The 71,829-nt window shown below is 44.7% G+C and overlaps 1 protein-coding gene and 1 long non-coding RNA gene across 4 annotated transcripts; one reads left to right on the top strand and one right to left on the bottom strand.

The window, feature by feature from the left end:
• Positions 1–21,871: 21,871 nt before the first annotated feature.
• Positions 21,872–32,750, bottom strand: LOC129533792 (TBC1 domain family member 3G-like). Of its 3 annotated transcripts, XM_063706486.1 has the most exons (15): positions 31,509–31,646; positions 31,159–31,231; positions 30,914–30,996; positions 29,594–29,633; positions 29,031–29,111; positions 28,480–28,587; positions 28,040–28,149; positions 26,753–26,801; positions 26,107–26,227; positions 25,297–25,391; positions 24,847–24,912; positions 24,284–24,383; positions 23,761–23,913; positions 22,360–22,798; positions 21,872–22,316 (listed from the first exon to the last, which is right to left on the bottom strand). In XM_063706486.1, the coding sequence occupies exons 1-15, from the start codon at positions 31,556–31,558 to the stop codon at positions 22,187–22,189; spliced, it is 1,698 nt and encodes a 565-aa protein (XP_063562556.1). In that variant the 5' UTR covers positions 31,559–31,646; the 3' UTR covers positions 21,872–22,186. The 3 variants fall into 3 exon arrangements, with proteins under 3 accessions (XP_063562556.1, XP_055244301.2, XP_063562555.1); XM_055388326.2 differs by lacking the exon at positions 31,509–31,646 and adding an exon at positions 32,674–32,750 and having other exon boundaries at positions 21,872–22,798; XM_063706485.1 differs by having other exon boundaries at positions 21,872–22,798.
• A 145-nt stretch (positions 32,751–32,895) lies between these two features.
• On the top strand, positions 32,896–33,704 carry LOC129533793 (uncharacterized). Its single transcript, XR_008680159.2, has 2 exons — positions 32,896–32,963; positions 33,389–33,704. It is a non-coding gene; the product is annotated as an uncharacterized lncRNA (long non-coding RNA).
• Positions 33,705–71,829: the final 38,125 nt, after the last annotated feature.

Here is a 71,829-nt window from a genome sequence, read left to right on the forward strand (position 1 = left end):
TGGCATGTACTTGTGGTACCAACTACTTGGGAGGCCGAGGCAGGAGAATGACTTGAACCGGAGAGGCAGAGGTTGCAGGAGCCAAGATCGTGCCACTGCACTCCAGCCTGGGCAATAGAGTGAGTGAGACTCTGTATAAAAAAAAATTAATTAAAAAAATAAAGTTAGCATGGAATGCAAAAGTTGTGTATAGTACAGTACGGTTTCAAGTAAACAACACTGAATAGTAATAATCCTCTAAATTAGTAATATAGAGCACATAGGCAAAATCTAATCTTACAGTATTAATTACATAAGAGATAAAAGATGAGTGAGTGCATGCATGTTTTTAAGTTCAAGTTTGATGTGTGCATGATCAAAGTTACGGCATCTCTGTTAGTAAAATCTTAGGTTCACTCAGGGAAGTGGGCATGAGTCACTTTAATTTTGGCTTTTTTTTTCTCTTTCATGTGCTACTGTTGTGGAATTTATACGTTTGATTTAACATAGACACCTTTTCATCAATTGAACATTGCAGAATTTCAACTTATGTGACAGTTTCCCCCCACAAAATAGAAGCATTTTATTTAGCTACCAAGAAATCCTAAGTTGTGGTGGTAAATGTGAGATATTGATGCTTTCATTGCCAGTTAAAGTATTATTGAGCTTTTCATAATTACTTAATTGGCTATAACTGATGAACAGAGCAACTCATTTGTTAGGTTGTAGCCAGAATTCTGTACATAAAGTGGGTCTCTTGAAACATTAGTAAAAACAAAAATAGGCCAGGTACAGTGGCTCATGCCTGTAATCCCAGCACTTTGGGAGGCTGAAGTGGGTGGATCACAAGGTCAGGAGTTCTAGAACAGCCTGGCCAATATGGTGAAACCCCATCTGTACTAAAAATACAAATATTAGCCAAGTGCGGTGGCACACGCCTGTAATTCCATCTACTCGGGAGGCTGAGGCAGGAGAATCAAAACCAGGAGGTGGCAGTTGCAGTGAGCCAAGATCGTGCCAGTGCATTCCAGCCTGGGCAACAGAGTGAGGCTCTATCTCAAAAAAAAAAAAAAAAAAATCCGCATACAAAAGAAGAGAATATGCATTAAAAAAATCAGCAGAGCCTCACATTCCAGGATTTTCTACACAAGAAACCATTCCTAAAATATGTGCTTGGAATTACTAGGGTTTCTCTTGCAAACATTTTAATAACACCTCATTTGTTTTTTTATTATAATATTTATTTAAGCAAAATTTCTTTTTTTATTTTATTATTTTATTATTATTACACTTTAAGTTGTAGGGTACATGTGCACAATGTGCAGGTTAGTTACATATGTAAACATGTGCCATGCTGGTGTGCTGCACCCATTAACTCGTCATTTAGCATTAGGTATATCTCCTAATGCTATCCCTCCCCCCTCCCCCCACCCCACAACAGTCCCCAGAGTGTGATGTTCCCCTTCCTGTGTCCATGTGTTCTCATTGTTCAATTCCCACCTATGAGTGAGAACATGCGGTAACACCTCATTCTTTAGGGGTGTGGTTATATGTGTCATGTTATTAGATCTTTACAGCAACTCTCCTGGGTAAAGCGGTTATTACTAGGTCATTTTATAGAAGGAAAAATAACCAGTACTTTTTTTTGCTTTACTTCAGTAGCTATTGCCTCCTTCAATTTGACATTTCAATCCTGGCACATAGTGGGGGCTCAACAAATATTTGTTGGAGGAATGCCATTTAAAATACAGTGATTGGATAGGAGAATATTTGAGGGCATTAACATTACTTAAAAGCCAAAAAAAAACTACAATTGGACTTATGAGATTTTGATTTTTTTGTGTATTTTCTTTTAAAAAATAAGCTTCTCTAGGCTGGGCTTGGTGGCTCTTGCCTGTAATCCCAGCACTTTGGGAGGCTGAGGCAGGTGGATTACCTGAGGTCAGGAATTTGAGACCAGCCTGGACAACATGGTGAAAGCCCGTCTCTACTAAAAATACAAAAATTAGCTGGCCGTGGTGGCACACACCTGTAATCCCAGCTACTAGGGAGGCTGAGGCAAGAGAATCGCTTGAACCCGGGAGGCAGATGTTGCAGTGAGCCGAGATCACACCACTGTACTCCAGCCTGGGTGACAGAGCAAGACTCTGTCTCAAAAATAAATAAATAAAGTATATAAATAAATAAATAAGCTTCTGTTTTGGCTTCCTCCAATGTAGTCTCTTTGAGTAGGAAGAAATTGTTATGATTTAAACTAGTAAATTCTTTTTTTTTTTTTTTTTTTGAGATGGAGTCTTGCTCTTATTGCCCACGCTGGAGTGCAGTGGCGTGATCTTGGCTCACTGCAGCCGGCTCACTTGAACCGGGTTCAAGTGATTCTCCTGCCTCAGCCTCCCAAGTAGGTGGGATTACGGGTGCCTGCCATCACGCCTGGCTAATTTTGGTAGTTTTAGTACAGATGGGGTTTCACCATCTTGGCCAGACTGGTCTTGAACTCCTGGTCTTGATCTGCTGACCTATATCCGCCCGCCTCAGCCTCCCAAAGTGCGGGGATTACAGGTGTGAGCCATTGCGCCCGGCCGACAGGTAAATTCTTATATCAAAAAACTGAGTTAGACTTGGTCCCTGGAGCTGTTTTCCATCCCTAAAAACATGATGTCAAGCTACCATGTATAATAAATAACTCAATTGACCACATATTTTCCTTTAAGCCTAATGATGAAATAATATTATAATGAAATACTTAGAAGTTTTAAGGGAAAAAATCCTTTAAGTCATTAAATTAAAATTGAAACCAAAACAATAACTTCACTGTTTTAGGATAAAATTGGCATATGAAAGGTTTGATAGTGAACGACAGTAAGATTAACCTACTACAGCATTTGCCTTTAGCTTTTACTGAGTAATACTTGGAGCTATATATTTATAGCATTTGCTATAAATGTGCAAATGAAGACATTATTTATTGTATTACTGCTGAGATTAATATTGTCTTTTTCAGATTTCTAAAACATTACAGCAAATGCGCACATGAGGGCGCTCTAATCAGCTAGCTATGGAGAGGGTAGGCATTTGTTGACTGTTGAGTCAAAACTAGTTCTATACTTTTACAGATGGAAAAATCAAGGTCCACCAGAGAGGTTATGATTCTACATGAGTTATTCTCTAGAGGAAACAAATTGGGTATTAGAATTTTGAAAAGGTTAAACAGAAATCCCTGTCTGTAAATTTATGCTGGAGAATTTTGACTTTTATCCTAGCAACTCCTTACTGAAAATCTTTACCCATGCCATGATATAATTTATCTTCAATCTTAAATGGGTTTGGTAATAGTGTTTATAAGATGTAGGAGAGTTAATTAGAATATTTATTTTTATGAACTTTTGCTCTATAAAATTAAAAAATGTTAATTGTGCTTCATTTATACTTTTTTTTTTTTTTTTTTTGAGACGGAGTCTTACTCTGTCACCCAGGCTGGAGTGCAGTGGCGTGATCTCAGCTCACTGCAACCTCTGCCTCCCAGGTTCAAGCGATTCTCCTGCCTCAGCCTCCCAAGTAGCTGGGACCACAGGCATGTGCCACCACGCCTGGCTAATTTTGGTATTTTTAGTAGAGACGGGGTTTCACCATGTTGGCCAGGGCGGTCTCGAACTCCTGACCTCAAGTGATCTGCCCGCCTTGGCCTCCCAAAGTGCTAGGATTACAGGTGTGAGCCACCAACACCTGGCCCATTTATACTTAAGGCTGATTCTCAACTGATTTGGGTAAGATCCTTAGTCTTTCCCCATCTCTGACGTAATTCCTAGTTTGTCCTTTGGCTTTCCTGTATATATAAAGCTATCAGGCTGCTTGCAGATTTTCCAGGGAATAAGTCCCATAAACACTCACAAAGATTTTATTAGGGAGAAGTTATGATGCGAATATAGAATGTAGATTTTTTTAATTTAAAAATCAGTATGGGCCGGGCGCGGTGGCTCACGCCTGTAATCCCAGCACTTTGGGAGGCCGAGGCAGGCAGATCACGAGGTCAGGAGATCGAGACCATCCTGGTTAACACGGTGAAACCCCGTCTCTACTAAAAATACAAAAAATTAGTGGGCGCAGTGGCAGGCGCCTGTAATCCCAGCTACTCGGGAGGCTGAGGCAGGAGAATGGCGTGAACCCGGGAGGCGGAGCTTGCAGTGAGCGGAGATCGCGCCACTGCACTCCAGCCTGGGCGACAGAGCGAAGACTCCATCTCAAAAAAAAAAAAAAAAAAAAAAAAAAATTCAGTATGTAGAGCTGGACATGGTGGTGTGTGCCTATTAGCCCAGCCACTGGGGAGGCTGAGGCAGGAGAAGCCCTTGAGCCCAAGAGTTCAAGACTAGCCTGGGCAACACAGCGAGACCCTCATCTCAAAAAATAAATAAATAAATAAATAAAGTATTGCAATATTAATTATATAGGCAAAGTTTTTTCGACTTAAGTGCTACCCTCATCAGGGGAAGATTTGTTTGATTAGATCCCCACACAGGCTGGCCGCTTCCTCATTTCTACTTTTTCTTTTCTTTTTGAGATGGAATTTTGCTCTTGTTGCCCAGGCTGGAGTGCAATGGCGCAATCTTGGCTCACTGCAACCTCCGCCTCCCGGGTTCAAGCGATTCTCCTGCCTCAGCCTCCCGAGAAGCTGGGATTACAGGCACCTGCCACCACACCCGGCTAATGTTTGTATTTTTAGTAGAGACGGGGTTTCACCATGTTGGCCAGATTGGTCTCAAACTCTTCAGTTCAAGCGATCTACCTGCCTCGGCCTCACAAAGTGCTGGAATTACAGGTGTGAGCCACTGCGCCCGGCCTCATTTCTACGTTTTCAAAGAAGTCCATTTTCTTTAAAAAATAAACTCTTTTGGCCACGCGGCGGCTCATTCCTGTAACCTTAGCACTTTGAGACTCAGAGGCAGATGGATCGCTTGAACTCAGGAGTTCAAGACCAGCCTGGCCAACATGGTGAAACCCTGTCTCTACAAAAAATTAGCTGGATGCAGCGGCACGTGCCTGTAGTCCCAGCTACTCAGGAGTCTGAGGCAAGAGAGTCACTTGAGTCCAGGAGGCAGAAGTTGCAGTGAACTGAGATCACGCCATTGCACTCCAGCCTGGCTGATGGGAGTGAAACCTTGTCTCAAATAAATAAATAAATAAACTCTTATTTAAAAAGAAAGAAAGCAAATCATGAAACAAAACAAAACAAAACCCAGGGCTCTGAATGAAAAAGATCTCTCCTTTAGGGGGCTAGGTGATGGAAAAGAAAATAGGTCATGAATTTCATGTTCTCATTTGTCTTCGTTAATGACTTATATGTATATATATTTCCATTGAAGACAAAGATATGCATTTGATCCCCTACATTTGTTTGTATTTTGAGTCATAAATTAAGGCATTTCCTGTCCAGAAAGCACCTGACAATCTTATGATAAAAAACATGGAATTTTAAAATCACAAATGCAAATAACAAGCCAGGCACAGTGGCTCACGCCTGTAATGTTAGCTCTTTGGGAGACCAAGGTGGGTAGATTGTTTGAGCTCAAGAGTTTGAGACCAGCCTGGGTAACATGGAGAAACCCTGTCTTTACAAAAAATAAAAAATTAGTGGGGCACGGTGGCATGTGCCTGTAGTCCCAGATACTCAGGAGGCTAAGGTGGGAGGAGTGCTTGAGCCCAGGAGGTCGAGGCTGCTGTGAGCTGTGGTGGCAACACTGCACTCCAGCCTGGGTGACAGAGTGAGACCCTATCTCAAAAAAAAAAAAAAAAAAAGGAGTGCAAATAACAGATGACCTTACAAACATCAAAAGTTATGTCTTTATAATAAGTTTTGTCTACATTTAATGAAATATATTGGACAAGGAAAAAATGTAACAGTATGCATATGGCTTTCTTTTATCTTGGCCCTGCCCACTACTGTGCCCTCATCTCTTTTCCTTCCCACTGAGTCCTTCCACACTAGCCACACCACAGCAAACCTGACAAGCTTCTGCCTGAAATAGCACCATTGCACTTCTCTTCCCTTTGCCTGAAACACTTTTTTTTTTTCCTTTTTTTTTTTTTTTATCAGATGGAGTCTCACTCTCTCGCCAGACTGGAGTGCAGTGGCACGATCTCAGCTCACTGCAACCTCCACCTCCCTGGTTCAAGCGATTCTCCTGCCTCAGCCTCCCGAGTAGCTGGGATTACAGGTATGCACCACCATGCCCGGCTAATTTTGTATTTTTAGTAGAGACGGGGTTTCTCCATGTTGGTCAGGCTAGTCTCGAACTCCCGACCTCAGGTGATCCGCCCGCCTCGGCCTCTCAAAGTGCTGGGATTACAGGTGTGAGTCCCTGTGCCTGGCCACCACAATCAATTTTAGAATATTTTCATTTCTCTCAAAAAAAAAATACCATACCTATGAGCAGTCACTCCCCATTTCCTCCATCCCTCAGTCCTAGGCAACCACTAATTTACTTTCTTTTAGGATAGCATTTGCCTATTTGGACATTTCATATAAATGGAACCATACAATTTGTGATCTTTTGTGACTGGCTTTTTTCAAGTAACCTAATGTTTTCAAGGTTCATTCATGTTATAGCATGTGTCAGTACTTATTTCCTTTTATTTTTATGGCTCAATAATATTCTGTTGTAGAAATATAACACATTTCATTTATCTGCTTATCACTTTTTTTTTTTTTGAGATGGAGTCTCAGTCTGTCACTCAGGCTGGAGTACGGTGGTGTGATCTTGGCTCTCTGCGGCCTCTGCCTCCTGGATTCAAGCCATTCACCTGCCTCAGCCTCCCAAGTAGCTGGGATTACAGGCACGTATACCATGTCCCGCTGATTTTTGTATTTTCAGTAGAGATCGGATTTCACTGTGTTGGCCAGGCTGGTCTCGAACTCCTGACCTCAAGCAATCCTCCCGCCTTGGCCTCCCAAAGTGTTGGGCGCCACCACACCCAGCTGTCTCCACTTTTTGACTATTATGAATAATGCTGCTATGAACATTCATGTATAAGTTTTTGTGTGGACATATGTTTTCCTTTCCCTTGGGAATATGATGAAGCCTGGCATTGCCAGGCCATATGATAACTCTATGTTTAAGCTTTGGAGGAACTGCCAGACTATTTCCAAAGCAGTTCCAACTTCATTGCAAAGCGTTTTACATTCCCTCCAGCAACATATGAGTGTTTCAATTTTTCCACATTTTCTCCAACACTTGTTATTATCTGTCTGTTTATTATAGCCATTCTTGTGAGTGTGAAGTGGTATCTTAACATGGTTTGGATTTGCACTTCCCTGATGGCTAATGATGTTTCTATGGTTTGAATGTTGGAGTCCTCCAAAATTCATGTTATAACCTAAGACCTAATGTGACGATGTTAAGAAGTGAGGCCTTCAAGGTGGTGATTAGGTCATGAGTGCTCTGCCCTCGTGAATGAAATTAATGCCCTTATAAAAAGGCTTCACATAACATTTCTTCTTCTTTTTTCCTTTCTTCTCCTGCCATGTGAAGATGCCACTGCGAGAACGGGAACAATGGAACAGGCCCTCACCAAATGCCAAATGTGCTATCACCTTGATTTTGGATTTCCCAGCCTCCGGAACTGTGAGGAATAAATTTTTTTACTTATAAATTACTCAGTCTCAGGTATTTTGTTATAGCAGCACAAACAGACTAAGACAGAAATTGAGTGTATTTTCTTGTGCTTATTGGCCATTTATTTTCTTTCTTTTATTTTTATTTATTTATTTATTTTTAGGTGGGGTTTTGCTCTGTTGCCCAGGCTGGAGTGCAGTGGTGCAGTCTTAGCTCATTGCAACCTCTGCCTCCCGGGTTTGAGTGATTCTTGTGCCTCATCTGCCTGAGTACCTGGGACTACAGGCATGCGCCACAACGCCTGGCTGATTTTTATATTTTTAGTAGAGATGGGTTTTCGCCATGTTGGCCAGACTGGTCTTGAACTCCTGGCCTCAAGTGATCCACCTGCCTTGGCCTCCCAAAGTGTTGGGATTATAGGCATAAGCCACAGCACCTGGCCCTTATTGGCCATTTGTATGTCTTCTTTGGAGAAATATCTGTTCAGATCTTTTGTCCATTTTAAAATTGGGTTATATCCTTCTTATTATCAAGTTGTAAGAGTTCTTTATGTATTCTAGATCCAAGTCCATTGTCAGATACTGTAGTCCCCCGTATGCTCTCTGCAGTTTCAGTTACCTGCGGGCAGCTGCAATCCCAAATATTACAGTATTTTGAGAGAGAGAAAACTATTCATGTAACTTTGTTAAAGTATATTCTAGCCGGGCACAGTGGCTCACACCTGTAATCCCAGCACTTTGGGAGGCCGAGGTGGGGGGATCACAAGGTCAGGAATTGGAGACCAGCCTGGCCAATATGGTGAAACTCTGCCTCTACTAAAGATACAAAAATTAGCCGGGCGTGGTGGCAGGTGCCTGTAGGCTCAGCTACTCGGGAGGCTGAGGCAGGAGAATCGCTTGAACCTGGGAGGCGGAAGTTGCAGTGAGCCGAGATGGTGCCATGGCACTCCAGCCTGGGTGACAGAGCAAGACTCCATCTCAAAAACAAAAAGTATATTCTGATTGTTCTCTTTTATTATTAGTTATTGTTGTTATTCTATTACAGTGCCTAATTTATAAATTAAACTTCATCATAGGTATGTATGTATGTATAGAAAAAAACATAGTACATATAGAGTTTGGTACTATCTGCAGTTTCAGGTATACACTGGAGGTCTTGGAACATATTTTGTTACATATATATCTATATATTTATAAATATATATTTATATATAGCTATATATTTATGTATCTATATATCTATAAATATGTTTACATATCTATATTAATCTATATCTATATGTGAATATATAGGTAGATAGATAAATATATATATATATATATTTTTTTTTTTTTTGAGATAAGGTCTCGGTCTATCGCCCAGGCTGGGGTACATTAATGTTATCTTGGCTCACTGCAGCCTCAGCCTCCTGGGCTCACGTGATTCTCCCACCTCAACCTCCCAAGTAGCTGGGATCACAGGCACATGTCACCACATCTGGGTAATTTTATTTATTTATTGTAGAGATAGGGTATCCCTATGTTGCCCAGGTTAGTCTTGAGCTCCTGGGCTCAAGTGATCCTCCCACCTCAGCTTTCCAAATTTCTGGGATTACAGGCATGAGCCACTGTGTCTGGCTACATATTTTCCACAAATAAAGTGAGCCTACTTTGTATATAATTTGCAAGTATTTTCTCCCATTCTGTGGGTTGTCTTTCACTTTTTTTTTCTTGAGTCCTCCAAAATTCATGTTATAACCTAAGACCTAATGTGATGATGTTAAGAAGTGAGGCTTTCAAGGTGGTGATTAGGTCATGAGTGCTCTGCCCTCGTGAATCAAATTAATGCGCTTATAAAAAGGCTTCACATAGCATTTCTTCTTCTTTTTTTGCCTCAGCCTCCTGAGTAGCTGGGATTACAGACGTGTACTACCATGCATGGCTAACTTTTGTATTTTTAGTAGAGACAGGGTTTCACCATGTTGGCCAGGCTGGTCTCGAACTCCTAACCTCAGGTGATCGGCCCGCCTCGGTCTCACAAAGTGCGGGGATTGCAGGCGTGAGCCACCATGCCCGGCACATGCATCAGTTTTTATGCTTCCTTGCTTGGACTGATTAACCAGTCAACTACTGGTTCCAATAAGGTTGGATGAGGTGGCATATAGTCTACTTATTTGCCGCCCCCGCTTCTTCCTTTTTTTTGAGACAGGGCCTTTGACGCGCTGGCTGGAGTGCCGTGGTGTGATCTTGGCTCACTGCAGCCTCAACTTCCTGGGCTCAAGCAGTCTTCCCACCTCAGCCTCTAAGTAGCTGGAACTACAGATGTGTGACCCTATGCCTGGCTAATTTTTGTATTTTTGTCGAGACGGGGTCTCCCCATGTTGCCCAGGCTGGTCTCCAACTCCTGGGCTCAAGAGATCCGCCCACCTTGGCCTCCCAAAGCCCTGGGATTGCAGACATGAGCCACTCTGCCTGGCAACTTGTAACAATTCTTTGTATGTTCTTGATACAAGTCAGTTGTCAGATACAGTAGTAGTACATAATTAAACATAATTATATAAAACTATATTTTATGTAAGTGCAGCATTATATAAAATAGCAAAAATTTGGAAATAACCAAATGTCCAACAACAGGTAGTTAGCTAAGTAAATTGTGAAACATCCATGTAATGAAAGGTATACAACTATAAAAAATGATCTAGATCTATTCATACTGACATCGACAGATGTCTAACATAAGTTACATGAAAATAGGAAGTGACAGAGAAGAGAGTATGGTATAATCTCATTTGCATTAAAGTAATCAAAAAAACCAGCTTATATAATAGATACAGGCTGGGCAGGATGGCTCACGCCTGTAATCCCAGCACTTTGGGAGGTCAGGGCAGGAGGATCACTTAAGCCTAGGAGTTCAAGATCAGGCTGGGCAACATACCCAGACCCCATATCTACAAAAAGTTTAAAAATTAGCCAAGTGAGCTACGATCACGCCACTGCACTCCAGCCTTGGGGACAGAGCAAGACTGTCTCTAATAAAATAAAACAAAATAAAATAAAATAGGCTGGGCATGGCAGCTCATGCTGTAAAAGTGCTGTAATCCCGGCACTTTGGGAGGCTGGGGCAGGTGGATCACCTGGGGTCAGGAGTTCAAGACCAGCCTGGCCAACATGGTGAAACCTCGTCTGTACTAAAAATACAAAAATTAGCTAGGCATGGTGGTGCACATCTGTAATCCCAGCTACTCGGGAGGCTGAGGCAGAAGAATTGCTTGAACCTGGGAGGCGGAGGTCACAGTGAGCTGAGACTGCACCATTGCACTCCAGCCTGGGTGACAGAGTGAAACTCTTTCCCAAAAATTAAAATAAAATAAAGTAAAATAAAATATAATAGATATAGCTACCTATGTGTGAAAAGGACGATAACAGTAAATCATGAGTGTTTTCTGTTGCTGTTTCTGTCCTCCCTTGGGGGACCTTTCTAAATAAATAGGAGTATACTCTAAAATAATGATTAAAGGTGTAGTATAGTAAATGACTACATCAAAAGAGCAGAAAGCAAAAACAAGTAAATGGCTACAATGTCACTAGGCAATAGGAATTTTTCAGCTCTACTCTTATCTTATGGGATCACAGTTGTGTATGCAGTCCATCGTTAACCAAAACATCATCATGCAGCACAGCACTGTATAGGTATGTATAACATGGACGGAAACAGACACCTCAGAAAAAGCAAGATACAAAATTTTATGTACATTATGATTAAAACAATACTAAACACTAATTTGATAAAAGAGTAACAGCAAATAATTAGCTGTGTTTGGTGATGAGATCATTAGTGAAATTTTCTCCCTTTATCTTCCAATCTCTTAGTAATCTTGTATATTGTTTTTTGTAATATTTAAATAAGTTTTACAAGAGTGCTGTTGGTGGCTGGTAGTTGATATTCCTGTTTGTCTTTGTTTATGAAGCTCCCTCCTTCTCTGTGGATACCACGCTTCTTCTTACCCTATATATCTATAACAAACTGTGAGAGAGTTTTTAATGTTTTGACAAAAATTTTTAAAGGTCACATAGAACAATCATAATTTTTTCCACTGATTACTATGATCCGTTTGAATAGTCTTAGCTTGCATGGTCATTTTTACAGTCCCATACTACTATGCAAACTGAGAAATGACTACATATAATATAGATTTACTCTCTATCTTAGTAATTTTAATCTTTATCATTGAGTGCTTAAAGGAACGTCTACAATGCACCATAAACCATACAGCAGAATGTTAGAATTTTCACTATAAAACCAAACACATCATATATGCACACCCATGAAGTGTACAAACAATACATACTAAGTTATCTCTTAACACTATTTTTCCTTTTCCTGGTGTTTTGTTGTTGTTTGTTTGTTTTTGAGACGGAGTCTCGCTCTGTCGCCCAGGCTGGAGTGCAGTGGCATGATCTTGGCTCACTGCAACCTCTGCCTCCTGGGTTCAAGTGATTCTCCTGCCTCAGTCTCCCCAAGTAGCTGGGACTACAGGTGCATGCCACCATGCCCAGCTAATTTTTATTGTATTTTTAGTAGAGACGAGGTTTCACCATGTTGGCGAGGGTGGTCTCAAACTCTTGACCTCAGGTGATCTGCCTGTCTCAGCCTCCCAAAGTGCTCAGATTACAGGGGTGAGCCACTATGCCCAGCCAAATCTTTAATTTCTAAACTAATTTGGAAAGACAGAAAAATTCGTATCTTCCTATGTATGTAATCAAAAAATAGTAGTCAAAATATTCATTGCATTTTCACTGTCACTCAATCTTTTGCCAATTATAATCTATATTTTTTTAGTTTTTATTTTTAGAGATGGGGTCTCATTCCTGTCGCCCAGGCTGGAATGCAGTGGCACAATCATGGCTCACTGCAGCCTCAAATTTCTGGACTCAAGAAATCCTCCAGTCTAAGCTTCCCAAGGAGCTGAGATTACAAATGCGAGCCACTGAGCCCAACTATAATCAGATTTTTTATTTGTATATCTAATTATTATATAATTTTATATATAATTGCACAATATATATTTTATGAAAAGTAACGGTTTCTAAGATGAAGAAAATCTAACCCCTTCCATGAGTTCCAGTATCTTATTATAACTACACTAAGCTACAATAATAGCTTAATATTAAACATTAATGTTTCTTCGACCTAAGGAAGCTGATTTTTAAAAATAATAAATATTAATTTTAAACACAGTATTAAAGTATTAATAATCAAAGCCACGCAGTGAAACGACATTTGAATTTTGGGAAATTTTCTTTATTTTTCCTTTTCTTTTTTTTTTGAGACAGAGTCTCACTCTGTCGCTCAGGCTAGAGTGCAGTGAGGCAATCTTGGCTCATTGCAACCTCCACCTCCCGGATTCAAGCAATTCTCCTGCCTTAGCCTCCCAAGTAGCTGGGATTACAGGTGCCTGCCATCACGCCCAGCTAATTTTTGTATTTTTAGTAGACAGGGTTTCACCATGTTGGCCAGGCTGGTCTCAAACTCCTGACTTCAAGTGATCCGCCCGACTCCACCTCCCAAAGTGCTGGGATTACAGGTTGAGCCACCACACCTGGTAAGAATGTTGGGAAAATTTTTTCATACTAACACATTGGCATATCAGTTATCAGTTGGATAAAAGTTTTCTTCCATATATGAAGTTATAAAATGCCACTGCCCAGAGACAAAATCTTCTGAAGAGTTATTAGATGAATGGCTGACAACAACTCACCTACTACTCTCTCTCTCTATATGCCCATTGAGATAGGATATCTTTTGAGAACCTGCCTCCAGAAATAAAGTCTTTAAAAAGTTTGGGCCAGGCACGTGGTTCACACCTGTAATCCCAGCACTTTGGGAGGCCAAGGCAGGAGGATCTCTTGAGGCCAAGAGTTTGAGACCAGCCTGGGCAACACAGCAAGACCTCATCTCTGCAAAAAATAATAAAAATAATTTTTAAAAGTTTAAAAATATAGCATTTCATTTTAAAAAGTGCCTAGAAAAGCAGAAGATTTTAAAATATATAAATGTCACTTGCATCACTAAATACCCCCTTAACCTTCAAACAGTCTCTACTCCAATAACACACATAACAAATAAACCCTAGGCCCTTACAGCAATTGGGTTAAGAAAGGTTAAATTTCAGAATTCATAAAGATAGGAGGCATTTCTCATTCTTATGGTAGAGACTACGTGCTGTCGTCTGTGTACATGCTTACAATAATAAAGGCCAACCCTTTATTAATGTTTGCTAATAAATATCCTCCTGATTTTCCATTCCAGCTAAGATTTGATAACATAATTGACTCTTCTGTGTTTTCATCACAAGCAGCACTGTTACAGATATCATTTCCTCTTAATTTATTCACAGGCTGTGTGAATAATTTAGAAAATTATTTTCGAAGGACTCTATCTAGGGAAGTCTTTTGGGTTTTAGAGTAGGGTTCTTTCTATTCTGGTTTTCTGCAGCTGTGGGGTCACTCCATCAGAATTTCATGGTTATATCCTTTGCGCAATCTGTAACATTGTTTAAGTTCAAAACTACATACATTATTTCATCAAAATTAAAAACTTTTGGGCATTAAAAGATCCTATCAAGATCATGAAAGACAATCCACAGATATTAATATATCTGTAACCCACAGAAATATTTGGGAGAAAATATTTGTAAATCATATATCTGATGTGAGAATAATATCCAGAATGTATAAAGAACTACAGAACTACAACTCAACAACAAAAAAGCTCACATCTCCATTCAAAAATGGGCAAAGGATTGAATAGACATTTCTCCAAAAAAGACATACAAATGACCAATAGCACATAAAAAAATGCTCATTAGCACTAGCCATTAGGAAGCTAAAAATCAAAATGACAATACTATGTCACACCCATTAGGATGGTTATTAATTAAAAGAAAACAGAAAATAACAAGTATTGGGTAGATATGGAGAAAATGGAAGGAGCACTTGTGCATTGCTGGTGGAAATATAAAGTGGTACAGAAGCCATGGAAACCAGGTTAGCTGTTCCTTAAAAGGTTAAATATAGAATTACCATATGACCCAGCAATTCCATTCCTAGGTTTATATCCAAAAGAAGTGAAAGCAGGACTCAGATAGATATTTGCACACCAATGTTCACAGCAACATTATTCACAATAGCCAAAAGGTGGAAACAACCCAAATATGTCCCATCAACAGATGGATGTACAAACAAGATGTAGTATATACAAATTATTCAGTCAAAAAAAGAAATTAAATTCTGCTATGTACTACAACATGGATAAACCTTGAAAACATTATCCTAAGTGAAATAAGAAAGGTCAAATATTGTTTGATTCTGTTTACATGAAGTGTCTAGAATAGGCAAATTCATAAAAACAGAAAGTAGAATAGAGGTTACCAGGGGCTGGGGAAAAAAAGGGATACAGAATTTCTGTTTGGGATGATGAACAAGTTCTGGAAATGGGTAGTGGTGATGGTTGTACAATATTGTGAATGTACTTCATGCCACTAATTGTACACTTTTTAAAATAGTTCAAATGGTAAATGGTATGTTTTATATATATATAATATATAACCACAATAAAAATAAAATAAATTGCCAAAGCCAGGAGAAGGTGGGGGAGAGCTATGTACATACCTGAGTTTGTGAAGATGAGACAAAAATTCACATGAACTATTTTGAAAGTCTTTTACAATAATCCTAGTAAGACATAGTTGAAAATATAATACTGATCATGACTAAGCCATAATCCTATTACAGTCAAAATCATAATTTAGTACAATTTTTTGCTTTCTCAAAGATATGAGAAAAGCTGCATACATGTATTTATATACCAGAAAAATATACCTTTTAGTAAGGGTTTTACAGCAATGCAAATGTCAAAGTAGCACTGGCATAAATTGAGGCAAATAGTTTTTTAACTAGTAGGAGATAACTGTGAAGGACTTAGTAAATGTGAAAACTTTGAAAAGCTGAAAAATCCACCTGTAGTATTTTGACTTCACTGACATAGGGAAATGCACAAACATCTACTACATTCCAGATTTAGGGACTCAGGATACTAAGATAAACAGAAAAAGTCTACCCTTTCAAAAGTTTAGCTTATCTCTGCCAGGATCACAAGAGGCACTAGTGAAGAACAGACATTTTGGGGGCATTTTCAAATTCTCAAACTGACACAAATACATGAGATGCGCAAAAGTCTTCTAAATTACAGTGTAACCTACAATTGTCTATCTTCTAATAAATTCTTCTAACACATAGAGAACTTCTGTGTAGTGCAGTTCTCTGAGACCTGTAATTATAAACTTCAGTTACATTGCTATAAACTTCCAAATTGGGAGTTTGAAATATGAGCCACATGTTACTAAACATTCAGAAGACATATAAATGAGAGCAAAAGGTTATGGCTTAACAGAAAACTAAATAAGAAATAGCTATTGATTTTTAAATAGCAACATATCACAATCATACAGACACACCAATGACTGGAACCATATGGTTCTCTCAATCATCAAGCATATGCTAAATTTGTGCTTAAAACAGTCCATTTTGACTTTAAAAAAAGGTTACTCTTCAAGCAGCTTGCAATCTAGTTGGGAGAGTAAATTAATACACATAAAACATGTGTTATTTATGTACATATATATGTAAAAATACTCAAATACAAAGGATCCAAATGTAAGAATTCAAAGGAGATAAGTTAGTTCAGGAAAGCTCCAAAGAAGGTAAGATTTAGGCAAAGTCCAGAAGGATAGACAGAATTGAATGGAAATGAACCTTCATAATCTAACTTCATCTTGCCTTTCCAACACATTGTACAATACAAAATTATTAGAATAGACAAAAGCAGTCTATGGCCATACCAACCTGAACATGCCGATCTCATCTGATCTCAGAATAAAAACAAATTAGAAAAGAAGCTGAGTGCAGTGGCTCACACCTGTAATCCCAACACTTTGGGAGGTTGCCGTGGGTGGCTCTCTTGAGCTCAGGAGTTCAAGACTAGCCAGGGCAACATAGCAAAACCCCATCTCTACAAAAAAAAACACAAAAATTAGCAGGGTATAGTGGTGCACACCTGTAGTCCTAGCTGCTAGGGAAGCTGAAATAGGAGGATGGCTTGACCCTGGGGAGTGGAGGCTGCAGTGAGCAGTAAATGTGCCACTGCACTCCAGCATGGGTAGCATAAAAAAGTCATTCCAGATAAGAGAAATCACAGAAATATGGAATAAGAAGAGCATACTAATTAGCCCACTTAATGCTTATTGTAGAGAAGTGGTTAAATATTTTACATAGGAATACACATGTCAAATTATATAAATCACATGGGAGAAAAAACGCTCCAAAAATTACATGGAATTTTGACATGACTTTCCAATGTACCCTATTCATACCCACTACTCATTTGCTATTTGAGAGAAATGTCTCAGAACCAGTCAAACCAAGGCTCACCTTCAAAACCAGGTGGGTACCCAAATTGTAACAAGAATTAGAAATTTGTGCTTGTCCTTGCATATAAGGCTGTGTTTCATTTTTCCTTAATATTTACTACTGATTGCTTCATGAATTCAGATAATTTCAGAGCCAGGAGGCATTATTTATAACCCAAATTTTAAATGTTTATATTCCTGAAACATTTGAATATTTGCATAAATGTCATGAGACAAACAAAATTTACTCTGTAGAAAGCACAGTTTAGCAGATTATTACTGCTAGTTTTATTCAGTCAGCTTTCTCCTTTAAGGAGAAAGCACAGCACTAGGTAGTCCCACTTATTACATCAACATTTTAATAAGGCCAGGCACTGTAGCCCACACCTGTAATGCCAGCACTTTGAGAGGTCAAGGCCAGAAGATTGCCTGAGTTCAGGAGTTCAAGACCAGCCTGGGAAACAACAGTGAGATTCCTGTCACTACAACAAAATAAAAAAATTAGCCAGGTGTGGTCCGCACATCTGGAGTCCCAGATACTTGGGAGGCTGAGACGGAAGGATTGCATGAGCGCAGGAAGTAGAGGCTGCAGTGAGCCATGATCGCACAACTGCACTCCAGCTAGGGTGACAGAGGGAGACCCTGTCTCAAAAAAAAAAAAAAGAAAAAGAAAGGTCTGTACCTGTCCCTTGGACTATTTGCCTCCTACTCCTCCAATTCGTTCTTTATATTTCCAATAGAATAATCTTTGAAATGCACCTCTAGTCATTTTACTCAGGTGCTCTTCTTCAGTGGAAGGTACGTATGCCCTATGGTTTGAAGTCAGTCGTTTCAGCATGGCAAGCCCTAGTAGTTTCTATGATTTGGTCCCTGTCTGAACACTGTGTACCCTTGCAAATGTTGCTTTCTAGATCTTGAAATGTTCTGCTTCTCCACAGGTTCCCCCTCTTATCTCTCCTATTACTTACACAAACTGCACAAATCTTACTACATAGCTTGACTGAATTTTTAGGGATGCATCCAAGGAATTATCCTGCAAAATTAAGATACAGAACATTTCCAGCACCCCAGTAGGCTCTCTTCTGTTCTCTCCCAGTCGATACTGACCCTCAGAGGTCACCACTATTCTGTCACCATAAATTAGTTTTGCCTATTTTGGAACCTCATATATACAGTAATGCAGTATTTACTTTTTTCGTGTGTATGTGTGCATGGCGAACTCATTTTTAAGACCAAATTTTATGCATCTTCTCTGTGAAGCAAAACCCTGTCTGTTCCACACAGACTTAGAGTGGCAGACGAGTACCTTAACCTATCAAAGGCTATTTTGAGCAAAAGCCACTTTGTGTCATTGAAGCTGTAGAACTGAGCCACAAGAGGGAACTGTTAAAGTCCCAGGGCCAAGGACCAGGTACCTACGTTATCCCCACAGCACAGAAGCACAGCCTGAGTCTCTTCTTTGGCTGAGCCAAGGGCGTGCTGGAGAGGCCTGAGAGAAGGAGCGGCCCTTGTGACCAGTGCCCTTTTGGTTCACAAGGAACGTCTCCTCTTGTTGAAGTGACTTGGCTGAGCTTGCTACTTCTGCTTTGAGAGCCCAATATCAGGATCAAGACTTTAATTATCCCCAATTTACAGATGATGGAACCATATTGGGCAGGAAAGAAAGTCACCCCAGGAGAGCAAGTTGGACCTGGGCACTGGCTGAGGACAAAGGGGAATGATAATTTGGGATGTAGCTTGTTAAGGGGCCTCCCAACTGTTCTTGTGATCCAGGTGTCGAGAGGATAGAGCAGAAAGGTTGCCAGGGAGACGAGGGTAGGGTGCACTGTGAGAGTGGGAGAAATTAAAGAGAACATGCAACAAAGCCTTGGGACACCAGGAGGGGGATGGACCACCCAGTTTTGTGCTATGGGAGAAGACAGCAAGAAAAGGAATCTGTGTTAAATCCCGACAGCCTGCAGGAGAAGCAAATGCCCTTCATTTTCTTCATCAGCGGTGAGACTGGCATCCCTGTAGCTTTGAGAAACCATGCTAGTGTGGATGCCAGCTCCCTCCAGCGGGCCTGACTGGGAGACCTTGGGCTGGGGTTCTGGTCTGGGGCTCCGAGGCCTGATGGGAGGATAGTTCAGCCCAGCTTTCCTGTACTTCAGCTCATATGCAGACGGTGGCCATTGTTGAAATGAGAGACTCAAAGGAAGCTGGAACCTGAAATTTTTTGTTGTCTCATGTGAACACCTGTGTTCAGTTTCGGGTTCTACCTCTTGCTGTCTGTGTGTTCTTAGGTGACTCACTTAAACCTTTCTGAGTCTCATTTTCTTCATTTATAAAATAAAAGACATAACATTTATGTCAGATATTGTCCTGAGCATTAAATGGGAGAATAAGCAAGCCTTTTCTGCGTTCCCCTGGCATCCAGTGGGTGGAGGCCAGAGAAGCTGCTAAACATCCTGCCAGGTGCAGGACAGCCCCCATCGCAAAGAATTGTCTGGCCCCTGATGTCAGTAATGCAGTATTGAGGATCTTTGGTGTGGGGGAAACAGAATAAACTCAGAAGCTTGGCAGGTCTCAATTCAAAACCCGGTTGTACCGCCTCCAGCAGGCCTTGGTCAGGGAATAGTATCTAGCTAAAGTTCATTGACTTAATTTTGTTTTCATTGAATTTACGTTTTGCTGGCTTTCCATTTATGAGAGTGATACAAATTTCCTTTAAACATGAAGTTGTAAATATAAACAGGTAGGCCATTCACAGGAATATCTAAATTATGTCACAGGAAATGTGGCTCTCTCATATGGCAAAAATTATGACAGAGGCTGGCAAATGACCTGAGTGACCTGGAGTGACCTGAGCACTGACTCCCAAATGCCCTATGTAGAACGTCCTGCATCCCCCAGACCCTTTCCTGGGTCCTTCTGTGCCCTATCACCCCCTAGACCATCCAGACCTCAGGCCACCCATCTCTCTGTTACCAGAGCAGTCTCCGTTCCCGAACGTGCTGGTCACCAGCAACAGCAGCTGCTCCTCCTCCAGGAAGCTCAGCCTGTACTTGTTCATACAGAGAACGCAGACGGCACTGAGGTAGACATAAGCCTTCAGCTCCCAGTAGACACTCTGGGCTTCCTACCCTGCCCAGACACTCTGGGCTTCCCCCCACACCTCCCCCAGCCTGGTGCTCCTGTGCGCATCTGTCTCTCCCAGTGCCCAGCACAGGCGTGGAATGGAAGAGGTGAATGGACCGATTTGAACACATCATCCTGGATTCTCCGTTCCCTCTCAAGCCCTGCAGCTAACCCATCGGCAAGCCCTGGAGGCTCTGCCTCCAAAATCCTGCCTATCCCATGTGCAAACGCCTCTCACCATGTCCCCTGTTCTTTGCAATTCTGTGTGTGTGGAAATATTTCCCCAAAATTGGAATGAACATGTCACAGCTGTGCCTGGAGGGAATGGCCAGGGAAATGTGCCCTCGCCTTGCTGTTCTATCCAGGCCCACCCAGCTGAGGATGGGGGACCTGCCACCACTCTCCTGGCAGTTCCGGACTCCTGGGAACCAGCAGGTGAGGACCCAAGAGTGTTTTCAGTGACCCGGTGGACCTGGTCATGCATCAGTCCCACCTTGGCCTAGGCCTCTATGCAGCACAGATCACAGCTCATTCCATCCTGGCATTACACTGGCCTGTGCCCCGTACTCAGGGTCACATCCGTCTCCCAGAAGCCGTGCAACCCTGGAAAACCCAGGTCTAACAGTCAGGTTCCTCCTCTGTGCATTCACAATGGCGTTGATGCCTGCTTTGCGGGATGCTGGGAGGGGAGAGGGAGGTGTATGCTGGAGAGCTCCCCAAGGGCAAGGCCTGGCTCTGTGTCACTCACTGTCAGATCCTGAGAGCCTGGGGCTGGCCCAGCACGTGGCCACCGTTCCCTAAGAGTTGGATTTCATCCCTCAGTGCTGAAGGCAGGGGATACAGCTTAGACAGACCCCCTGCGTCCTGTCTTCTTTATCTACAGCTTACTCATCCTTGCCCCTTTCACGTGCACCTGGCAGAGCAGGTGTTCACTGAGCTTGAGCAAAATTCAAGCTAGAGCAGCTGATGGATCTTGAGGCCTAGATTCACTGTCAAAGTGTTTCTCAAACGGTGCTCTCCAGAACACCAAGGAAAACTCATTTACTCTATAAGTCTGAAAATCCCTGCCCACCGGTCTACCTTTGTGTATGAGCAATCAGCTCTACCATTCGGCCCAGGTGTGTGTTTGCTGGACCATGTGGAGGAAGCTGAAGAGACATGAGCTGAAGGCAGAGGGTGAGTCCAAGGTGGGATCTTGGGACAGGTACGAGAAGTTAGGCAAAAATGGGATAATTCTAGCCTTCATAACCTTAGATAATAGTTCACATTATTATTTAGTTAATAGAATTGTACCCACATTAAATTTCTTAAATTTTTTTAAGAGATAAAGTCTCACTCTGTCACCCAGGCTGGAGTGCAGTGGTGCAATCATGGCTCACTGCTTCCTGGAACTCGTGGGCTCCAGCAATCCTCCTGCCTCAGCCTCCTGACTAGGTGGGATTATAGGCACATGCCACCATGCCTGGCTAATTTCTTTGACTTTTCTCTAGAGACCGGGTCCACCTAGGTTTCCCCGGCTGGTCTCAGACTTCTAGACTCAAGTGAACCTGAACCTCCCGCCTCGACCTCTCAAATTGCTGGGATTACAGGTGTGAGCCACCACACCCGGCCTAAATTTCTTATGTGCCATGGGACTGCAAAACATCATTACTAGGGGCAGCTGGATGGAAGGTAAAGGAGGACACAATAGTGCCTTTTCAATATTTCTGTCTAAAATCTAAAATAATTTCAACAGGAAACATTTATTTCAAAACGTGAAGGTGGTTATCCTTCCATGAGTTTAAAGTACAAAGGCAGGCTCACGGTGTCGTCAGAATTCAGAACGATGGTCCTGGGGCTGGGGGTGTTGGGAGGGGCTGGGCATGGTTGGCTTTGTGATCTGGGGTCTGGTGTGTTCCATCTCTGAATGTCTCTCGAGCTGCACTCCTTCTTAATACATTCTCATAAGTTTAACCAAAAATAAAACGAGGATGCGAAGCTTGCTTGGGTTGTTAAGCCTAGGGAAATTATCCAGCCATGAGCCCTGGCCCAGATGCTTCTAGAAGCCTGGAGGGAACTGAGAACTTTCCAAGTGGAGGCCGCAGGGGCAAGGCCCCGAGGTGGGAGCACACTGCTGTTCGTCCCTAGCTCTGAAGGGGGTGCCCTGGTCGGAATCAGTGCTGGGTGCACTGCAGGGCCGGGAAGCCCATGCCCACGTTGTGGCTCAGTGCAGCGAAAGCCAATCTCACCCGCTCTGCAGGGTGTTCAGCCTGCCAGCAGGGGGCCAGCTGGTCCTCCTGGGATATGGCACGGACCCAGCAGCTCTGTCTGAAATCATAATGGCGGAACCAAGGGCCCTCTACGTCCAGGTCTGTTGGGAGGCGGGGCATGGAGTTCCACTGCAGGAATCTCCAGGAAACCTGAGGTCTTCCCTGAGCCAGGGCCGGGCTGGGCACACCCTGAGTGCCCACAGGGTAGGTGTCTTCCCGGACAGCCCCACCAGGACAGGGTGTGGAAGAACGAGGTGCCCGTGGCGGGGAAGCTGACCAAATGGGCCGCGGGAACCGGGCTGGTGGGCCTGGAGGGGCCTGCCTGTCCCCCTTGCAGAGGGTCTTCCCGCCACGTGAAGCCGGCACAGGCCTGGATGCCGACGACCCTTGCTCGGCTTTGGCTGAAAGGAAAACAGACGCGGTCAGCATCTCCAGTGAGCCCACGCAGGCCTTTCCGGGCTGGGCCCCACCTGCCTGCGTCTCTGGAGTCCTCGGGGTCTCTGTGTGGCCCCCGTGGACTGACACTGAGGACACGCCTGTAGTCTGCTGATCCCAGAGGGTGGGATGCGTGCTGCCTGGCGTGGGGAAGCTGTCGTGGCATGGCGGGTGGCTCCTGGGACTGCCCCCAGGGTTCAGACTGGCTGGGGGCTTCCTGCCACACACCTTCGTCCCAGGGCTGTTGGGCCTGGGATACGGCCCCCAGTCAGAACTCAGGTGGGAGGGGCCTTGGATGTCACCCAGCCCCTTGTCACCTCACGTGGGTGATTGGGCCCAGATGTGGGTCACCCTCTGCCCTCCTGGGCTGCCCAGTCCATGCCAGGACTGACCGTTCCCACTTCTGGCTGACCTCTTGGCTCTGGCTCTGGGCCCGGGGTCCCGCCTGTGCCCTCTCCCTGAATGCTCTGTGGGTCAGGGACACCGATTCCCTTGTCTCCCTGGCTCCAGGCTTGTTGTCCTGGCAACCTTGGAGGAGCGTGCAGGAGTGAGGGGCCTCTGCTGCTCTCTGAGGCTGTGGGTGCTTGCAGGGAGGGGCGGGGTCTCCCATAAATGGGTCTGGGCTCCTGTAGTAACTTGGAGGGCCCTGCGAGGGGGAGAGGGAGACACCGTGGAAAGTGGGAGGGGGCTTGTTGGAGGGTCTTGCCCACATCCCCCTCCTGCGTGCACAGCATGTCCAGTATACACGCACTGAGCGCCTGGCCTGAGGACCGGTGGGCCTCCTGTACTTTCTTAGAGTCCAGGAGGAAGAGGAGGAAGAAAAGGTGAAGAGGAAGGCCCAGGTAGTAGGGTTGCGGGTCCCGGGCACTCCCCTACTATTGACTACCCCAGAGGGTGACATGGGAGGGGACATGGCACTGGAGCCCACCTGGGGGTGGCAGGTCCCCCTGCTTTCTTGTTAGTTTCTTCATAGAGGCCCTAAGATGCTTGAGCACGGTGTCATCATCCCTGGCCCAGGTATCAACGAACCGGTGGCGAAAACGTGCCCACAGGCCACAGCTGGACGTCTTCGTGAGGCGCTCTAGGGACAGGGTGGATATCAGGCCAGGGGCGTTACCTGGGAATGGTCACAGCTCATACCCCGTGGCCACTTCAGTCTCCTACTGGGCGGTGCCGGATCCTTTTGTGGCCACCCCAGGCGTCCAGATATACACAGGAGACTGTGGCTGGGGGGCGATCCGGACAGGGAAGTGCTCACCACACTCTCGACTTTCATCTGGGTCATGTGGGGGATGGGCTCGGTGTCACAGTGTCCTGCCCAGCCCACCTGGCCAGACCTCCCTCTGGGCCAGAACAGAGGATCATGAGGACAGTGTGAGGAAGCTGCCCTCGGGCCAGTCGGGGTCTGACCCCAGGGCTCCCCAGGCCCCGCTGGGCACACGTAGACTTACTCTGCTGAACCTTAAAGGCGATTCTTGTTATCGGCATCAACGCCTGTTCGCCTTCTACCAGATACACGTCCCACAGGCGCAGGGTGAGCCCGAGAGAGATCTGTGGGGACAGCAGGTGTGAAAGAACCTGGTCCTTCCAGGCTGGAGCTGGTGGCTCGAGCTGCACACAGTGGGGCTTCAGTCTCCAGAGTCAGTGACCTTCCCCATGAGGGTCGCCTGAGCCCTCCAGGACGCTGGGTCAGACAAGGTCTTGAAGCTCCTCATGGGGGGCACTCATTTGAGTGGGGATGTGGCTCCTGGAGAGAGGGGCTTGCCCAGGGCTAGGGGCTTCCCTGAGCCCTCTCAAGTGGGGTCCTGGCCCAGTCTGCCCATGAGGCTGGGCCTGAGCCCCAGCCATTGCCCTGGGATGACCCCTCTTGGGCAGAGGGTTTTGCTTGTGTGTCCTTTGGGGACCCGCCTGAGCCTCCTGTGGGCTGGGAGTGAGCCAGACCCCCGGGCTGGGGAAGCAGGGCACTGCAGGGCAAGGAAGGTCCCTGAGCCAGGGTCTCCCTATGCCTCCTTACCCCGTCAATCAATAGCCGGATGAGGCAGCCTAACGGGGAACAGTGCCCACGTAGATCTTTCTTGTCCTGATGGAAGCAACAGAGGTGCTCAGGCCACTGGGCTGCCCTAAAAACCTCCCTCTTCCAGGGCCTCTGAAGACCCTTCCCCTAGTGCAGAACACTGGGTGGTGTCCAGAGCTCCCCACAACACTGTCACCTTCCCACACTCCCGGTGGACACACTGCCCTTTGCCCTGCTCTGCGGGAGCTGGGCCCCCATCCCTGTGCCTCTGTCTCCTCCAGGGCAGGAAAGGAAACCAACTCCCAGCCCATGGAGAGCCCGACGTCCCAGGTCAGGCCCTGGCTGGGACTCAGCCAGTCACCAGCCCCACGAGGGGCTCCAGCCCCCCTGCTCCTAAAGCCCCATGGGAGGCAGGGCCTCTGGGAAGAGCTGAGGGGACCATAAACTCACCTGATTCCCCATGGTCTTCGGTTGTGATGTGGCTACCTCATGCTCCTGTTGGTCTTGGAGCCCCTGGACGGTCCCGCCATTTGGGCTATGAAATCCTGAGAAACCCCCAGCCCATCATGAAATCAGAGCCTTCCCGCAAGATGTGGAGCCATCAGCTGCAAGAGCTGGGCAGCTGGAGAGGCCCCCAAACCCCAAGGCCTCCCACCCTCCCATCTGGTGACCCCAACATGCGGCCTCTACCCTGGGGAGGTGGGGCGGGAACATTCCCTGGAGTCTGGCTGGAGGTTCCCCTGGAGGCCTCCTGGGCCAGGGTGCAAAAAGGGCAAGCCTGACTTTCAGGCCACGACAGGGCGGCCGGAACTGGGTGGGCGCTGGGCTTCCCGGTCACCTCCTGGTAGTTGGGTCGGGCCAGGGAACAGGGGATGGGGAGATGCTGCCACCTGGGCTTGGTCGGCCCATTCGTGGGCACCGATGGCAGCAGAAGCCCAGGCAGCTGGAGGGCAGGAGGACTCTCAGGGAGGGGAGAGTCAGCTGCAGAGAATCAGAGCCGGGGGCGTGGTGGCTCCAGGACACAGAGGGTGGCCACGGGGAAGATGAGATGCCCTCTGCTGATGGGGATGAGAGGCGTCTGATTTGGGCTTTGGGGGTTAGCCGTGGGCTCCTGTGGGACCCTCAGCAGAGACATCCTAAAGTCTCCCAACAAGCTGGCGACACAAGGAGGGTGCCTTGGCTGAAAGCTGTGATCACCTGGCCAGGGTGGCCATCCCCAGGTCTGGCTGCAGGAGGTCCCCGGGGCAGCTGTTCACTTACCCTGCAGGGAGTGCCTCTCACTGGCCAGCAGCTGCACCAGCGCCCAGAATGCATCCTCCTCAGGAAGATAGAGGAGGAACAAGGCGGCGATGTGGCTCAGGTCCCTGCAGTAGCCCACCTCCTGCAAGAGCCAGAGTCACCATGGAAGGACATCACCTCAGAGAGCTGAGGTCACCTGGGAGGACTCATGTCATTGGAGAGGGCAGAGGTGACTGGAGAGGCTTCCTCTGAAAAAGAGGCTTCCTCAGGATGCACATTCATTTCATGACAAGAGCCAAGTCCATCAGGCACTTCAGCACCTTGTCCAAAATGTCTGCTGATAGCACCATCCTGTGTGCGATGCTGCCAAGCTCCTGGGCTTTGGGGCAGCCCCAGGAGGAGGGCGTCATTTCTTGTTCTGAGAAGTGGTGGTCAGGCCCAGGTGACACCAGGAGTCCAGACCCTGACTCCTTTGTGTCTCAGCTTGACCCCTTGAGACCACCCCCTTCCTTGGAGGTTTATGCCAGCGGTGAGCTGACATCCTACCTCCTATATCCTGGTGGGTCAAAAATACTAACTTAAAAAGAAGCAACGACACCCCCACCAGACACCCACTCCTGTCGATATGGAAATATGGCCCGGGAACCTCACTGCCGGGAATACTCACCTGGTTATACTCCTCATACGCCAGCAGGATGTGGAGCAGTTCCCGCTGCCTAGGAAACAGAGAAAGGGGGCTTTGGTTTGTTTTGTGCAGATGTTGTTAATTTCACTTTGTCTATAAAGCCTAACAGCAAATCCCATTTCAGGTTCAGATGATTCACCAGATAAGCAGTGAGCTCTTCAGGGCCTGAGACTCTTGAAGAAATGTTTCAGTAAAATCCACATCTGTGACATGCAAATAGCCCAGTTGTACAGTGACTTGCCTGATCCTTTTCACTCTGAATTTTTTTTTTTTTTTTTTTTTCAGTTTGCACACACGCCAGTTCAGTCTGTGGGTGTACAGTTCCTCCACGGTTCCAAACCAATGTGCAGAGTCTCCCGGCCACCGCGCCAGCCCCTCCTGGGGCGACTCCATCCTCCAAGTCTCCAGGGTGGCCCCTATGCACCCAGCCTCTCCCCGATCTGTCAGCCCCTGGCCACCCAGACTGCTTCTATGTCCCTGTGGTTTGGCCTTTTCCAGAATGGCCTAGGAATGGGAATCCTACTGTGGTAGCTTATTGGGTCTGGCTTCTGTCCCTCAGCAAAATGCATCTAGGATCCACCCACGTTCGTGCGGGCATCACCGGCTCGTTCCCTTTTCTCACTGGGTCTTCCATTTGAAGGGAGGACCAGCCTTGCTCTCCCCATTCCCGTGTTGAAGGCCATCCCCAAAGGCTCCGTGTGTGAGTGACGAGGAGTCAAGCAGTGAACCTGGCATGCAGGTTTCATGTGGATGTCAGTTTCCAAATCAGTGGGTTCAATATCTGTGACACTTTGGGGATGTGTGGTTCAAGTCCATCGAGCTTTGTGAGCCACTGCCCAACTGGCTGCCAACGTGGCTGTGCCATGTCATGTTCCCAGCGGACCTGGATGAGAGTTTCCAGGACCCCTAATTCTCCCAGCATTTGGTGCTGTCACTGTTGCCTGGGGGCGCTCATGGGCCCCTCCCGTGGGTCCTACCATGGGTCCCCATGGGTCAGGGAGAGCACCTTTCACCATTGTGCATGATTTTGTTTGCTGCCTTCCATCTCCTCAGGATCCTCCTGGGTTCTGGCCCCACATGTTCCAGTCTGGCCCAGGGCTTGGAACCAGGGAGGTGCTTGGTTCATGGTGCCGGCTGCTCCCTGGGCCGGGAGAGCTCTTGGCAGCTGTGTCATCCCTCCTGGGTGACCCTGGCTTCTGCTCCGGGGAAGACCCCATCCCTCTCATTCACCCCATCTCTGCTGGGACCCTGTGGCTCCCATAGGCTTACTTGGTTCCGTATCGATCCCTGAAGAATATATGCTTCCTTAATGTCCCGCTGATGTCCCGGTCGATGCGCTGGATGTGCTCAGATGACCTCTTGCCCTTCTCCTTCATGATCTGTAGGGCAGGGCCAAGAGGAGGAAGCAGTCTCAGGACAGATGGAAGACTCCCTGCCCCCAGTGGCAGTCAGCCCACAGTCAGCACTTCGGGAAGGAAGGACAGAAGGAAGGTTTCCTTCTGCAGAAAGCTGCATTTTGGCTTGTTACTGAAGCCAGGGAGGGTCACCAGAGCTGAGTTTGTCTGTGGTGACTGTGTCACCGTCTGTGCCCAGGGTGTTCATCTGACCTTCACCCCCAGCTCCCCAGGGTGGTCTTGACGTTCCCTCCAGCTGGAGACCTGGGCCCCTGACACGGCCTGTCCTGTTTGTTGTGCTCTGGCTGAGCATACCTGGTATCTTCCGGGGTTTTTCAACTTCATTTCCTCAATGTTCAGGAGGACTGACCACATCGAGCCCCGGATGTTCATGGGCATTCCCTTGTACGCTCGATCTATGAGCTGTCGGCAGAAAACAATCTGGTGTCACAGGCCACGGGGTGACCCCAGTGAGGACCAGAGCCTGGGGATTCTGGAAATTGTCGGTTTTGGCCCCATGATTCCTCAGTAGAGGTGAGATCAAGCTGGGACAGGGTCTCCCTTCCCAGGACTGAAAGAGTGGATGGGCACTCAGAGTCGAAACTCTGATCTGAACCTTTTCCTTCCTTCAGGTCACCAGGGCATCCCTAGCCTTGAGCTCCGGGTAGTCCCAGCCCTAGATTCAGATTCCCTCCCAGCAAGGTGATGCTTGCACGAATAGGCAGGAAATCTGGCGACCAGGCCTGCAGTCCTCTGGGCGAGGACAGTGTGCCACCCACCCTCTGAGAGGCTGACGGTGCCAGGCCACAGCCATGGGTGCCTGTCCCCTGTCTCTGCAGAGAGTGCTTCCTCCCTCCACACATTACCTTCCTGCTGCTTTTGTATTTCTCCCAGGCTCCCAGCATATCCACCCAGTTGCTCTTTCGGCCGATCTCCCGCCGAATTTGCTGTCAAATGAGGCATGTTGGAGTTAGCAGAGCTGCCAGGCTTCCCAGAGCCGCCCGCGGATGCTGGGTCTTGGGCGCTGGAGCCCTGGTGGGAGCCAGCTGGAAGGAGCCAGGGAAGGGCAGACCTCAAGGGCTGAGAGCCTTTGAGCAAATGAGCACCAGTGGGCTGGCTTTGGGACCCCGGGATGTACCATCCTCAGGCCACAGACACACCAGTCTTAGGTCCCAGCCTCTAGGTGGGGTCCTGACACAAGCGCGCAGCCACCCCCAAGCCAGGACTGTGGTTCTCCTTTTGGAATTTTATCAAACTGCCAAAGTGAACAGCAACCTGGGGTCAGGTCCAGCAGGGACTGCTGCCCCTCCCAGTGACAGCGTGTTGCCCTCACCCGCCACCGCTCAGGCCAGCTGCTTCCTCTGCCTCACTGACCACCCGCCCAGTCCCTACGTCCCTGGACCAGCCCCTCCATGCATCAGGCTTTTACCTTCGCCTCCCGCGCAGTCAGAGGAGGCAGCTCCGTCTCACTGTAAGGCAACCCAGGCAGAGCTGAGGAACTGCACGGGGCCTGGAGCGGCCCCAGCCTGGGTGCCGACCCCCAGAAAGGACTGGCTCTGTCCCTTTCCAGCTCAGGGCTCAGCCCAGGAGAAGGCACAGGGAAGGGAGGACAAGGGCCCTCCTGTGGGGCTGACTCCCAGGAAGGGCAGGACCTGGGAGAAGAAGGAGTGTAGGGACAGCCTGGCCGGGGTTACTGGGGCCCCTGGCATGGGGGGCGGTCAGGCTGCCCAATGGGGCTGCCCGTCCTGGACTCGAGGTGTTGCTTTCTGCTGGAGCTGAGAAAGGTTAGCCCTGAGATGGGATGGGGGCCGCCCAGGGTGGGCGACCGGGCCCTGACAGGACTCCCTCAGGGAGTGCCCACATCACCCCGCCAGGGTCAAGGGAGCCTGCCCTGAGACCTGCCCGGTGTACTCTGGGTGCACCAGAGGCCCACCCCACTTGACAGCCCCAAGGCCCTTGCAGGTTCTGACCTCCCAGCATCCACCTGCCTCTCCCTGCACCCGAGCCACACACCCTGCGTTTCAGAAGTGGCACGGCTCATCAGCTCCCTCCCACCCTACCTCCCCAGGGATCCTCTGTCTCTGCATCCTGTGATCCCTGAGGGATGGGCTCCTGGCTGGGCTCCTCTTACCCGGCCCCAGATCCCTTCCCAGCACCAGACCCAGGTCTTTAGCCGCAAGCCCTGCTGCCTCCCTGGCCTCACCGTGAGATGCCCAGAACGGGGCCCTGCCCATCTTCTCCCCCATTCTCCTAGGGCTACAGCCCCCATTGTCACCATGCCTTTTCCCCTCACGGGACAGTGAGGGCTGTAGCTCTAGGGGAATGGGGGAGAACAGGGGCAGGTGGGCCCTCAGAGACCTGCTGGACAACAGCCCTGAAGCTGGGCCAGGCGTCCCCTCACCCTGTGGCCATAACCCTTGCATCTCACCGGGGTTGTCTCCAAGTAGACAGGGCCAGACCCTCAGGCTGCCCCTCTTGTGCTCCTTGCCGACAGAACTGCTGAGCGGCCAGGGGCCTGACCTAGCCCAGTCTCCATTCCCACCGGCTCCCTAGATGGGCCCCACACCTCTGGCCTAACAACAACCTCGGGCTGGACCTGCAGGGGAGTCAGGGAGGAGTTCTGTCCCTGGAAAGGAGGTTGACCCGACCTGGTGAGACATGTCCTGCATCAGAAAGGCCTTTCTAAAAGCAAACCCATCCCTGAGCTGAGACAGGTGCTTTAGGGGTGAGGGGAGTGCAGAGGACTCACTGTACAATCCCCAAATGATCGACGTTGTTGTAGCCTCCAAAAGCCTTAGGCCCGTTGTCCTCTGACAGCCCAGCTCGGTGTCCCTGTAGCCCAGAGGGAGCCTTGGTGAGGGGTCCAAGGTAAAGGGTGCAAGGGCCTGGGGACATTGGCCACCCGTCCCTGCCCTGTGCTCCTAGGGAGCCCAGGACCCTTTGACCAGGGCACACTGGAAGAGGCCTCCCTCCAAGAAGCAGACCGACTTGTACCTTTTCGTATTCCATAATGATGTCCTCTCGCTCTTGTGCCCAGCAACTACCCGCGACCTCTACCACGTCCATCCTGTGAGACAAAATTGTCTAAAGGTTACACTGTACGCGGCGGCTTCGGAGAACACCTGAACCGCTCTCGCCGGGCTCCCAGATGCTGGCTGGCTGCGTAACCCCCATTCCACCGCCGCCCCCAGGTAAAAAGGGGCCAGACCCAGTGGCCCACAGCTGCTCGAGTCTCTGGAGTCTCAAGTCCCAAGCAGGGATGGGCATCTTCCCAAGGACTTGAGTACAGTGGGACCTAGACAGAGAATCCTGTTGTCCCCCAATGCCATGAAATGGGGACACACCGGCCCCAGCAGGTTGAATGGTTTCCACCTGCCAAGGGTGAAGGGCCCATGATGGGCTATTCCAGGGATGTGGAGGCAGACTGGGGTCAGCGACCAGAGGTCTCTGTGCAATCGGCCTCCTGGGATGCTCAGGGCCTCAGAGATGCCCAGTTTCCTACAGGGAACAAGATCTCTCCTGACTGCTCGGTTCTACTCCGCTCATCACTTTGGCTACCGTGGCTCTTCAGTCTGAACAGTGAAGCCACTTTAGGAATAACGCCTGTTGAGCAGGAGGGTGTTCGGTTTGGGGGATGAGAAAGATCTATTGTACGCATGGAAACCACGTCTCTCGCGGAGGGACTGTGGAGTCCACCATTCTGAGCCGTCCCAACAGGAGGAGGCTTCATTTTCCTGGGTCACTGAGGAAGAACAGTGGGTCCTTGGTCCTGGAGAACACCTGGATGGACTGTCCCTCCTGGGAATACTCGAGGCAAAAGGAGGGCGAGGCCTCAAGAGGACCACACAGAGCAAGAAATACCTGGGGAGAACCCTAGTGCCCGGACCCCTTTGAACACAAGGGAAGATAGTCTCCCCTCAGCCAGCCCTCCAGGGCTCCTTCATTTTCCACAGCTGCCCAAGGGCAGCAGGCTCCCCCGGACAAGGGACCATGTGTGTTCAGTGGGGCCCACAGCGACCATCGGGACCTAGCTTAGGGCACAGAGGTGTTCTGAGGACCGTCAGTGGATCTATGCCAGTGGATCTATACCAGTGGCTCTATAGCAGTGGCTCTGCCAGGACCAGGCTCTGCCCCATCGGGATCGGAAACCTGGGCAGATTTGGGATCTAGGGCAGGGAGGTCACAGGGTTCAGGCCTGAATTCCAGCACAGCACACGGCAGGGCTGAGAGCAAAACTCAGGGTCATGTCCGGATTCCCAGGCCGGTTACTGCCTCTCTGACCCCAGACGTCTCATCTGTCGAATGGGGACATTTGGGAACAGCACCCACTCTACGAAGCCACCATGGAGACGAAAGAGCCAATCGTCTACACGGGCAGTGTAGAACGGGCGCCTGGTGAGTGCTCAGGGATGACACTCCTCGGTAGCTGCCCCACAGAGGCCAACACTGCCCGCACCGTAGCCACTGTCCCCAAGTCCGCCTGGAGGGAAGAGAGCAGGTCACGCTCACCTGATTCTGATGAATCAGTTGGCCTGGGTCATGCCTCTCAGGAAGAAAACCTTTGAGTCCACAGAGCTGCTCACAGATACCACTGCCTGTGTGTAACTGCTGTAGAACACTGAGGCAGGCTAGAGAGCGGATAGGTGCTAAGCACCAGTGACATTCTGAGGTCATGGCACGCATCACAATGGGGCCTTGCCTGGGTCAGCAGCGCCCAGAGTCAGGGTCCTCCGCTGCCTGAGGCGTCAACATGCCTGCCTGCAATGTGTTTGTGCACATGCGTGCACACGCGTATGTGGGTAAACACGTCTGTGCACGTGTGTGCTGCTTCTCTGGCCAGGCCCGGCTGCCCCACTCATGTGTGCACCCAGTTCCTCATCACTGTCACTCCCGAGGCCCAGGGCCAGCATCAGAGCATCCATGGCTGCTCCCTAACCTCAGCCCTCCCGGCCCAGGGTGGTCCTGGGATACACATAGGGGTGGAGGGAAGTGACTGCTGCTGTTGGATCTCAGAATACAAAAGCTAATACTATTACCTAATGTTCTTTTTAGTGTCTCTAATGGTATCGCTTTTTCATTTCTGATATTTTAACTGGGTATTTCTCTCCATGACCCTTAGATATTTCAGCTAGAGGATCCTGTGGGGAAAGTGCCGGGCACACAGGAGGGGCTCACTCTTCTAGACATGTTATCTAAAACCTGGTTCATCTGTCCTTCCACGCAGGGCCTAGGGGATGCCAAATTCCAGGGGCCAGAAAGAGCTTGGGATAAAATGAAACTTCAAGGGGACGGCTTTGACCTGGGCTGAGTCTACCTGTGCCATCCAACTGGAGTCTCAAGTCCTGAGGCAGGACGTCCAGATGCCCCAGTGCAGGGCCCTCCTGATCAACACCTGCTCCCCTCTACTCATTAGCAACCTCACCCACCCTACTCTCAAAGCACACTTGGCTCTCGTATCCAGGAGCTCTGCATCTGTAGATTCAGCAACAGCAGATGGAAAATATTCAGAAAATAAATTGGACGGTTATGTTTGTATTGAACATGTGCAGACTTTGTTCTTGTCATCATTCCCTAAAGAATACAGTATCACGACCATTTATGCAGCATCTGCATTGTATTACATATCATAAATAATCTAGTAACGGTCTAACATATACGGGAGGATGCGCATAGCTTATACGTAAATACTAGGCCATGTTATTATATCAGAGACTTGAGCATCCATGGATTTTGGCATTCCCGGGGACCCTAGAACTAATCCTCCATGGATACCAAGGGATGACTGTATATACTCACTCAGGAAGGCTTCTCATTGGAGGAAGGGCCCGGTTCAGGACAGACAGGGACATCATCCCTGGACTCCTGTCCATCCATCCATTCATCCATTGGCACCACCCTCTAGGACTGTCCCAATGACAGCCCTAGCAAGTGGAGACAAGAAAAAAGACCGGCTCAAATGGTACAGCTTTGAGGTGTTGGAAGATGTTGCACCAGTATGAGAATAGGGGGTCAGTTTCCTCCAGGATCCAGAAAGCATATCAGGCAGGCTCGGGGAGAGGAAAGGAACACGGCCTCTCCAGCAGCCACACAGGCCTGCAGTAGGATGGGGATGGGGCTGGGGCTGGGGCTGGGGCTGGGGCTGGGGCTGGGGCTGGCCCTGTTTATCACTTGGGCCTCATGAGGGGACAAGAAAGAACAGGGGGCAGAGGAGGAGCATGGGGGCAGCAGGTTGCCTAAGGAGAAGGCGCCTCAGGGAAGGGGTATTAGTTTGTTTTCACACTGCTATAAAGAAATACTTGAGCCTAGGTAATTTATAAAGGAAAGAGGTTTAATCGACTCCCAGTTCAGGGAACTTACAGTCATGGCAGAAGGCGAAGGGGAAGCAGGCACCTTCTCCACAAGGCGGCAGGAGGGAGTGAGCGGAGAAGCAGGAAGTGCCACACTTTCAAACCATCAGCTCTCCTGAGAACTCCCTCACTATCAGGGGAGCAGCAGGGGGGAAACTGTCCCCAGATCCCATCCCCTCCCACCAGGTTCCTCCCTTGACACAGGAGGATTACAATTCCAGATGAGACTTGGGTAGGGACACAGAGCCCAACCTGTGAGGGTCTCAGTCTATCTTGCAGCTCCCCTGGGGCTGGGGCTGAGTACAGTTCTGCTGGCCCTGCTCTACAGCACGTGGGGACTCTGCCTGTGTGTCCCCATCTGCTCTTCCTGGGGATGGTGGCTGCTTCCTCAAGAGGAGGGTGGATCTGCTCTCCTGCCCACCCCTCTCCAGGGCCTTTTGGAGCCCTGGCCACGTCCTCCCCAGGTAAGGGCAGGAAACCGGGCTCCTTGCCCTTCTTGCTGCATGGGTGACAATCCTGGGGTCATCCATAGGCCCCATCACTGTTCCCGCTTCTAAATGGAGGGTATTTTGGCACATCTTCCTGGCGGAGTCTGGGGCCTCATCCCTGTTATTTATTCTATCTTGGTAAAGCCAGGTTAAGACATCTGGGCAAGGAGATAGTAGAGTGGGCCCCAGGAAGGGTGGGTGGAGGGCCTGGCCTTTGGGCTTGCCTGGAGCAGGGTGGGAGGTGGCAAGGTTACCAGGAAGCAGGGCTGTCAGGGCCAAAATCAGGAGGCGGTAATAATGCTGGTGGGGGGACAGGGCTGTGTGCTTGGCTTGGGGTGGGGCATGAGAGCCAAGGTTTGTCAGCATGCAGAGGGGTGGCTGACTCATGGACTAGGGGCTATGGAACCCAGTGGCTGCCCTTAGCTCCTGGATCCGGGAAACTTCTGGAGCCTGGGTGTGGGGCAGCCTAGGGGTGGAGGTGGGGCAGACAGGGGTAGGGGTAGGAGAGGAGGACTTGCATGGCAGGGTGCAGGGTAGGAAACCAGCCAGGGGCCAGTTTGCATTGGCGGCTCCCATCCCCATCCCCACCCCCAAGCCCACCCCTACCCCCACCCTGCTGCAGAGATGGGCCTGGGCTGCTGTCCTCTGCTTTGGACTCAGCAGATCACACGATGGAAGCTGGCAGCCCTGTGGGCACCGCTCGAGCCAGCTGTGACCTGCAGTTTCTGCTTCCTGGAGTGTGGGGCGCCCACTCAGGAGAGCACGGCACACCCCACACCCCTCATTTTGAGGATGCTGGGAGGTGGGGACCAAGGTCCTGCAGCCCTCTGCTTGCGCTATGAAAGGTAGCCTAGGAGTCCTGTGTCCGCCCATCCACGTGGGGCCCCAGGAGCCTGAACAGTGGCAGGCAGAGAGATGAGGAGGGTGAGAGAAGTGGAAAAGAAGGAGAGAGAAAGAGAGATGGGGAGAAGGGAGTGAGATAGAGAGAGAGAGGATGAGAGATAAGGAGAGAGACAGAGGAGGCTGAGAGGAAAAGGAGCGAGAGAGACAGGCAGAGAGACACAAAAGGCAAAGAGAGAGACAGGGAGAGACGAGCATGAGTAGGAGGTCGGGTCACTCTCGATCCCAGTCCCCAGTGAAAACCGTAGGTCGCCATCACCTAACTACGCGTGCAATAAAGTCTTCTGCCTGCTGCTTACAGCCCGAGAACCCTTTTCCGAGAGAATAAAATCTTTGACCGTTGCCCTTTCTCGCCGGAGTTTGCTTGTGTCTTCTGATGAACTGTGATGTCTCACCTATCGCCTTCCTGGGCTCAAGGATCCATGAAAAGCCGACGACTCTTTTGGGGAGGCTCTGCAGTGCCTTCATCTCACTAGGCTCCCCAGGAAGCTTGCGAACTTGGCTTGAGCCCTAAGCAGCCGAGTATGTGCCGGGCCTCTGCTTCTCTCTTTCAGTAAGAGGGAGAACCAAGAAAGAGACTGAAGCATGGTCTGCAGAGAAGGCACTTGTGCAAACACCAGGAGAATGAGGGGCCTGAGTTGTCTTCATTTGTCCTAAAACCACCCATTTCCTCCCAGGCCACCCTAGTGAGGGCATGAAGCACAGCGTGTGTGTGTGTGTGTGTGTGTGTGTTTGCAGGAATATGCATGTGTATGTGTGTGCATGTGTGTGTGTGCAGGTATATACATGTGAATGTATTTATGTATGTGCATCTGTGTGCATGTGTGTGTGCATGTGTGTGTGCAAGTATATGCATGTGTATGTATGTGCATGTGTGCGTGCGTGTATGTGTGTGTTGCAGGGCTTTACAGTGGACAGGATGTGGGAGAGCAGCTGCAGCTCCAAGCTGCAAGTCTTTCTGATAGAATGGTTAAGATTCCCTGGACCACAGAAAGAGTGTTTTCATTTGCACCTATTTTTATTAGCATTTAAAGCTGTATTCTTCGTAGCATGTGAAGCTTAAGTTGCTTAACTATTCTTAGAAACATTTACACCAGCGGTCCCCAAACTTTTTGGCACCAGAGAGCAGTTTTCTTGAAGACAGCTCTTCCTCGGACCTGGGAGAAGGGGAAGGGATGATGCAGAGATGATTCGAGCCCATTACATTTATTGTGTGCTTTATTTCTATGATTATTTCACTGTAATATATAATGAAATAATTACACAACTCAACATAACATAGAATCAGTGGGAGCCCTGAGCTTGTTTTCCTGTAATTACGTGGTCCCACTTGGGGGTGATGGGAGACAGTCAGAGATCATCAGGCATTAGGTTCTCATAAGGAGCACGCAATCTAGATCCCTGGCATGCGCAGTTCACAGTAGGGTTCATGCTCCTATGAGAATGGAACGGCACCACTCATCTGACAGGTAGCAGAGCTCATGCCGTAATGCGAGGGATGGGGAGCGGCTGTTTCTACAGATGAAGCTTTGCTCCCTGGCTGTCTGCTCACCTCCTGCTGTGTTGCCTGGTTCCTAACAGGTGGGGATCCGATTTACCCAGCAAGATAAATACATTATTATGTCAATTTAAATTATTCACCTTGAACCACCCAAAATTACCTTGCATACCTCACCCACCCAAGGGTCCCGTAGCACACTTTCGGAGCTGCAGACAGTAAATCTGGAGCTCCATAGAGCATTCCATCTCTCCACCATCTGTGGAGAAACAGCCAAACATTGAAAATGTTTACAGGTAAAATTAAAGTTTAGAATAATGTGATTATTTCTATTTTAGCAACCAAAGGACACAATGAGATTAGATGAAACGATGCTGGTCAAACAGTTGCTGCCAGAAATCTGCCATTTTCTTCACACCTGTCGCGAAGGAAACCAGTGTGCAGCTGAACTTCGGAATTGTGCCTCTGGGGTTTTATTTTCTCTCAGCTGCAACAACTTCAATGCAGTCTTTAGTCGCATTTCTACCAGGTTAGTGTGTAAATTCCACATGGGACTACTGAAGTAATATGAACATTAGAAGTCTTGTTTTTTGTCTACATAAAAATAAAAAGTTAATGGAAATGAGGTTTTTTTGTTTTTGAGACAAGTTCTGTTGCCCCTCACAGCAGTTTCGACCTCCCAGGCTTAGGTGATCCTCCTACCTCAGCCTCCAGAGAAATGAGTTTGTCTGGGCTTTCGTAGAAATTTTATGCATTAATATCTTTGACATTTTAATTGTGTAATATTGTGATATTGATATGTGCAATTAAATAAGAGCACTGTTATGAATGTGAAAGTCTAAATTTCAGATAAAAATATCTGCCGTGAGCAGGCTTTAAAAAACAATACTAGGTATGAACTTTTGGTTTGGCTTTTTAAACATATTATCCCTTTAAATGAAACTACCCAATCAGATGGAATAATTAATGAGAGTCGTCAAAATTCAAATACTTTCACAACTCTACCCTTTATCACAAGATCTTAGGTTACCAAAAAACAAAACAAAAACAAAAACAAAAAAAACCTAAGTGATGTGAAAACACAAGGAAGTGAATAATTGCAAAGTAGAATTCTCCAGAAAGTGGACTGCATTTTAAAGGTATGTAAAATACTGCCATTTATTGAGTATTTGCAGCATTTCCTTTGCTGTCTCATCCTCACAGTAACCCTGATGATACTTCCCTCATTTTACAGGTGAGCAAACTAATACTCAAAAAAGTTCAGGTGATGTGCCAAATAATGGAGGACCCAAAATTTCTAAGTCAGGCTGGCTTCAGAATTTATATTAGTTTCACTATACCAGATTGCTTCCCTGTCTATTTTAGCCACATTTTGATGAAATCCATTTTATAAAATATACTTCTGTTTTTAAAGATTTATCAAAAATATAATTTAAGCTTTTATTGACGACTCAAAATCATCCTGAGCATTAGTTGTGATATGCTACATACAGGTGGAGAAATTACTATAGGTAGTGCCCTATGGGATAGAATTATAAGTGACAGTAGCAAGTAACTGCAAATTGTTGTTATGCACATGATTTGCCTTTCTAAGGCAAGTAAAGTCAAATGGGTTATTAACTTAATTAGAAACTATAGCACAAATTATTTAGTGATTCGTGAATCGAAGACTAATACCGAATAGAGAAAAACAATCCTCTTTGTTGGTGCCTGCATCTTTGGCTCGTCAGTGTTGTACGAACAGTGGACTTTGATTAGTCAGATTTACTGATTCCCTTGTTGTTTTCCAGCAGGTGTGAAAGACAACATACATCACCATTTGAGAATTTGTGTTACGGTTTTTTGGGGGAATTGATTAACTTCAAAGTTCTGCAATCTTTTTAATCAGCAATGACATTTCTATAATTAAAATCCTAGGCAGCAATATTTTTCAACCTCAATGCAATTCTTGATCCAAAGAAAATTAAAGTTTTATTTAATAGTATATTATTGATAATGTTGGGTAATATTTATACGGTAGAAAAATGTTTTCATGAAATCTTTTGAGCAGTAACATTTTATATTCTGAGTAATAATACAGTGGTTGAGTCAGCAAGGTAACAAATACCTAGAGAATAGGAGGGTGGAAAATTGTATTTAACAAAAAACACAAACCCTTTTCATTTAGGTGACTGCTAGGCCAGCCTTACTATTTGAAACACCTGTTACATTGAAGGTAGAAAGTGATACAAAAAAACCCAAATGTCTTTTAGTCTATCAATGCATGAACTGCCTTAGAGAACACAACAAATGTGCCACCTTGGAGAATTCTAGAAAATTTCTAATCACCAAAGGTTTTACTTTATGGGATTTTGCAGCATTAGCACATGTAAAAATAGCAACTTTTGTTTATTTCCTGAATCTGGTTCACTGCTGCCGGAATAGAAACCAAGTGTCTAAAATTTTATTAGCTTTCAGAGGACAGACCGCTCAGAAATGGCATCTGTGAAATAACATTGTTTCAAACAACTGCATTTGCAGTTTCGTTTAGCTTGTGTCAGAAATAGGAGCTGATCTTGTTGAAGGATCACTCACCTAAAAGACCATTATGATGGTTTAGTTTAGGTGGGAACATCTTATGCTGTCATAGTATTAGGTGACTTAAAATATGTTTGTGGCTTGAATGGCAGTTCTTTCTAAAGATTGATTTTATATTTTATATATAATAGATGAATCAGTACCATGAAGATGTTTCGTGTTTGTCCATTCTCCCCGTCAGTGTTTCTCCTTTAAGATTAAGATTGGGTTTTTATATTTCTGACCTTTACTTTTCTTTAGGGGAAGATAGGCTATAGATTTATTTCTTTCATGTTTTTGAGACACAGACTCTCTCTGTCACCTAGTCTGGAGTGCAGTGATGTGAACATGTCTCACTGCAGCCTCGACCTCCTGGGCTCAAGAGATCCTCCCACCTCAGCCTCTTGAGTAGCCGGGACTACAGGCACGTGCCACCATGCCCGGCTAGTTTCTTTAATTTTTTTTGTAGAGACAGGGTCTTGCCATGTTCCCCAGGCTTGTCTTGAACCCCTGGGCTCAAGGGATCCTCCTGCCTTGGCCTTCCAAAGTGTTGGGATTACAGGGTGTGAGCTACCATGCCTGGCTGGCTATAAATCTTAAGATAGCTTTATTTTTTTCTGGGAGTATACCATTTTCTGTGGCTCATAGTATTTATGTAGCGGAGTAACTGCTTTCTTCACAGAATTACTCCACAAATGCAGTTGATCTAGTTGTTTTGTAGTGAGAAGGTGCTTCAGAATATCTAATTTGATATACCACCAGAAGCAGAAAACTCAATGACTTTAAAAGTCGTTTGGTTCTTTACAGTTTACTATTTGGTTCTATACAAATCTGTTTGTTATGGTTTCTTACTCCTGTTTTAATAATAGTTTTCAGTTTTTGTATATGTCTCTGATCATTTAAAACATATTTTACGTTCTCTTTAGTATTGTTTAATATTGATTTGTTTATGCTGATTCATTCATAGTGAATTGTTTCATCTCAGTTTTGGAATCCTCGATTGCAAAGTTATCTTTAGTGTGGCCTGTATTTTGTTTGAGAATCCTTGTAGCCTTGGGCTGAGAGAGTGTTCTAGTGATGGTTTTGCATTTGCATTAGCCAAGTGCCCAGTTCTGGAGCTATTTTTTTCTTAATTTCTCAGTCCCAGCCTGTATGGGCAGTACAAATTTGAACCCTAAACTCGTAGAAGGTAAACAGCTCTAGATGACTTTTTTCACTTTATCCAAAGTTTAGGCAGAGCAGGTGAGCTTCTTTGTGCTGGTAGGTTTTTTTCTTTTTTTCTTTTTTTTTTTTTTTTTGTGGGGAGTGGGGGCGGCAGGGGGAGTGCATTGTTCTTTCTAGTTCATGTTTTATGCAGGGCCCAAGTTAGAATCCTGAATTATTAGGGTACAAGGCTTTTTTTTTTTTTTTTTTTTTTGAGGCGGAGTCTCGCTCTGTCGCCCAGGCTGGAGTGCAGTGGCGCGATCTCGGCTCACTGCAAGCTCCGCCTCCTGGGTTCACGCCATTCTCCTGCCTCAGCCTCCCGAGTAGCTGGGACTACAGGCGCCCGCCACCACGCCCGGCTAATTTTTTAGTATTTTTAGTAGAGACGGGGTTTCACCGTGTTAGCCAGGATGGTCTCGATCTCCTGAGCTCGTGATCCACCCGCCTCGGCCTCCCAAAGTGCTGGGATTACAGGCGTGAGCCACCGCGCCCGGCCTGGTACAAGGCTTTATATCCAGTCTCCATGTGGATGTTAAGCCCCAAGCTCCTAGGTTAAGGAGATCAAAAACCTCACTCATCTTTCCTTTGTTGCAGGGCCGGGTCATGTACTCGTGCACTTAACTCTCTGGTTTTCAGTTTTCTTCTTCTTTTCTGGACCTATACATTTAAAATATCTTTCAGTATGCCTAGTCTTTCTAGCTGTTTTAGTGATAGGTTTTCTACTCTTCATTTCTTTTGCTCAGACTACCCTTTATTTGATTTCTCTGCTTCGGAAATGATGTTTAACCTTCACAAAATACCTGCTCCCTATAAGGGTACCAGACTATAAAAGGGACAAGATTTTTCTCCCATTTTTCACAAACAACCACAAGAGTCAACTTTTCAGAAGTTGGTGTTGCTGATCTGTGATGTTGTGTTTTCTAAGGAGCCGTACTCCGTATTTCTACGCGCTTTGCAGCATCTGTGGAATTTTTAGCATTGAGGACAACCTCATTCCCAGCTTGAAATGCTGAGCTTTTCTTACCCTGATGATAGGAAGAGAGTTCATATAAGTGCTTAGAATAGTTGTACTGTTAGCTGTAGTCTAATTAAAGCTAAAGTGAGTGAAAGGAGAATTTGAGAAGGAAGAATGGTATTGATTACATTCTTATCAACTGAAGGTTTAGTGTGATGATTAATAACTCCTTTGCAAATTGCACTAAATGATTGAAATTCAAGTTAACACGTATAAACTATAAGACCATATAGTATTTGTGCCTTTTCACCATAGCTCTATTGCTGCTTTTATAAAAGTTTGAAATTTAATTGTGCTGCTTATATTTTTGATGTCTATTAATATGAATAATGAGTATGCCTCATTAGGTAGCATAATTTAATAGATTAACAATACCAACTTTTGAAAATCAGCACTGTGGTTTTTGGTGTAAAATGGAAGAAAAGTTTAATTCCTTTTATTAACATTTAGGCTAAGTGAATTTCTTTTATCAGTTTCAAAATATCTACATATCTGTTAAGTGTTAAATGTTTCTACATTTGTGATAACTTCATATTCAACATAAGAGAAGCTTGGGTTTAAACAGATACTCCTGTCTTTATAAGCTTACGTTCTACTGTGAAGGAGGGATATTAAGCAAATAATTACATAAACACGTGTACAAACTGTGAAAAGTGCAATGAAAAAAGGCTTACTCGGTTTTCAAATACAAAGTAAATGTACCCTGTGAATATAAAGTTTTGTTCGTGTTTCAAAAATCTAGTTGATAAAAGTAGAAGTTAGTAAAATCAAGCTTACTTATTATAGTTTTACTTTTAATTCAAGTTATACTTTTACTTGTAATTGGAAATATGAATTTTTAAAACTATTCATTGTGGAAAAATTAAAAAATACACATAGGAGAGAGAACAGTACTTCAAATCCCCACGCATCTCTTACCCCGCTTTAACTGTTTCCGGCATGCTATGGTTTCTCTTCCTCCCTTTTCAGTAATTTAAAGCAAACCCCAGATGTCATTTCACCTGTAAATATTTCAGTATATATCTCTAATAAATAGATTTTTAAGCATTTAACTATAATATTGTCATACCTATCAAGAATCATAATTCCTTAATATCATGCATTGCCCAATTTGTGGTTTTTTTCATTATCTCAGAAATGGCTTTTTTATTTGTTTTGTTCAAATTAAGATACAAACAGGATGCATACTTTGGAATTGGTTGATATTTCTCCTGAGCCTCTGTTAATCAGTATCATTTCTTCATTTCTTCACCTTGCTCTCCATTTTTTCCCGTGCTGTTTATTTGTTGGACTGCGTTATTTGCCTTTCTACATTCTGTACTTGGGTTTCACTGGATTCAGGTTCATTTGGTTGGGGGGGACAAGAATACTTTACTGATGATGCTATGTGGTTCCTAATGAATCACATCAGGAAACATGTCCTATTATTGACTTCTAATGTTATGATCAGTGATTGGATTTCGATGTTATCAGCATTATGCATTCATTATACAGTTTCCCATAAATTTTTACCTAATGTTTTTAGTAATCACTGATGATCACTGCCTGGATTCCACTTCACTGGGGGCTGCAAAATGAAAAGTTTTCTATTCTGTCATTCATTCTTTATTTTAAAATTGTGACTTCTATGAAAGATTTTTGCTTCATTGTGTGTTTTAGTTATCTTGCAATACAGTCCACGTAGGGAATGCAGGATACAGACTTGACTTTCATTATTCATTATCAGAATGAGTTGGTACCCTAACAGTTGCAAAAGGTTACCCATGAAGTTTTTTCTTTCAATATTATAATAGGCTCATGTATTTTAATTTATTGTGTGTGTTTCCATTGTAGACATAATTCTTTTGATCCTCAGATTATCCCATTTTTGACAGTTGAGATGCCTAAAGTGCATACCTGTGTGATATTTGACATGACTCTGAGAGTTGTTGATAGTTTCCATGTTTTCAAGCCCAAGGTGACCTGCCCTCACCTTGTGTATCTTGTGCCCCCATCCTGGAATTAACTAACTTTCCCAAAGAACCCTGGCTCCGAAAGTCGGAAATATCTAGACACCTCAATCTTAAGGATAAGGATGCTACGATGCTATGTTTACTGGATTATCATGGTTTCTTGTATCATATCCCTTAAGTTAGTTATGTTCCTTTAGGTTTTTATAAGAAATATTTATTGCCTTATTTTTATATGTGTCTTTACTCTTATGAACTCATCTTTGGGGGAAGAATCTGTTGAATTCAGAATTTAGAGATACCCTAAGACTTTTTTTGTTTTTGTTTTTTTTAAGAGATAGGGCCCACTCTGTTACTCAGGCTGAAGTACAGTGGTGTGATCACAGCTCATTGCAGCTTCAAACTTCTAGGCTCAAGAGATCCTCCTCCCTTAGCCTCCTGAGTAGCTGGGCCTATAGGTGTGTGCCATCATGCCCAGCTAATTTTTGTATTTTTTTTAGAGATGATGTCTTGCTATGTTGCCCAGGCTGGTCTTGAACTCTGGGCCTCAAGTGATCCTCCTGCCTTGGCCTCCCGAAGTGCTGGGATTACAGGTGTGAGATACCACACCTGTCCCCTAATACTTAATTTGATAAGTTATTTTTGGTTTTTACTTTTTAGGTTACAGGAATTAACTGTTTGTTCAGAAGACAATGTTGATGTTCATGATGTAGAATTGTACCAGTATATCAATGTGGATTGTGGAAAATTAAAACGACTCCTGAAGGGTAAGTTTAAATGTATAATATATCTGAAAAAAATCACTGGGTCAAAAACCAGTATCATGAATGTACTAATTATATTAATCGTGCTGAACTAGAACACCAAACTGGATTTTATAATGACATTTCCTTGTGAAATAACCAGTAATACATATGGTTAATTATTTTTCAATCTTTGAAAATAATGCAGTAGAGAAAATGAGCATTTTAAATCTTGGCAATGGAAAGTTTTGCTTAACTACAATTTTTGTTTTCAATACAGAGAATGCAAGGGTGCTATTATTTCATTTTTCTGGAATTTGATCTCTCAAGGCAGGCTATAGGTTACAGAAGCTATCTGTTTAGCTATTATAGCGCTTTACAAAATTGTCTGTAGTGGGATATCAAAGTTTTATTGCAGAATGGAACGAGGAGATTGTGATGTTATGGTGAGAGGATGAATTGAGCCAGAGATTTCATTTCTGACATTTCTGTTTTCAGCTCTCTACTGACTGACTTTACAGCATTACAAAGTCCCTTAACCTTCCACTGCCTGGTTTCGTCTCCTTGTAGAACAAGTCAGTAGTAGTTCCACATGGGGATATTGTAACACCTAATATGTGACTTTAAAGCTTTGGAAGTACTTTACATGATTATGTGGATTGAAATAAATGATCAGAAGGAATTGAGATATATTCTGTAGTAAGCAGTGATGTGTTCACGTAAATCAGATATCAGTGAGTATTCATAAACTGAGTATGATCCGAAGGAACTGAGATAAATTCTGTGGTAAGCAGTGATGTATTCATGTAAATCAGATATCAATGAGTATTCATAAACTGAGTATGAATATCTAAATTTCATTTTACAAAAAAATGTTTTTTAGTTTTTGGCATTATTAGACCCTGGCTAATTTAGATATGAAACCTTATACAGTTTACACATATTTTTATTTGTAACTTAAGGAATTGTCAAAAAACCTACAGAATAGAGAATGTTTAGGGCCAATTAGAAATTAGGCCCTAAATTAGAAAATCAATTTGGGGCTAAATTGTCCTATGTTTAAATATTAGGGTAAATGAAATCCTATATATAATAAAAAACTTTTGAAGGTTTCTAGCTGTCCTTCCCTGAAGTCATTGATTTATTTGCTTATTTATTTATTTACTTAAGTTCCTAAGCAGGGAGATGATATATTGAATATTGAAGTCTGATGTCATAGAAGAGTGAAGTATGGAGTGATAAGAGAACATCAACAAGTTGCTTATCTTGACTCTGCCACTTACTGGCTGTGTGACCTTGGACAAGTTATTTTCTCTGAGGCCAGTGTCCTTATCTGTCATAGGAAGAATAATAGAGTCCTCAGCTTAGTGAGGTGTTGCAAAGGTTATAGATAATATCTCTAAAATGCTTGGTGTATTGCCTAGTACACAGGAAGCCAATAAATGGAGAAGATTTTTCAGCTAGCTATGTGCAGCACAGATTGATGGAGAAGAAGTGAGGGCATGAGTCTCCCCTCTTGTAAAGTAATCACAACTACATGGGGTTAAGGTCATGAGGAGTTGGGCTAAGATAGTCAAGGTAGTAAGAAAAACAACCCTAAATATATAAAAAAAAAACTACTAGAACTTGGAAACTAATTGAGCATTATGATAGCTAATGTTTACTGCGTGCCTAGTATGTGCCACAAGCTATTTTAAACACTTCAAAATATTAGCTCAGTTCTAAAAATGCTGTGAGGAGGTACTATTATTGTTGCCATCTCAGAGTCTATCATCTCAAACAGACGCTCAACGAGATAGAATAACTTGCCTGAAGTCGTATAACTAAGGCCAACAGGAACTCAAACCCAGGCAGCACAGTACCAAAGCCCATGTGCTAATCTACCAGACTATATTGTCTTGCACCTCAGGAGGAGGTTAGGGAGCAATCGGTGAGGATTCATAGGTCTGGAGACCAAGGAGGGCAGGAGGAGCAGAAGTGTGCTAAGAGAAAATGATGCTGTGTGTCCTGACATATTGAGTCTGAGCTTCGGGAACATCGAAGTGGATGTGGCCTATAGGGAGTTTGAAGTTGGGGCCTGGAGCTTGCCCGTGTGAGAGGATCTGTTTGAAGACAAAGATGTGAGAATCACCTACTGCATAGGAGATAGTTGAGTAGTTTATCAGCATCACCCTTTTGAATGGTCAAAGGTGTGGTGACTCTGGTCAGAGACTGCCTGGCATAGCTTACTAGGAATTGGAGAAGCGATCAGTCTGGCACTTTTCAGACTGGGGTTTCAGCAAGTGTTGTTATTGTTGTTATACCAGGGCATTCTGTCTTTGCAGAAAGACACTCAGGCACCTGCTGCCACCAACAATTATTTCCCAAGATCTGGAAGGCAAAGACATGGGCTTTTCCTTTTAACCTTATCACTGCCCTGTCTGCCATGCTTGACTCTTCTTCATTTCTCTGTGATAGACATCATGATATAATAGAAAAAGTTCCAGAGTTGGAGTTACGCCTGAGTTGAAATCACAGCTCTGTAACTCACCAGCTCAGTCATTTTGTGTAAGTTAATTAAGTCATTTAATCTTAAATGTATTTTTAAGCTGTCAAATGGGAATAATACTTTTTTCAGAAGGTTGTAATGAAATAACTACTAAAAACCTTTAGTAAATGTTGGTTACTTGCCCCCCAACAATTCCATCTTCTTTCCCCTGGGGTGGTTTAAGCATGGCCACAAATTATTTGATCTTTCCTCATTAAGAGTTGGGGGTTATGTTCCCTCCCCTTGAATCTAAGCAGGCTCATGACTACTTCAACCAGCAGAGTAGGGTGGAAGTGTCTTTTTGTGACTTCTGGAGTTAGATCATAAAAAGATGATGTAGCTTTTGCCTGTTTGTTGAACTGCTTGTTCCTGGAGCCCTGAACCTTCATGTAAGAAGTCTGACCATCCTGAAGCCAGACGCCGCAGCTGAGCCCAGCCTTACGACCGTACCCACCAAGGCACTGGGCATATAGTACAGCTGAACTGGACCTTTAAAACCAGCCTGTCTGCCAGCTGAATACCACCAAGTCATCTCCATTGACACTACATGGGACTGAAGGATCACCCAATCAAACCCTGTCCACCAAATGTCTAACCCCAAAAATCACGAGATACAATAAAATGGTTGTTACATTTCCGAGTAGTTGATAACTCAGCAATAGTGAACTAGAACAAATCCTTTTATTCCAATCCCTTTAATTCTCCCTTCTCCACCTGCCTGCTTACTGGAAATAACCAATCCTGAGTGTATTCTGATTTGAATCCTGTTCTAATATTTCATTGTGCAAAATGTGATTTGAGGGTAATTCATTTTATCTCCTTGAGCCTCCTTCCTTCCTTCTTTTTTTCCTCCCTTTCCTCCATAAGAATTTTCAGAGTGTTTTCATTGTATCAGATGCTAGATTGGGCGTGGTCACTTTCCTCTATGTCAGGGATTAGCAAAATTGTTTAAAAGATCAGAAAGTACATAATTTAGGTGTGCAGACAAGTACCCAAATGTGCCGCTGAAGCATGAAAGCAGCTATAGATGTAAACAAATAGGTGTGGCTATATACTAATAGATGTTCATTCATCCAAATGAGTTTTGTATTCATTTACAAAAATCGGGAGTAGGTTAGATTGGGCACCCAGGCCATAGCTTGCTGACCCCTTCTCTAAGTGCCCAACACCTGGTTGGGAACATATGTATGTGTTCAGATGTCTTCCCAGGCCATATCTGGTATGTGGCAATGCTATTCAGTAGCTAGAGAAAGAGCCTCCAGCCACCCCAATTCAAAAAGGACCTGGAATTTAAGTCAGGTCTTGGCTGACAGAGGAATGGATGTTCATACTTGGAGATGGAGGTGCAGAGGCATGTAGTCCCAGAGCGCAAACAGGGATGTCAAAGCGGCTCATGGAGCTGGAGATGAGGATGGGCTGAGCAGAAAAGTGAGAGATCAGGCAGAAATGCTAGAGAGCCTTATTTTCTAAAATTGACAGAATGCTTCTTCTGCTCACTCATTTTTCTCTCCAAGGAGTTGAAGGACAAATCTGATAAGGTAAAAATGGCTGTGAGCTCTGCAGATGCCTGCCAGGTATTATTGAAGCTATCATCTTTCCTTTTCAGAAAAATAGCTCCTTAAAGTAGATGTCTTCGGAACACAACGTAAAACCTCTTCCCCTCCCTCTAGCATAGCAGGAATTCACAGGAGGGAACCAGAATAGCATGTCATGTTCTAACAGCTCTTCCAGCAGTGAGACTAAATACACATAAACTCTTCTAAATTTGTGTCTGCTGCAAACATGAACAATGACATCTTGTCATTCTGCTACGAGGTTCATCTGGACAAATTATATGCAGCGAAGGACACACTCCATCACTTTCCTGACTTTTTCAACTTCAACATCAGACCTTCATGTCCCAAAAATATCTCTGGCTTCCCTTTTATTCTTCTTTAATTGATAGCACTGTCATGAAGTCAGTGAATCCAGATTGAGAGAGAAATAGAAAATTTAGAGGAGATAAAATGCAGGTTTTTCTGATTATCTCGGCTTTGACTCTTCAAATCAGCACAGTTTATCTCAGTTAAAGGGGTTTATTTGAAGGCTATCCATGGCAAAAAAAGAAGGAAAAACATCTTCTCAGAAGCTGCAAAGCCAGAGAATCTCACGAAGAACTAATGAAATGGAGGATACAGCAGTGGCTTTAAACCTGCAGCCAAAGTTCTGGAATCTCAAAAGCAAGTGAGCTGCGGTCCTGACTCGGTTCCTCCATCCACCTGCTTCGTCTCCTGACCCTTCTCCCTGCTTCTTTTGATGGGTCGGTTTGTCTTATTGTTTTCTTACTGTCTTCTTCCTTCATGTCTTTTGGTTTCTACTCCCACTGCCAACTCTTCACTCTCTCTTTCTAGCTCTCTCATTCAAACTTCATATGAGAAAGGATATGAGCACAATAGTCAATCCTATCAGAGTAGAACATACTGGTGGGAGGAATGGTGCAGGACTGGCTAGCCTATAGGCCATAGCGTAGGAGCAGCACTCATCCTTGGTTCCATCAGCTGAGGCTGGGGGTGCAGGTCAGCAGACACAAAGCCTGATGGCTTACACGGCTTTCCTCATGGACTCTTCTTCACACCACAGCCCAATATACCCATGCCCCACTGTCAAGCCATGGGCACCAACAGCCAATGCTCCGGGACCTACCTCCCTTGCCCCCCTTCTGATCCTGAGCCCACCGGTTACCTGACTGAATCCTCTCTTTATTTATTTTTTATTTATTTTTTGAGACAAGGTTTCACTCCCGTAGCCCAGGCTGGAGTGTAGCAGCATGATCTTGGCTCACTACAACCTCTGCCTCCTGAGTTCAAGTGATTCTCTTGCCTCAGCCTCCCAAGTAGCTGAGACTACAGGTGCACACCACCATGCCCAGCTGATTTTTGTATTTTTAGTAGAGATGGAGTTTCAACATGTTGGACAGGCTGGCCTCGAACTCCTGACCTCATGTGATCCACCCACCTCAGCCTCCCAAAGTGCTGGGATTACAGGTGTGAGCCACCACACCCATACAGAATTCCTTCTTTATCATGATTCTATTTCTGAACACTTGTATTTTTGAAGAGACAAAGCTGAGACAGCCAGAAAAACCTGCATTGTATCTCAACTAAATTTTCTATTTCTTTCTCAGTCTGGATCGCTGTCTTCATGACAGTGCTATCAATTAAAGGAGAATAAGAGGGAATCTTTATCATGATTCTATTCCTAACTACTTGTATATCTGTCTCTCCAGCTTCTGACTCTTCAATACCCTCCAAAGGCTTTGACTCAGGCGTACTCTGCCAACTCTCTCCATTTCACATTGCCTCTGAAGTAAACCCTGACCCAGTGAATCCAATGGGAGAGAAGAGCACAGGCTGAGCTGTTGTCAAAAAAAGGCCCCCAAAGTACAGAGGCTTAAGTAAACATGAGCTTGTATCTCTCTCAAGTAATAGTGCAGAGGGAAGTATATCGTGAACATGGCTTCGTCTCTGGGTCCAACGTGGCTGCTCCCAGCTAATGCCTTTTGTCAGCCAAAAGAAAGAGGGCAAATAAAAAAGGGGAGCACACACTCTTGCAAAAGGGAAAACCCAGCAATTGCTCATGTTACTTCTGCTCTCATCTGACAAAAATGTCCTGGTGGCCGGGTGCAGTGGCTCATGCCTGTAATTCCAGCATTTTGGGAGGTTGAGACAGGAGGATGCCTTGAAGCCAGGAGTTCAAGACAAGCCTGGGCAACAAAGTGAGAACCTCATCTCTACCAAAAAAAAAAAAAAAAAATGCCAGGTCTGGTGGTGCACACCTGTAACCCTAGCTTCTCAAAAGGCTGAAGTAGGAGGATCACTTGTGCCCAGGAGTTTGAGGCTGCAGTGAGCTGAGATTGTGCCACTGCACTCTAGCCTGGGAAACAGAGCAAAACCCTGTCTCAAATTTGTCCTGGTCACATGCCCCACCTAGCCTCTAAAAAGGCTGAGAAATGTAGACAGACGTGGGCAGACATGCCTTTCTAAAACTTGGAGTGGGGTGGGTGGTTAGATCATTCAATTAATGAAAGAGAATAGATCCTATGGAACGATTAGGGGGCTCTGCCACAGGACAACTTATGGCTGAAGTCCATGGGCTGATCCAGATTTGATGGGACTAAAGTTTTTGCAACTCCTGGGGTCCTCTTTAAGATACAGAATGCAAACTGAGAACCACAAAATTAGAAATACAAGGCCTTTGAAGGGGCTCATGCTAGCGAGGGGCCAGGAAACTTAAGCTTTATTAGCTTTGTGATAATAGCACCTCTGCTTGGATTTGCTAATCAATGTCCGAATCACGTTCTTCTCACTCCCACAAAAGATAGTTTAGACCATTTTATAGGATGGATTTTGTAAACTTTCAAGGTCAGTGCCAAATGTGGCAGCAACATTTTGCTAAATGATAGTAAAACAAAACAAGTCTTAAATTTCCCCTTCCTGATGTTTTCACTGTAGTTCTTAACTATGCAGTGCAGTTTGCTGGTGGGCTGTCCCCAGCAAGGGCTGAAAAATGCCGCCTCTAATGGTGTAGCTGCGTTATAGTCATACAACCTGCTGCTGTGATTTCTCCTTGGGTGCCGCCTACTTCCCAGCCCCTGATTGGTGGACAGACCCCGTTATTTATGGGCAATTTTTCTGTACGGACAAGATAGCACAAGAAGCCCGTCTGGCAGCTGCTCATGGAAACTCTTGCTGTGTCTTCATTTTCATATCAGTACGCACGCTGTAGGAGACAAAGAGCAGACTGAGGACTATGGCATTATCCTGTGCACAGTCAATCAAGACCAGGCTAATTAGATTTTTCAGGTGCTTGGACTCTGTGGGACCGCATATTACACAAATACATAGATAAACATTCCCATCCACGAGGACCAAAGAATTGTTGAAGATGGCTGCAAAATAAGTCTCTAGCAACGGCTTCATTCAATTCTCTGGCTTATGCATTCTTTCCCTCTCTTTTAGAAAACATAATGAAACCTCAATACAATTGAAGTGCTTGGACTTGTGTATTATTAATGAGTTTCACCCGGTATAGCAGTGTCCCCCCCAAAATGAAAATCTGAAAACATACATACCTGAGGTTAGATAAAATCAAATATATAAATACTAGTACATTTTGGAAAATATTTAAGAACGGTTTGCTGCGAGGGATAATGATTGCTATGCATATCTATGTGCATGCCATCCCTCAACTACATTTAATCTCTCTAACTTTGTTTTTATTTTTATTTATTTACTTATTTTGAGATGGAGTCTCACTCTTTCACCCAGGCTAGAGTGCAATGGCATGATCTCAGCTCACTACAACATCCACCTCCTGAGTTCAAGCAATTCTTCTGCCTCAGCCTCCCGAGCAGCTGGGATTACAGGTGCCCGCCCCCACACCTGGCTAGTTTTTGTACTTTTAGTAGAGACGGGGGTTTCACCATGTTGGCCAGGCTGGTCTCGAACTTCTGACCTCAGGTGATCCACCCACCTCAGCCTCCCAAAGTGCTGGGATTACTGGTGTGAGCCACTGCACCCAGCCATGACTTTCTATTAGAAACAAAATTATGTTCTTCATTCATTAAAGCTAGAGCCTACTCTGGCTACTGAGAAGCCATTGGTCTGATGATGAACATATGGCTCACACATAGGCAATCCTGCTTCCAATGGCCTTAGCATACCCCTGAAGGCTACACCGATATCTGTGTATCTAGGAGCATTATGGTTTCATGATTCTTTCACTTTGAAGATGGACACCTGGGTACTTCATCAGCATGTCTTCTTATGCCTTGCATGGATTTTCCTCAGGGACCTGTCCTTAGTCCGTTCCTCCTCCTCTTTCACTTAACATTCATGTGTTGATTTCCTGTACTTTATCTCCAACTCAGAGTTCTTTTTTTTCCTCTCTGAATTTTGAATAGATTCTATGGGATAACTCCACTAGCATACCAGTGCTACAATCTCAATAGTTTCCAAATACGAAGTCATTCTCTTACCCCTCTGGCCTTCGTCTCTCATATTCCGTATCTATATGAATGGCTCTGTCATTCTACCAGTCTGGGAACCAAACTTAACCCTTCCCGCTTTTTTATCTTTATCTTTATGTTCAGTTAGTCACTTTGCTGTTTAATTCTTCCCCACTAACTTTTCTCACATCCCCTAATGTTCATTCTCCACTGTAGAGATCTCTAGCTAGAATTCCATTATCTCTCACCTAGATAGATGACTGAACAGCTCTCTTGTCTCCCTGCTTCTCACTCCCAGAGTGATTTTTTAAAAGACATGTTACTGCCTTGTCTAAAATCCTTCACAACTGGGGAGTTTATCCTCATCTTTTAGGATAAAGCCAAAGGTTCTTAGCATGGCAAAAAATGCCCTTCATCTTCTGTCTCTTGTTTACCTATTTGGCAAAATCAAGCTACGTCATAGCTCAGAAAAGTCAATGATCTTTTTGTTTTCTGGAAATGTAGGTGCCTGTCTCTTCTTCACTTGGAAGGCACTATCACTCTCACTGCCTCCAAGACATTTGCTGTCACCCTGCCACACTGGGTTTGGTGTTTTTCTCTGTGCTCTCATAATCCTTGAGTCTTCCTGTTCCATGGTTTCTGTCATAATGCGTGTTATGTGTAAGTCCCCTGCACTTACACTAAACCCCTGAACACACTTGCTCATATCAGAAATAGACACTAGCCTTCTTTGTGTTGACCACATCTTAGCATGATACTTATTCATAAAAGGCACTCAAGAAATGCCTGTTAAATGAGTGGATTTTGCAGAAGAGAATCATGGACAGATGCTCCTTGACTTATGACAGGTTTATGTCTCAATAAACATATCATAAATTGAAAATACTGTAAGTGAAAACACACATGACTTATGACATTTTCAATTTGCAATGTATTTCTCTGGACATAACCTCATAAGTTGAGCAGTGTATTATTTAATGGGTATTGCTTTCACACCAGCCTAAAATCAAAAAATTGTAAGTAGATCCATCATAAGTCAGGGGTTGTCTATATTAGATAGATGATTGGAATTGATGGCTAGAAATTTCAAGAAATTATGCATATAAAATTCGCTGGGAAGATTCTGTTCTATTGTTTAAGGTATCATTCTCATACTCTCAAGTCCTAGTTTCTTATCCCTCAAACAATAAATGCTCAGTGAATAGTTCAATGAACTATGTAGCACACTGAGAAGGCATAGGATGTAAAATTGTCTACAGCACCCTCTCCACCCTCAAGAATCTCACAGCCCAGGTTAGAGACATGAATAATAACAAATAATTATATTACAATGAGACAATAGCTAAGTAATACAGTTAATATGGGAAACCAAAGAAGGAATCCTTATTTTTTAGGGAAAGAAATGAGGAAGAGGTCATATTTGAATCTTGAAGACTAGGTTGGAGTTTACTGGGATAAGGGATTTGGGTCCCAGCTGAGGAGTACATGACACAGAGGAAAATCAATTCCCACATTTGGAATATGGCTAAAGTCAAGGACATGGGGGTGGGAGAGCTCAGCTGGGACCACCCTGAATGGTAATGCAGGTTATGCCAATTAGTTTGGACTTTGCCTTTTAGGAGATGAGGAATCATTGAATGGTTTTGAACAAGTTTAATCCAATCTTCATTACTGAGGAAGCTTTTGAGTGGCTATATGAAAGATTTTAGAATGAGAAACAAGAGGCAGCAGTAAGAATGAGGAGACTATTGTATTCCAGGCTAGAGATTACTGGAGGCAGCATATCCTAGTGGTTATGTATGTGGACTCCTGCATTCAAATCCCAGCTGTGTTTGTTACTGGCTTGGGCAAATTACTCAACTTCTCTGTGCCTCAATGTCCTCATCTGAAAATGGGGATTATAATAATAATTGATGAGACTGGCTGTATACGATTAAATGAAAAGGTATACAAGGTGCTTAGAACAGTACCCACCTAAAGATAAAAACATTTACTCTTTGTATCCTATGAGAGTCTGAACCGAAGAAAAGGATGTAGCACGGAGGAGACATGTCCAAGAAATATTTAGCAAGTAAAATGGAAAGCATTTGGAGTACGATAGAATATGGGAGTAATTAAGATGGAGAAGTCCTAGATGATCCCTTCTTTCTGGCTTGAACATCTGGGTGAGTGATGGTACCCTCCCCAGGAGGAAGAGCAGAGATTTTTTTTGAAGGTCAGGGGTTATTAGTGTGTTTGATTTTGTAAATACTGAATCCAAATCACTTGCAGCACATTCAGGAGGATTTATCAGATAGGCTGTTGGGAATACAGATCTGTGGTTCTGAGGAGAGCTCTTCCGGGCAGAAGAAGGAAATGTAGGTTCCATCTGTCTCCAGGTGAGGATTGAAGCTATGAAAGTGTGGTTTCATAAACTAGATGGTTTAAGGAGACAACATAAACTGAGAAGGGAGTTGAGAGCAGGACTCTGGGGTACACTGACACCAAACCTGTAGCTGGGGTAAAAGGCCCCAGAGAAGGAGACTGAGCAAGATGAAACAGGAACAAGAAAAGCATCACAGCAGAATAAATTAAAGAATGGGTAAGACCACCTGTTGCTTAGCAATGGCATGAAGAGTATATGCCTGATAATATACTGTACCAGAGCAGTGACTCCCAATTTCAAATTTTATGAAAATGCTTATTTGCTGCAGGCTGTTTTGTTGAGTCCAGTCTCAAATCTTTCTAGCTACAGATTTGTACTAATTTGCATGGATAGTTTGTATCCTAGAAACAAAGCAAATCTATGATATTGTAGCTGCAATCATTTAATTTTCCATTCCAGAAAGCAGGTTGTAGATAATTTGGTTTTCTAGCAAATGCTTATTCTTTGTTAAATCAAGAGCTAAAACACCTATGAAGATTAAATCTTCAAAAGTGCAATTATACAAATGATGGAGAAGGAGCCATGTGATTCTTTGGTTTAACTTTTTAATAGTTCAGAAATTCCCCAGTGCAATTCATTTGAGCCAACACTTAGTCTAATACACAGGAAAAAATATGTATCAATAGGTGATACTTTCTCACAAGGAAATCAGCGATCCCATAGAATTCTCATAATTAGAAATTATCCTTCTTAGGGTTTAATAGCAGGTGGAATCAGAAATTCTCCACATAGAAATGCATCTACCAAGAATTCTAAGATTTTAAGAAATTGCAATTTAATGTTGGAACATGCACAGTGAACCTGTGTGTATAATTTTGACTTTCATTTACTCACAATACATATATTGAAATACTGCTTTCGCCAGGCACTATCAGAGTTCAGGGCAAACTATAGCATGCAAGACTGATAACTCCATGCCTTTATGGAGCTCAGCCTGCTGCAAGGACAGCAACTCCAAAAACAAATAGAAAAACAAACAAAGATTGTTTTAATCTGTAATAAATGTTGTGATGGAAACAAATCTGTAATAAACGTTGTGATGGAAACAAGGGGCTAAGTAAGAGAATTACAGAGAAAGCTTATTTTAGTAAGGATGGTTGAAATGGAGCCTTTCTTAGGAGGTGACATTCTAACTAAAACATAAGAAGGAAGTAAACCTTGGAAAGAATGAGTGAAAAGATTCCAGGAAGTGGTAACAGCATATGTAAAACCCTGTTTGGCAATTCAAGAAACAGACCAGTGTGGATAAGATTTAGCCCATTGCAGGGACTGAGCAGGGTAATAGGAAAAGGGGGTCGTAGAGGGGAGATTGCTGAGAAATCATGGTAAAGATTTGAATGTTTCCCTAAATGCAATGGGGAGGGTTTACACGGGGAGGAATAGGGCTTAATGTTTTAAGAACTTTATCATTCACTGGGTGCGATGCTCATACCTGTAATCCCAGCACTTTGGGAGGCCAAGGTGGGCAGATCACTTGAGCTCAGGAATTCGAGACCAGCCTGGGCAACATGGTGAAACCCCACCTCTACAAAAAATACAAAAATTACCCGAGTGTGGTGGCGTGCACCTGTGGTCCCATCTACTCGACAGGAGGAGGTGGGAAGATCTGGGAGCTTGGGAGATCAAGGCTGCAGTGAGCTGTGATCACACCACTGCACTCCAGCCTGGGAGACAGGCAAGACTCTGCTCAAAAGAAGAAAGAGGAGAAGGAGGAGGAAGAGTAGAAGAAGGAGGAGAAGGAGAAGGAGAAGAAGAAGGAGGAGGAGGAGGAGGAGAAGTTGTTATTTCAGAAGTTGTGTCTAATCGCTTCTCAGAGGAGAATGGATTGGAAGTAGGGCAAAAATGGAAGAAAATAGTTCAATTAGGGGGCTGTTACAGGAGTCCAGGCAAGAGATCATGATGGCCAAGACTGAGATGAAACAATGGGAATATAGAGAAGAGAATGGCTTAAACAGATATTTTGGAGATGCAATTGATAGGACTTGTTGTGGAATAGATGTGTGGGAATGATGAAAGTGTAGAATCAAGGAATGAAGAGTGACTCCCAGAATTCTGTCTTAATTAGGATGGTTACTTAATTAATGGATGGTGATGCCATTAATAGAGATGCAAAGTGACAAGAGACACGATGGGGAGCAGATTGCTCAAGCTGTGTTTGATCTATCTGTGTGACATCAAGGGGAGATGCTGAGAAGACGGTTGGTGGAGTGAGTCTGGAGTTCAGAGGGAAAGTAAGTCTAGGAATGAAAATCCCCAACTTACATTTTGGGCAAACAGAGTCCCTGGTGGAAAACTATTTATTTATTTATTTATTTTTAACTTTTGAGATAGGGTCTCACTCTGTAATCCAGGCTGAAGTGCAGTGGAGTGATTATGGCTCACTGCAGCCTCAACCTCCTGGAATCCAGCGATCCTACCAGCTCAGCTTCCTGAGTAGCTGGGACTACAGGTGCGTGCCACCATGCTTAGTTAATATTGTTTGCTTTTTATAGAGATGGGGTCCTGAACTCCTGGCTTCAAGCAATTTCTCCTGACTCAGCCTCCCAAAGTGCTGAGATTACAAGTGTCATTCACTGCACCCAGCATCTGGTGAAAAATTTATTCCAAACTATGCTCTTTATGTGTCCCATTTGCAGAAGCAGTTTAGCTTTATAAAGAAAGTTTCCCCTGCCCAACTTTTAGAGCCACATGGAATCCCTTAGTCATGTTGACAATACCTGTAAGGATGAAAGGGGAGTCAATCCATTATCAGAAACAAATGGCAATTGTATGTGGAATCCAGGCAATGGAATCAAGCATTTATTTTCCCCAACATATCACCCTATCAGCTTGCCTAGTGTGTATCTAGAGTGGGTATTAGGACACCCTCTTCTCTCTGATCTTCATCTTTCTTCTTTTTCCCTCCTCATCACCTTTGTTTATGCCTCTCCATGAACCTGGCCCCATCCCAGAGGTCCAAAGTCTCTAGGCGTCATGTAGAGGCTTCTATTATGTATTTCTACACTGGTGCTTTGTCAACATTAGTGTGCACACAAATCACCTGCGGATTTCATTAAAATGCAGACTTTGATTCAGTAGGCCTGGGCTGGGGCCTGAGACTCTGCATTTCTAGTAAATTTCTAGGTGATGCTGAGGCTGCTGGTCCAGGGACCACATCTACAAATGGTAGCCACGTCTCAGAGCATAGTTTTCATGGCTTATACCAATAGAAGTGTAATTTTAACTTATTTCTTTGTGGAAGTGAATAAATGGACCAGGCTAGGAAAGAAGGAATCAATATGAGAGAAGAAAATCCCATCCTGACACCTGTATTTGAGCCTCTTTTCTTCACATTTGGTCCTCAAAAAGGCATTAGAATGAAAAATAATCTTTAGAATCTAAACTCCAAAAGATCACACACCTGCTTAATAAAATGCTTTTCGTAACTTGAAAGGTTATTTGAATGTGTCCATGTGGACCAGACTTGGGTGAAATGTTCAGGCTGTCCAGATCCTGCAATGCATCATGGGCTGTAGGGGCAAGATTCTTTCCTCGCATGCCCCCAATTGGTGACAGGTGGTTATGAACCTAATTAGCAGCTAAGAGCACTAGGCACTGCTTTGAAACTTCTCATACCTTATATTGGTCAGATATTTACTCTTGTTCTTGACTAGTTTGGGTGGGAGATACAGTCCATCAGAAAGAGAGCTTCCTCATTTCTAAACTGCCAAGTTGGGAAGGCTGCACCTCCATCAACCCAAGTAAGAGAGGCTCACCTTCAAAAGTGCATTGATGGGCCAGATGCGGTGGCTCACACCTGTAGTCCCAGCACTTTGGGAGGCCGAGGTGGGCTGGTCTCTTGAGGCTGGGAGTTCAAGACCAGCCTGGCCAACATGGTGAAACCCTGTCTCTACTAAAAATACAAAAATTAGCCATGCTTGGTGGCACATGCCTGTAATCCCAGCTACTACTTGGGAGGCTGAGGCACGTGAATCACTTGAGCCCAGAAGGCAGAGGTTGCAGTGAGCCGAGATCACACCATTGTACTCCAGCCTGGCCAACAGAGTGAGACTCTGTCAAAAACAAAAAAAGAAAAATGAAAAAAAGTACATTATTGGAATGGCTCTAACAGTCCTATAAACAAAATTTTGAGAAAGGAAATGGATTTTACAAGAATGCAGTTAGGGTTCTCTGTCACATTTAGTGACAAATATTGTTATTGGTTTCAGCATATAGCTTAGATAGTAGGTGCTAGCTGACTGGCTGGCTGAGTGAGTGAATAAACTTGGCATGAATTGGGAGGCAGGCTGGTATCATCGAAGGCAGCTGTACTTTAAAGGCAGACAGGCTTTGCCACACTGGGATTCTCGGACCCTCTGCTTTTGCGTCTGTAATGCCAGAACAATGATATCTCTCTGGGAGGGTGGACTGAAGATTGGAGATAATGTATGGAAGCATCTGGCTAACCAATTAGCATGGATAATTTGATTGCTTTTTGATGGATAATTGATGGATAATTTGATTGATTTTTATTATCATCATCTCAGGCTCCTTACTTGGCTCCTTGGGCTGTCATCCATCCCCTAAATTGCCCAATTGGGGTTTCATCCTGCCCCCTCCTGTCGCCATCTGGTCATTCATCTGCTAGGCTGAGTGGTTTCACTCATCACCACCAATCCCTGCCCACCCTTCACCCCAGCCTGCAAAGCCACTTCCATCCTTCAGACCCTCCAACTTCCCTACCATTCCTCCAAGTAATCCAGATTTTGGGATAGTTCCTTCCTGTCTAGCACTCTTTTGTCTTCTTTCTTTGCCTTCTCATCTTTCAAGTATAGGTGATATTTGTGAGGTAGTAAAAATACAAAAATCAGCTGGATGTGGTGGCGCCTATAATCCCATCTACTCGGGAGGCTGAGGTGGGAGGATCACTTGAACCTATGAGGCAGAGGTTGCAGTCAGTCAAGATCGTGCCACTGCACTGCAGCCTGGGTGACAGAATGAGACTCTGTTTGAAAACAACAACAACAACAACAACAAAAAAGAAAACAGAGGAACAAATTTGAGAACTCATGGTGCCTGATTTCAAGAATTACTATAAAGCCACAGAAATCAAGACAGTGTGATACTGAGAAAAATATAACATATAGATTAATAAAACAGAACAGAGAGCCCAGAAATTGACCCACACATAGGTGGTTACTTGATTTTCGACAAAGATACGAATGAGGTAGAAAAATAAGTCTTTTCAATAAATGGTATTGGAACAACTGGACATTTATATGCTAAAAAAAGAGAACTTCAACTTATATCCTGTATTGTATAATACAAAATAGTTAACAGTTAACTAAAAATGCATTGTAGGCTATCATAGGCCCAAATGCAAGAAGTTTTAACCATAAAAATTCTAGAAGATAACATAGAAAAAAAATTTGCAAAGATTTAAGCAAATACTTAAATCTTTGGTTTAAGCAAAGTTTTCTTAGATATGTCACTAGAAATATGATTTATAAAAGCACACACTGATAAATTTAGCTTTATAAAAATTTAAAATTTCTGCTCTGCAAAAGACACTTCAGAAAATGAAAGGACAAGCTACAGACTGGTGGAAAATATTTGCAAATATTTTCCTACATAAATGACTTGTGTCCAACAAATGACTTGTATCCGTAATATATAAAGAGCCCACAAAGCTCAATAATAAGAGAATCCAATTTTTAAATGGCCAAAAGATTTGAACAGACACTTTATCGAAGAGGATATATATGGAGAAAAACACATAAAAAGATGCTTCTCATAATTATTCATTAGGAAAATGTAAGTTAAAACTATGATGAGATACAATTTTGTATCCACCAGATATATGTCTGACAATTCCAATGGTACAGAAGATGTGGAAACCGAAACTCTCAAGCACTGTTATTGATAGCAGTATAAATTGAAACAATTTCTTTAGCATGCAATTTGGCACTATCTAGTTAGGTTGAAGATTCACATAATCCATGAACCTGCAATTCTACTTCTAGATAGAGAATAATTCTTGCACATGTGCACAAAGAATGAATACAAGAATGCTAGGTACAGCATTTTGTGGTAATGGAGGAACAATGTAGAAAATGTCCATGAACAGGAGAATAGACAAATTGTGGTTTATTCATACAATGCATGCTACACAGCAAGGGTTAGCAAACTATATAGCCCATGGGTCAAATCCAGCCCACTACCTATACGTATAAATAAACTTTTATTGAAACCCAGCCACACTTGTATTCACTGATGTGTTGTCTATAACTGCTTTCGTGTTACAACAGCATTGTTCAATAGTTGCAAGAAACCATATGACACACAGAGCCTAAAATATTTAATGCCTCGCCTTTAATAAGAAAAGTTTGCTGACCCCTGATCCATAGCAAAACAAAAAAAGTAAATCACAGCCCAGGCAACATGGTGAGACCCCATCTCTAAAAAACATTAAAAAATTTTGCCAGGCATGGTAGTGGGAGCCTGTAGTCCCAGCTATTTGGGAGGCTGAGGCAGGAGAATCGCTTGAGCCCAGGAGGTCAAGGCTGTAATGAGCTATGATTATGCCACTGCCCTCCACCCTGATAAAGCAAGATTCTGTCTCTAAAGGAACGAATGAATGCATAAAATGACAAGTATATTGCATCAGTCAGAGCCCAACCAGAGAAACAGAACTAGTGAGAGATACATATTAAGAGGTTTATTCCAAGGAACTGGCTTGTGTGTGATTGTGGGGGCTGGCTAGGCATGTCTGAAATCCATAGGGGAGACTGTCAGGAAGGGCAGGCTGGAACCATCAGTCCTAAGCTGAAGCTTGGTTCACAGGTGGGATCTCTTCTTCTCCAGGGAATCCTTGGCTATGCCTTTCAATTGCCTTTCTAATGCCTTTCAACCAATTGAATGAAGTCCATTCAGATTATCTAGGCTAATCTTCTTTACTTAAATCCAATTGATTACAGGCTTTAATCACACCTACAAAATACCTTCACAGAAACACCTAGTGTTTAACTGATTAACTGATCTAGCCACGCTGACACGTAAAACTAGCAAATGTATCCACATATATATCCACAAAGATAAATCTCATATATCCACAAAGATAAATCTCATAAATATAATGCTGAACAACAATAAAAGTTGCAAAATCATACATAAGATAAGGTAACATTTATATAAAGGTTTAAAATGGGCAAAAAATTTAACAAAGTTTATGAATATGTGGATATATAAAACCATGTAAAGGAATGATAAAGTTACTTTATGTTACTGAGTGCCACTGGGAAGGAAGGAAAGGAGTGGAATTGGGAGTAGTTTTATTGTATCTATAATATTCTGTTTGTTTGTTTGTTTGTTTGTTTTTAAAGGCAAGAGACTCCAAAGTAAATCAGGCATACAAAAATCTTATAAAACCTGGCCCTGTTATTGTAATTGCTTATTGTATTATTGTTAATACTTGGGTGCATGTGTGCAATCTTGCACAATCATTATTTTTTAAAAAGCATCATGATTAACCCCCTTTGCACAAGCCTAAAAAGTGGTGTTTATACTGGGTGGTCAACTTTGATTCAGAACTACACTGGATAGGACCAGACAGTAGAGGCTTCTTTTTTGTTTTCTAAATGCTAAACACCACTTTGGTGGATGCTCTGGGTTTTCTTTCATGGTCCAGTGTTTCAGGGAATGAACCTCACCTCCTGGGAGTTGAGCCTGGAAAATCACAGCATTCATCATGCTCCAGCCTGTGCCCAGTGGAGAGCGCAGAGCAGGGTGAGTCATTCTTACTTGAGCCCCGACCTTGGCTGACCTTCGTAGTGCCAAGGTCTGGAGCCAAATGAAACTCCTGACTTAAGGAGCTAGAGATAAAGAGGCGAGTGGCTGGTCACATGGTACGTGGCCGCTGATGGAATGTGACTTGTCAGACCCCCCCAGGGGGCTTTCAGTAGGGCCTGCATTTGTATTTATTATACCAAGAGACATAATGCTGAGAGTTCTTCCTGAAGAACGTCAGACTTCTGATTGAAGAAGTGGTTGTATACAGATCCAAAGGTTGTAATCTGCAACATGCCTGCAGAAATTTATCAACTGACATTTTTGTATGGCATGCCAACGTAAGTCTTTTTGCAAAAATTAAACTCTTTTAGGATTAAAAAGAACACATGCTATTTGTAAAAATTTGGAATATGTGAAAAGCTAGAGAGAAGAAAACAAACCTCTGAAGCTCACTACCCAACACTATCAGTGATTATCTTTTAGCCTTTTTTTCCCCAGTATCATACTTTTTTCTGTAGTTAATGTACCCTTTCAACAATGGTTATTGAGCACCCAGCAAGTACCAGGCTTTATTCTCGTTGCTAGAGATATGGAAATGTACAAAACAGCCAAGGTCCCTGCTCTTGGGGAGCTAATAAGAAAGAAGGGTAGACTAACCATTGAAAATCAGTATATAAATATACAAGATACATTTAGATACAAAATGGTATTATGGAAAAAATGATACCTAACAATACGGAAGACTTATAATGTGCTGTTCTAAGCCTTTCACTCATGTGTATCAATACATTGAATAAAACTGATGTCTCTGTGTGTGTGTGTGTGTGTGTGTGTGTGTGTGTTAGAGGGAAGGTTAGGCTATTACAGGAAATCTTTCAATACGATGATCAGGAATGTCCTATTGAAGAAGACAACGTAGGAACCAAGGTTTACGTAAAGGGAAAAAGATGGCCATGGAAGACCCAGATTGAGAGCCTTCCCAGCAAAGGGAACAGCAAGTTTAAATACCTTGAGCATAAAATAGTTTGGCATGTTCATGAAACATAAAAAAGTATGTCTGGGACTTCAAGGAACAAAAGACAGAAAGGTCTGCAATGAAACCAAAGATTGTCCTTTTTGGGTTCTCCAGGGAACTCTTGAGAGCAGCAGAAACAGGCATTTTTTTTCCAGTGGTTTCATTCTCTTCTTATCCCACCCACTACTTTCACACTCTCATTTCTGTATGAGGAAAGGGCTGAGCTTTTGTTGCAGCTGCTACTCTTGGAAGAGTTGAGACCATTAACTCACATCTCCTGCACCTGACATGCCAGCATCCTACAGGCAGAATTTAAAGCTTCGGGGCCCTCTTTGCTAAAATGCTACCCACCCTTAAGTCCACACAAAGTTGAAGGCAGCTTTGCAATTGAGTTTTACCAACAATCTTAGGACCCACATTATTAATTGCTACACAGCAACCACTCCTCACTCAGCACTTCTTCCTCAGCTGAGAGGCTTCCCTCTACTGTAAAGGCTAATGATGCCAAGTATTTTTTTCTCCTCCCTTGCTTCCAGATGACCAAACTCAGAGTAGTGTCTTGGCCCTTAGATTTGCTACCTAAAGCCCACAGGGTAGCTGTCTCAGTTTCCTGACTATCATTCCCTACAATCCGGATTTTGCAGCTTGAATGTTAATAGGGTAATTCATTGCAGCCCTTTGTTCTCTCTATTGCCTGTAAAATGGTGGTCATAAGCCTCAATACATATAATCTTTAAAACAACTCAATAAGGCAGGGCCATTCATGTCCCCACTTTACAGACTAATAAACTAAGGCACAAAAAATTATGTACTAGAGGTCATGTAGCTGGAAAGTGGAGGAGCTAGCATTGGAATCCAGGCAGAGGCTTCTAACCACTATGCCGCACACAGAGAAATTATTTAAAAGACATTTTAAAATTATTTTTAATGAACACACAGTAATTGTACACATTTATGCGGTACAGTGTGATATTTTGATACCTGTATACAATGTGTAATGTAGAAAGACATTTATGCCACCCCCTTTGGTTGAATATTGTCCAGGAACAGATTATTGGTTTGTTTGTAAGTCTAGAAATCAATTAACTCAATTAGCAAACAATGATGAACCATCTACAGTGTGTGCTGGGCTAAACCGTGGGATACAAAGTTGGGCAACATGACATTGAAGATGATGATAACTGGTGTGCTGAGAGCTTACTGTGCACCAGCCCCTGACCCAGGTGCTATGGATATAATGGGGAGCATCACAGTCCAGGTGAATTTCATCACAGACCTCAATCTTGTAGGAGAGAATCAACCGTGAACCAAGCGCTAAAATGGGAATTGTTTAGAGTTGTGCGGTCCAGTCCGGGCATCACCAGCCACATGGGACTATTTAAAAGCAATTAAAATTAAATAATACTTACACATCAGTCCCTCAGTCACATTAACCACATTTCAAGTGCACATGTGGCTTGTGGCTACCTATAAATAGCACAGATTATGGAACAATATTCTTGCTGAACGTTCTGTTGGATGGCACTGGTTTAGAGTGTTTGGAAGCACAGAGAGACATTTCTCATTTAAATGTGGAGGTGAGGAGAGGTGTCAAGAAAGGGATCCTGAACAAAGTAATGTTTAAGCTGACACGTGAAGAATGACTAGTTTTAATCCTTACTATAGTTCTGTGAAATATTTTGTATCTCTACTTAATGAATGAGAAAATGGTCTCCAGGAAGTTGAGAAACTTGCCTGAAGTTGCAAGAAAGGGGTGAGAGAGAATATTTGATTCCCAAATCCATGCTTGAAACACTAACAGTCATTAAAGCAACCATGGACAAAAGAGACCTCTTTTGAAAGAAACAGGTAGCAACTTCACAAATAATTGTTTGAACACTTTGTGCTGGATTTTAAAGCACTCTGTTAAGTATTAATGTAACATGAAGTTTCCAAAAACAATTTAAAAAACACAGGGCTTCTCACCACATGGAGTTTGCCATTTCACAGAGAGATAGACAGGTGTCTATGAAATGTTGGCAGAACAAGTGAATTCTAAGTGCTATAGGAATTACAGGAGGTGGTAATGTCTTCCTGTGAAGACTTCCTGGAACAGGGAGGAATTAAGAGGGGTCTTGAAACTGTGTAGAATGGGCATATCAGAGCATTGCAGGCAGGAGGAAAGTTTGTTGGAAGGCTTAGGATGGGGGCCTGCAAGATCAGTGCTGAGAATGGGAATAATACCTTAGTCTTACGTTGGGGCTTTGTTCAGATGAGACAACTCAGTCTTTTCTGCAGGCATTGGCTTTCAACACAAATTCTTCTTGAACAATATTTATGGGTGTGTCTATAAAGAAGTTGGTTCAGGGGCAGGGCAGAGACATCACTATTTCCCCTTCAGGGAATTTCCCTCAGAGAGCATTATTGACATCACAGCAGAATTCGTGGCTTCCCAGAGCAAAAGTCTTCAGGAACACACAAGAGAGATTTTCGGGGCAACCCTTCTTTGCTTTCAGCGTGTGTCTAACAGTTCTTTCCCTTTCTCTCATACCTTTCTTCAAACCTGCAAATGAATCCCAGCGCTAGAGAGTACAGAATCACTTGTGGGAATTTAAAATCAATACATTGTTATGCACTTAACTTCATGGGAAAAATAATCTAATTAACAAATATCTGCACTGACTTGTGAGCTATGTGAATCTGACAAATTAATACTATACATGGCATTTTATATACTCGTTTTGCTGTTCACATACTATCTGTTGGGTTCTACTTTTCTGTCTTAACATTGTCTTATGTACAATTTTTTTGGCACATCAATATAGTCCAAATAAGACCACTTTTTAATGATAGTTTATAACAAAATCAGTCTTCAATTATTGGCTAGTAGATTTATTTCCTGATAGCATTTAAAAAATATCAGTGCAATGAATAGTTTTGTACAATCATTTTTTAATTACATATTTTTGTTTTTAGAGCATATTCTCTAAAATGGGATGACTAGAACCTAGGTTTAATCATTGTATGCCTCTTGTTAGTTGTTCTCTAGGAAGATTATACCAATATTTATCTAGTGTATCTGTCCTCCCAAAGCCTTGTCAACACTGGATTTTGAATTATTACTTTGCTCTTGGTAATTTAAGGGACCTTACTTCGACTCTCTGTCTCAGTTGCTTTATCTGTGGATGTGGATAATGAGTTTTCAGGGTTGAGGATTGAATGAGATAGTGCAGGCAAAGCATCGGCACAAGGCACAGTATATAGTAAATAGGCCGCTAATGTCTATTCATTCCTCCCTTGTAAGGAGTATGCAATGGGAATTTAGAGCTGCTTCACGTTGGGTTTTTTGTTTGTTTGTTTGTTTGCTGCTGAGGTTAAGCATTTCTTTCAAGTGATTATGTATCACTGGAATACCTGGGGTGTGTCTTAAAGCCACTCTCCCTTTCCACTGTTCTCTATCTCCTCTGTCCCACAGTATGCCCCAGTCCTGAACTAGACTTTACCATCCTCTATTCACCACCTGGTCCAAGATCCAAAATAATCACCATGACTAGACTTGAGATACAGTGCTAACAGGAGACAGCAGAACATCCCTACGAACTCAGAGTTCTAGAACCACACATTCTCCATGTGGAAAGGAAGTCCTAGTGGTTGTCTGCCCAACTTTCCAGTGGTCATCTGACAGATTCCCATCAGTAGATGTGTTCTCTTCTTAAAATATGTTAAATAACACCCATCGAGTAAATTCTATGAAGAATTTAAGGTGAGGCTAGAATTTGGCCTTTTTATTCTTGGTACCTAGGCAACATGGTCAGTACTCTTACCTACTATAGTCAATTCTCAGATAATCGTGTTATCACTTAGCCAAATTTTGAAACATCTTTGAGAAACATTGAATTAAGTTCTTAATGTCATAATTAAACCGAGTAGAGAGCATTCTTCTGTTGATAGGACTCAATATTTTATTTAATGGGACTTCTCCCATGTAGTTTATAGCCATGAAACATTTAAAGTCTACCTTCTTCTAGATAAGAGCTGGTGTCTGAAATTGATAAATCAAGAAATAGAAGCTTGAGTATGTTATTTGAAGTTATAAAAGTAGAAACTATTACCAAAATAAATTCAGAAAAATTGGAAAGCAGAAAGGGAAAGAGGATGTGGGAGACAGTCAAACCGTGTCATCTTTCTTTTCAAAGTTGAGTGTTAAACATACTTTTAAAAATGACAGTTCAATTAAGAGATTGAATTATATATTAAATAATATATATATTATTTAATGTTAAAACTGTAACTACTAGAAGAACAAAAAACCAGAATCTTCTAACAGTGGTCTTCCCACGAGGCTAGAACCACAAGTTGGAGGGTAGATAAGAAGAAAAACCTTGTTTAATTTTAGACTCCTCTATATGCTTTGAAATGTTTGATACATGCACATTATCTTTTCCTTTTTTAAAAGGTGCTTTATTGAGAAATAACTTACATATCATTCCATTCACCTATTTAGAGTATATAATTCAATGGTTTTCGGTATATTCACAAAGTTATGCATTCGTCATTAACTTTAGAACATTTTTATCACCTTCCCTACCCCCAATCCTGTACCCGTTAGCAGTCACTCCTCATTTTCCTATTATGCCCCCTCTCCCCAGCCGGAGGCAACCTCTTTCTGTCTCTGCAGATTTGTCTATACTGGATATTTTCTATAAATGTAATTAAACAACATGTAGCCTTTTGTGTCTGGCTTATTTCAGTTAGCGTAACATTTTCAAGGTTCATCTACATCGCAGCATGTACTGATACTTCATTCCTTTTTATTGCTGGATAATATTCCATTGTATGAATATACAACATTTTCTTTATCCACTTATCAGTTAGTGGATATTTAAGTTGTTTCCACTTTTTGGCTATTGTGAACAATGCTGCTATGAACATTTGTGTACAAGTGGATGTGCAGTAGTGCGGGAAGAGCAATCCAGCTAGGTGAATGTCACCAAGACTCAGAGACAGGAATGCACTGTGGTCTGTGGTAGAGTGATGAGTAGGTCAGACAGACTAGAATAGAGAATGTAAACAGAGTCTGTAAACAGACTGGGCACCTTCAGCAACAGAATGTTACTGTCTCACAGTACTGGAGGCCATGAGTCCAAGATCAAGGTGTCAGCAGGGTGGGTCCCTTCTGAGGCTGTGCAGGAAGGCTCTGTTCCAGGCCTGTCTCCTCATGCGTGGGTGGACGTCTTCTCCCTGTGACTCTTCATTAAGGGTGATTCTGGTGAGGGCTCCAAAGAGGAGACTTGGACAGAATGTTGGTAGATAAATGTGTCAGTGGAAAGCAGAGGGTAGACAGGACTCCATCCATGCCCAGGGCTTTCTGGGGACAGACCTGTCCAAGCAGCAACCATTCCCAACCGAGTTCTGTTTCTGGAAAGCCAGGCAACAGCTGGGGCTGGGCCCTCTGGGATTTGTTTAGTGACCCGATTATGTGGGAGGCCTGCAGTGGGTGGTTGGGTGGGGGGTGGTACCAATGCCATCATGCCCAACCTCATTGCATCACTCACTTCCCAGGCCCTGCCCTCAACCCCTCCTGACCAGGCCCTTTCCTGGTTCTCAGCCACCTTGTCCCAGTGGGTGCTTCAGCCCACTCACTGACCAAGTGAGGGACTGACTCCAGGTTACAGAGTGCTGTGTTTATGTGACCTGAGAATACGTGTGCGCAGTGTGCCCACAGTGTCCTTGTAAAGTTGAGCATGTACATGTCCTGCCAGTGTGTAGGCAGCCTGTCCGCACATGCCTAGGAGTGTGACTCCATGTCCTGGTAGATGGGGAAGGAGAGAGGGAGTTGTGCCCAGGGTCCCCTGATTACTTCTATGGGTGCATGTTTGTGCGTCTTGTTAGGGATGCTTGGGGAAGATTGTGCCCTGGGTGCCCTGGATCACCTGTGTGTGTGTGCGTGTGTGTGTGTGTGCACGCGGGGACTCGCACTGCATTTGGGGGTGTACTGTGTTACAGCATCCTCAACCAACTCTGTATGTGTGCATATGTTTGTGTGTGTCCTACAGGTGTGAGCGAGTGGATGCTTCCACTACGTGTCTGCACATGTGTGTGTGCACTTGCATTGTCCTTGCACACCTGCGTGTGTCCCGTGAGAGCGGAGCCCAGCATGTGCTGGCATCTGCAGGAACATGTGAGTGTGCGTTCTGTGGGTCCCTGTCCTGATGGCTCTCCACTTGTCCCGAGTGTCACGACGACGAGGATGGGGACCATATCTTCGGAGCCTGAGGATCCAACACAGGTCCAGCCCTGTGCAGCCGCCCGCCAAGCCGCCAGAGGACGAGCCGGACGCCGAAGGCTACGAGTGGACGATTGCAGTTAGTTTCCAACTCGCCGACTTCGCTCCCCTCCACTGGCTCCGGCTTGATGGTCCCGGCTTCGGGGTGCTCTCGGTCCCTCCCCATCGCGTCGTCGCTTTCTCCCTTGGCATAACCCCCAGCCGCGGGGCCGCAGACCCTAAGAGCTCCATGAGCTCTCCGCGCCCTGCCCACCGGCCCCGGCCCCGACCCCTCCCCAGACCGGACCAGAGAGGTGGGAAGTTTGGGGGCACCCGCTGTGGGTGTCCCGTTTCCGGGGCTGGGCTCCGGGGAGCCGGCGCGGCGCCCGCTCCCTGCCCGCCAGCCCTTTGGGAGCTCAGGCGCGGGCAGCGGCTTGTGTTCCTGGGAAGGGCGGAGCTGCGTCCCGGGGAGACACGCCTTGCAGCCGGCAGCCTAGTCGCTCCCCGCTGGCCGGCCGCTCCGTGAGGGCCCCGCAGCGGAGGGTCGGGGCTGGGGCGGGCTGGAGAGGGGGCCCCGGGCTGGGGCCGGTTCGGCCTCCCGGGTGGCGCGCGGGCCGAAGAACTAGGAGGACCGCCGGGCCGGGCCGCTTGTCCTTTGGAAAAACCTTGGCGGTTCCTCCTCTGGTGTCCGTGGACCCCGCCGTGGCGTTCTCCAGGGCCGCGGACCTTTGCCCACCGGTCGCGCCAGCTGTCCTGGAGCAGAAAGGACCCCCCTCCTCCCGGACCGAGCCCCGAGCCCCGAGCCCCATGGAGCAGGCAAACGCCGGAGTCCCGGGGCTAAGGCCCGGCCGGAGGGCGTTCTGGCACCTTTTCCCGCCCCCGAGGGTGCCTGTCCGGCCCGGCCGGGACTGGCTGGGAAACCGAGGCCGGAAGAGGTCGCGGTCCAGCAAGGAATCGGTTTGTGTGGGGTGGGGGTGGGATGGGAGACCCCCTCCCCAACCC

This window comes from Gorilla gorilla, chromosome 4 (assembly GCF_029281585.2).
Source record: "Gorilla gorilla gorilla isolate KB3781 chromosome 4, NHGRI_mGorGor1-v2.1_pri, whole genome shotgun sequence".
NCBI classification, from domain to species: domain Eukaryota; kingdom Metazoa; phylum Chordata; class Mammalia; order Primates; family Hominidae; genus Gorilla; species Gorilla gorilla.

Excerpts from the sequence above, each read along its gene's own strand:
- LOC129533792 (XM_063706486.1), bottom strand. The coding sequence starts at position 31,558 with ATGGGCCCTTCACCCTTGGCAGGTGGAAACCATTCAACCTGCTGGGGC. Across the intron at positions 28,150-28,479 it reads AAAACCCCGGAAGATACCAG|ATCATGAAGGAGAAGGGCAA; the intron begins GTATGCTCAGCC and ends CCTGCCCTACAG. Across the intron at positions 25,392-26,106 it reads TGAGAGGCACTCCCTGCAGG|GATTTCATAGCCCAAATGGC; the intron begins GTAAGTGAACAG and ends GGGGTTTCTCAG.